We start from the raw sequence: 72,089 nt of genomic DNA, 5'->3' as shown, positions 1-72,089 counted from the left end.
AGAATAAGCAAGAAAAGGAGGAAGGGGGCAGATGGCAAGGACTTTGACAAGTGAAGAAATTTGACCTTGATAAACTGAGTTCTGACTGTATCTTATACAGTCTCCACAAGGTGACCAGAACGACGTTTCTAAATGTAAATTTGATCATGCCTTGCGTGTACTTAAATTCTTCAGTGGTGATTCTTCAGTGGTTCCCAGTGCTGTCAGGACTGAATTAGCACTCCTTAGCAGAATCTGGGCTCCTGCATTCCTCTGTAGTTCCCACTCCTGAAACATCCCTGAGCCATCTCTCTCTCTCTCACACACACACACACACACCTCTGTGCTTCAACTGTGTCAGTTGAATCCTCTTGGGCTTTGCACACTCTCTCTTGGCTTTGCACACTCTCACTTCTGTGGGCTTCAACTTCCTCACCCTCTGCCTTCCCTCACACTCTCACCTGGTTTAAGATTCTCTTTGACTTATTCTAGAACTCAGAAGAAGGGTGTAGCCAGGTGTGGTGGGACTCGCCTGTGGTCTCAGCTACTCAGGAGGCTGAGGTGGGAAGATTGCATGAGCCCAGAAAGTTGAGGCTATATGAGCTGTGGTCGCACCACTGCACTCCAGCCTAGGCAACAGAGTGAGCCCTGTCTCGAAAGAAAGAAAGAAAGAAAGAAAGAAAGAAAGAAAGAAAGAAAGAAAGAAAGAAAGAAAGAAAGAGAAAGAAAGAAAAAAGAAAAAAAGAAAAGGGTGTGTGCCCCACCTGTGTCCCTTCTAGGATCCATAACTCTCCATGGTTATTCCTGTAAAGCCCCTTGTGCAGCAAACAGAGGATACATCTTTATCGGTTGATTGTCATTATCTGTTTCCTTCTCGGTCTCCCCTATTACACTATGAGCACCCCGAAAACGAGAACTGCATCCCTAGCACCTAAAACAATGCCTGACACACAGGCTGGAAATATTTGCGGAATTAACTTTGAAACAGTGATATTATTTTCTTTTAACGTATTGGAATTTTGAATTAAAATTAATCTATAAATTCAGAAAATACAGAAAAATACAAAGGAGGAAGTAAAAATTACTTGTAATTGCTCTGCTCTGAGATAACCTCTTTTAGTTTATTTTGAGAATATTTGAGAATTTTTGAGAAAAGGAACACTATGTAAAAAATTGAATGTATGAAAAAAATTCTGAAAACTGTGCATCTCACAGAGAATGGAATTAAAAGACTGATTAGAACATTTAGGACTCAAAGTATGAGATGTTAAACTTATGGACTAGAAGGGACTAGAAAAAGAACTAAGATGAATGTGATAAGTAATACATGAAACAACTGGACTTGAAAATTGATTAGAAGTGGTGGTGGGAGGGGAATAGAGTAAAGGAAGAGTATCGAGTGACCCTACAAGTTAACAAAATGTTTGTTAAGTAAATGAAAGAGTTGGAGATTGGATGAGTGGAGGTATTCTTCACTCTCTCTCTTTATCAAACATCTACTGGGCACATACTGCATCCCAGGCACTGGTCTAGGTACTGGCGATACATCAATGAACAAAACAGCACAACCTATAACCCTTCTGGAGCTTCAGGTATGGTGGTGAAAATTATGTTACCAGTTAGAGAAACAGGCAGATTTAGAGTGGGAGATAAATTTCAACAGTTCTTTAAAGCATTTTGAAAGAGCCTGTATCTTCCTTTAATTCCCTGAACATATATGTAGACTGACAGGGGTAAAGCATATTCAGAGCTGCCACACCATAGTGAGATGGGATCTTTCTGTCCAGCAAAGAGAGAAGACAGGTTGCTGGAGAGAGGGGAGTAGAAACCCGTAATTATGCAATGGCTGTTGTTAGGTTCGTGCCAGATATGCATATGGGTGGAATTCCTTCTTGACAAAAACTGAAATTAGTTTATCTCTGAAAAGAAATCCCCTAATAAAAAATTTTATTAACAGTCAATAGTTGGAAAAGCCACAAAAAATTTAAGAAACTCCTGAAGAAAAACACTAAATAAGGTCAGGCACAGTGGCTCACTCCTGTAATCCTAGCATTTTGGGAGAACAAGGTGGGAGGATCGCTTCAGCCCAGGAATTTGAGACCAGCCTGGGCAACATAGTGAGATCCTTTGTCTACAGAAATTTTAAAAATCAGCTAGGTGTGGTGTCGCACACCAGTAGTCCCAGCTATTTGGGAGGCTGAGGTGGGAGGATCACTTGAGCCCAGGAGGTAGAGGCTGTAGTGAGCCATAACCACGCCACTGCACTCCAACCTGAGCAACTGAGTGAGACCTTGTGATATAGTTTGGCTGTGTCCCCACCCAAATTTCACTTTGAATTGTAGCTCCCATAATCCCCATGTGTTGTGGGAGGGACCAATGGGAGATAATTGAATCAAAGATGCAGTTTCCTGATACCATTCTTGAGGTAGTGAATATCTCACGAGATCTGATGGTTTTATAAGTGAGAGGTGCCCTGAACAAGCTCTCTTTGCCTGCCTCCGTGCAAGACGTGACTTTGCTCCTCCTTTGCTTTCCACCATAATTGTGGGGCCTCCCCAGCCATGTGGAACTGAAAAATATATATACATTTTTCTATGTATATATAAAATAAATCAATAAAAATTTTACTTAAAAGCATTCCAATTCCTTAACTAGTTGGTTGGCTACGACCAATTATTAGGATGCTTTGAGCTTTGTGTTCCCTAATACCAACACCTTAGGGTCATTATGAGCTTGAAGAAATAATGTGCATAAAGTGTCTGGCCTACTTCTTGCCATACAAAATGCCCTCATTCGTGTGAGGTCCTCATTTTCTCCAATTTCCTTATTTTACACTTCACTAGGTTTTTGTTTTTGTTTTTAGACTAGGTCTCATTCTGTTGTCCAGGTTGGGGTGCAGTGGCATGATCACAACTCACTGCAGCCTCAGCCTTGACCTCCTGGGCTCAGCTTCTGAGTAGCTGGGACTACAGGCATGAACCACCACACCTGGCTAATCTTTGTATTTTTTGTAGAGATGAAGTTTTGCCCATTGCCCAGGCTGGTCTCAAACTCTTGGGCTCCAGAAATCTGCCCACCTCGGCCTCCCAAAGTCCTAGAACTACAGGTGTGAGCCACCACACCTGGCCTTTCACTAGCTTTCTAGGTCTGAGTTCCTAATAAAGTCAAAGGGAGATACTACTGGACCCGATGCACCAAAGACTGAAGAGCAGAAGACAGAACATCTGCGCCTCCAGGAGGAGCCAATGCCAGCCAGGCCCTGGGACTCCTGAGTAATAGGGAAAATGCGAAAGGATCCCCGTCATAATTGAAATGCGGCCAAACACTGCTGCTGAGGTGCCAATGATAATACAACGATGGGCAGCTGAAATTACAGGATTTGCTCACTGTGCAGATTTTCCCCACAGAAACATAGAGCGGTAAGTCAAACAGACAGCAATATGAAATAGCAAAACAGTGGGTTTTCCCAGGGATGATGATAGCAGGGAATTTGGGTTTACTTTTTGGTACCAGTCTTACAGGAATGTTTGGTTGACTCATTAAAATCCAATCAATGGCTATTTTCATGTGTGCCATCTTCTGACACAGGATTTGGGGAAATGGACATATTCTCCTGTCAGCAGTGTGTGGTGTTAACTTGCTGTTCTTAACAAGTTTTCTATTCTGAGTTTTCTATTTTCCCTAGTTTGATGCCGCCGAAGGTAACCTGGTCAATCAATGCTCACCTAGCAAGAGAATTTGTCTGCTCTAAAACTTCCCCTGGGTTACCCCATCTGAGGCTCAGGAACCCACCTGTTCATTCACCTCTGCCCTTGGGTGCCTGGGGCGGCACTGTGTGGTGCCAGCGTGGTTACCGTGGGGATCCCCTCCACATACACATCATTGGTTCAGTGTACACCCATTAACATCCCATCTTTTTGGGGTAGGAGGTTCTGTTTTCCATGCATACTGTGCCACCTTAGACACATATGGGTTGTATTTTGTTCTTTGCAGATATCTATTTTTCTTTTCTTTTCCTTTTCTGTTTTCTTTTCTTCTTTTTGACACAGGGTCTTGTTCTTTCCTCCAGGCTGCATGTAGTATTTCAATCACGGCTCACTGAAGCCTCAGCCTCCTGGGCTCGTGATCCTCCCACCTTAGTCTCCTTAATAGCTGGGACCTCAAGTGCACACCACCATGCCTGGATAATTTTTTTTTTTTTTTTTGAGACAGAGTCTTGCTCTGTTGTCCAGGCTGGAGTGCTGTGGCACAATTCTGGCTCACTGCAACCTTCGCCTCTCAGGTTTGAATGACTCTCCTGCCTCAGCCTCCCAAGTAGCTGGGATTACAGGCACCTGCCACCATTCCTGGCCAATTTTTGTATTTTTAGTAGAGATGGGGTTTCACCATGTTGGCCAGGCTGTTCTCGAACTCTCAACCTCAAGAGATCTGCCCACCTCAGCCTCCCAAGTAATTTTGGCATATTTTGTAGAGATAAGATCTTTCTATGTTGCCCAGGCTGGTCTCCCAGGCTCAAGCAATCCCCCTGCCTCAGTCTCCCAAAGTGCTGGGATTTCAGCTGTGAGCCACCAGCGCCCGGTTGTTCTTTGTGAGGTTTCTTAAATGTAAAGTAACAATTCCATCCACCTGTCACTTAAATAAGAGAACACTTATTGTTTAAAACCACATATTAAACAAAAAGCTACTTGCTCCAAATGTGATAGCATATGTGTGGTTGGGTGACAAGGGTTCCAGCCTTGGTTCAGCAGAACCAAGAAACATAGTGGGGTCCTTGTCTGGTCCTGATGTCTTATGGTCTTGGGCTTCCCTCTGACTTTCAGGGGACAGTGACGAATGAGACACAGATGTAGGAGCAGTGACATATGGAGTTCGAGCCCCTAACCTCAGCATCTCCAGCCCATTTCTTTATTATTACTACAGAGACAGGGGTGGCACTTAAAAAGGATTCTGGTCTCTTGCCCCTCAGTCTGAGCATATGCCATAACTGTTCTTCCTACCCTATGAAGGTGGGAACAGACAGGTGAAGACTGCTCTTGGCTAGAGTTCGGGACTGATTTCTGCCCTTGAAACATAGGCTCACAGGCAAGCATAAGGGGTGTAGGGAGTCAAGACTGCATGCATCATCCATGGAATGATTACGCCCATTATCTCTATAAGAATGAGAACTGGCCAGCCGGGCACCATGGCTCGTGGCTGTAATCCCAGCAATTTGGGAGCCCGAGGCTGGTGGATCACCTGAGGTCAGGAGTCTGAGACCAGCCTGGCCAACATGGTGAAACCCCTTCTCTACTAAAAATACAAAACTTAGCCGGATGTGGTGGTGCACGCCTGTAGTACTGGCTTCTCGGGAGGCTGAGGTAGGAGAATAACTTGAACCTGGGAAGCAGAGGTTCTCAGTGAGCCGAGATTATGTGCCACTGCACTCCAACCTGGACAACAGAGCAAGACTTTGTCTCAAAAAAAAAAAAAAAAAAAGAGAGAGAGAGAGAGAGAGAGAGAGAACCACTACAACATTAACAATAGCAGATGGCAAGCTTATAAGTCAAGTGATGTATGAATGATAAGCACTTGATAATTGTGTGACATCATGTAGGTTAACAATCACTTCCATAGTGCCCCTCACACCCAAGTGAGGAGGTAAAGAAGGAATGTGTTCAGTGGCCTGTGAAGTGCCTTGTCCTTTCTACAGAGAAGGGTATGGACAACCGTGGCCTGGCTTCACCTTCTCAGCTGCCTGCCTTTACCGTCCTGAGTCCATACTCTGTTATAGGTCATCATCGGGAGGAAGAGTTTTGGAAATTTGGGAGATGATTGCAACCATAAAAGAATCTTCTTTGTTGTGCAAAATTTTTTTCAAATTCAGGAAGTTGTCACCTAGGTTCAAGGCCACTAAAAGTATATGCAGTTCTTAAAAATGTCAGCACATTTTTGGGGAGAGGTTTGATCACTTTCATGAAATTTTCAAAGGGACTCATGATCTCCAAAAGATTTTGAACCACGGCTCCAGTCAAGTCACTTGACAGTGGGACAGAGAAGAAACGGAAAATTACCTTAGCAAATCTTCAAAAGTGAGAGAAGAAAATTGCTACAGTAGAGTAGACTTCAGATTTCCTTTCTATTGTGGAGGTAAAAAACTGGAAAGAGTATATGCTCATCAATGCAAAAAGCCCTGAAGAGTATGGTATATTCAAACTATGAGATTAATACTAAAGATATTTTATTAGAATGAAGACATTTGTTCTATACCAGTTGATTTGTAGGGTTTTCCTTGCTGTGATCAAAAAGTGAGAAGAGCCAGAATCAGAGAAGTCTTTGTAATGTAATTCCATTTTTATAGAACAAATCATGACAAGCTTCCTTTCCCCTTACATATGTGTGTGTGTATATATATACACGCAATATGAGCAAGGAGAAAAAATCTAGAAGACCAGATATCAGATTGTTAATGAAGAGGAACCAAGAGCAGGTGAGAGTGAGTTATTCAGTTAAGGGAGTAAAGGAGAAGGGGGATGTGTATAAAACAAATGAACAAACAAGCAAACAAATAAATAACAGCAAAAAGACCCACTATACTGAAAAAGGAAGGCCTATAGTAAGAACAACAGGCATGATATGAACACAGTTATATAAAACTAAATATATGTACATATATGCACAAGGAGAGGCATGGAAATTCGAATGGTGGTTATCTCAGAAGGAGAACAGCAATTGATATTTTATACTATTTATCATATTTTCTGAATTTGATTCATTTACTTTTTATAATTTTTTAAAAAATAAATAGAGATGAGGGTCTCACTGTGTTGGCCAGGTTGGTCTTGGACTTCTGGCCTCAAGTGATCCTCCTACCTTGGCCTCCCAAAATGCTGGAATTACACACATGAGTCACCATGCCTGGCCCCTGAAGTTGATTCTTTACTCTTTTTCTTCCCTTTTTGTAATTCAAATATTATATAGTTGATATGTATTATTTATATAATCAGAGGAAACTTAAAATTTGATGGTGATAAGAAAATTTATTTCAGGTGGCATTTTTCATTCTCTGTGCATAATTCTAGTAGTCATGAAGTTCATTATTTTCAGAAATGAGACATGGAAAGCACATAAGTCATGATTTCTGTATCATGCACCCCAGCTGAGTAGATTTGGCAAGGATGTGGCATGTGGGCAGGTGCCACTGTGAGTGGCACCAATGCAGTAGCCTAGCAGTTGGGAGGAAAGAGAGCCACTAAATTCAGTTCAGTGGATTCAGGCTCTGGGAAAAAGGTCAGAATGTGAATATTCTGTTTAGGGTCATAAACGCTGAGGCAAGAAGCACAGAGCCTACTGGCAACTTGAATGGGGCTTCAAGTGAAGGAGTGGGCCATGAGATGGGAGTTACCACACCAGATCTGGGCCTGGGAAGACAGACTACACTTTGATTAACAAGAAACAGGATCAAAGTCCTTCCAGAAGCTGACATGAACATGGCTAAAGACACGAAAGACTTTCTTGAACTTCTTTAACTGTGCCGAAAACACAGTTGTTTAGACATATTTGTCACTCACTATGAGATCTTTTGCATTTACAAAATGAATTCGAAGAATGATTCACTCTTCTTTGCAGGGCTTATGAATCATCTGATGGACTTGGTATTAGAAACAAGGAAGTTCCTTGCTCTCTCCACAGTGTGGATGTTCTCAGAGCTGACTTGGGTTGGAAAATCCCAGGAGATTTGTTGTTCATAATGAAAGTAAGATGTGGAACTTGAGCTCATGAAATGCCCTGGTGCTAAGGAAGGACCTCTCTTTTTCATCTGTGTTTGTCTAAGATATGTTAGATGACCACTTTGGGCAAAAAAGAATTCCACTTTGATTTGATAAAGCTATGCTCAAGTGACTTTATTCTGTTCCTCTGTGTGTGTGTGTGTGTGTGTGTGCGTGCGCGCATGCATGTGTGTTTCTTTTACTTTTCTCTTTTCCTTCCCTGAATCACCCTCCTTCTCTTCTTCTGTATGGGCTCATCTGATTCGCCAGCAGAACATGCATGGTTTACTTTTGGTCAAGACACTAGTAAAAGCGGGCAACCTGGGATAATAACAGGGCTTCCAGTGCAAGAGTCCTCGCTCAAAAATCTTTTTTTAAATCTCCATTCTTTTCTTTCTTTTTTCTTTTTTTTTTTTTTTAAGTTAGTGGTTACTTTTTGTTTTTGTTTTTGTTTTTTTGAGATAGGTTCTAGCTCTGTCACCCAGGCTGGAGTGCAGTGGCTCACTGCAACCTCCACCTCCCAGGCTCAAGTGATCCTCCAGCGTACTTGGGACTACAAGTGAGTGCCACCACGTCCAGCTAAGTTTTTGTATTTTCTGTAGAGATGGAGTTTTGCCATGTTGCCCAGGCCGATCTTGAACTCCAGAGCACAGGCAATCCACCAACCTTGGCCTCCCAAAGTGCTGGGATTACAGGTGTGAGTCACCGGGCCTGGCATCAAAAACTGTCTCCCTTGAGAGTCCATGTGTGGCTCTCCATATTTTTCCAGTATAGGGTCTTACTTCAATATTTTGAAGTTACGTCTTTCAGAGTTGTCTATGACAATGAAAATGCCCACAATAGGGGTAGCTCTTTAAGGAGCCATTGAACATTACCTTGTGTGAGGATTAACTGAAAGGTACCTGAGGCAGGGCACGGCGGCTCATGCCTATTATCCCAGCATTTTGGGAGGCCAAGGCAGGCGGATCACTTGAGGTCAGGAGTTCAAAACCACTCTGGCCAACATGGTGAAACCCTGTCTCTACTAAAAATACAAAAAATTAGCTGGGTGTGGTGGCAGCTGCGGGTGCCTGTAGTCCCAGGTACTTGGGAGACTGAGGCAGGAGAATCACTTGAATCCCAGAGGTGGAAGTTGCAGTGAGCCGAGATCGCGCCACTGCATTCCAGCCTGGGCAACAGAGCAAGACTCTGTTTCAAAAAAAAAAAAAAGTCAGCTGAGAGCAAAAGAGGCGTCTGAGAACCTGATTTATTTGGAAAGTGGACTACCTGCTGGAGAAAAGTGAGCAAGTGCCTGTACTAGCCAGTGATAACACCTCCATGCTTTTGTTTCAGTTTATTCAAAGTCTATTGCCTCTTTATTAACTGTCTAGTGGTACGATTTTTTTTTTTTGTGGTCTTTGAAGGCTACAAAAGGGTCTACAGTCCATGAAGTTTATATACTTTCTTGAAAAATGAGGCAAAACATTTAGAAAACTATGCTTAAAATATATTAATAGTAACAATAATAAGAATAATATTAATGATAATATGGCACACCTACTATGTAGAAAGTACCATGTTACGTATCTCTCCTGTGTATGCAGTATGTGTGAATCTCAGTCCAGCTGTGCCACGTATATTGCATTTTCTTCCCTAAAATTATTTTTATAGTTTTATTTTCATTTTTAATTGTTTTACATTTTTATTTATCCCTTCAAAACTTCAGTTGTTTCCTTTAATTAACATATAAGTGGATTACACATCTTCTATCATTATAACATGGAAATGTATATGAACAAAATATACACATTTTTTGGTGAATGTCTAGGGAAGAATGGTGTCAGTCAAGTTCATCCAAGGTTTAAAGCAGCAGCCTCCATGCAGCCAGGGCATGGTCAGTGTTTGGGGATAGAAGTAAGTATCTGCAATCCATGCATCCCTTGATTTCTTCTTTTAGTGCCTGATTAACCCTGTGATACTGCTGAACAGTTCTCTTCTGCTTAAATTCTTCTGATTCAATTTTAATTTCATTTTAAATTCAATTTAAATGAATTAATTAAATTAAATTTCGACTTAATTTCAACCTCCTAAAATGTCAGTGACTTTGATCACTGTAGCTCAAGGAAACTTTTCTTTGAGAATTCGGGTCACTTTGAGCTCCCTGTCATTCTGGAAGGCAAACATCCTATGGACATAGTGGATCCCACAGAGCAGAGGTGCTGCCACGGCCGGGTTTCATGCCACCATGTCTGACTGACGCCTACATTTTTAAATAGAGACAAGGTCTCATTATGTTGCTCAGGCTGGTGTCAAACCCCTGGCCTCAAGCAGTTCTCTCTCCTTGGCCTCCCAAAGTGCTGGGACTATAGGCATGAGCCACTAAACCTGGCCAAATTTTATTTTCATTTTTAAAAATAAAGATAGGGTCTCACTTTGTTGCCCAGACTGGTCTTGAACTTCTGGCCTCAAGCGATCCTCACACCTCTCCCTCCCAAAGTGTTGGGATTACAAGAGTAAGCCACCATGCCCAGCCATTTCCCTAAAATTTAACTTCTATTCTGAGCCTCCATCCCTTTGGACTGGAAGGAAATTCAGCCGTAATCCACTGGAGTTCCATCTCCTCCCTCTTGGTCCACCCAGTCCGCATATCTTCTCAGTTCTGCTCACTGCTGCTTTTGTGGCATGCTTGCTTCAGGGAACTTAGAGGCACCAGGCCCTGCGTCTCACTTCCCTGCAGCATCCTGTGATGATTCCTTCTGTGGTCCCACCACATCCTTGCAGTGCTGCCATGGAGTGGGGCTCAGTTCTTCCTGGCAACCAGAACCCACGGACTCTCCCACCACTCTCAGTATTAACTCACTTCAGGAAAAATTACTCTCTTCTTAAACTGTATTCATTTTAGTGGATTTAGGCTCTTGGAAAGAAGTAAGAATGTGAATAATGTGCTCAGGGTCATAAATGCCGGGGCAAGAAATGTGGCTTCTCCCCAGCATTTCTCTGAGGCTGGGACTCCGGGAGAATAATTCCCTTCTCAAGTAAAAGAAAAAGAGGCCGTCTGCATCGTCCCTGGCATCTACCTGCAAACCCTACCTTTTTTAAGTTTCTGTGATCTGACCTCTAGGACCCACTGATGTTTCCTTTGAAAATGAGGATAATGGCTGGGTGTGGTGGCTCACACCTGTAATGCCAGCATTGGGAGGCCAAGGCCAGTGGATCACCTCAGAAGTTCAAGACCAGCCTGGTCAACATGGTGAAATCCCATCTCTACTAAAAATACAAAAGTTAGCTGAGCATGGTGGCACATGCCTATAATCCCAGCTACTCAGGAGGCTGAGGCAGGAGTATTGCTCGAACCCGGGAGGCAGACGTTGCAGTGAGCGTGATCGCGTCACTGTACTCCAGCCTGGGCAACAGAGGGAAACTCCATCTTTAAAAAAAAAAAAATGGGGATAATAACCTTTGCCTGTGCTGGTGCATGCCTGTAGTTCCCGCTACTTGGAGGCCAAGTTGGGAGGATCACTTGAGCCCAGGAGTCGTAGTGAGCTGTGATCGTGCCACTGTACCCCAGCCTCGGCAATAGAATGAGACCTCATCTCTAAAAAAATAAATAAGTAACTTTGCCTTTTTATGCTTTAGTGATGATTAAATGAGGCAATGTATTATAAATACTAGGACATACTATCGCTGCTCACTAATATTTATTCTCTTCCCCTTAGCCCGAGAGGAGAACATGGTGCATCTAAGTCTGCAGCCAGATGAGACTCTGGTTCTCCACCACTGTATTCCTGGTGCCTAGAACTACCTTGAAGTTAGTAGGTGCTCAGTAAATATGCATGAATGAATCTAGCAGGACAATAGGGCCCAAAGGACATCAGGAGTGAACCTCCCTTGTGGAACAGTCATTACAGGGAGGATATGTTCCTAAGACTCACTGAAAGCAAGAACTGGCCTTAACCACAGCAGGAAGGAACCTGTTCTTGGAAGATTGGTGGAAAGTCTCTTGAGAGAGTAGGATGTAAGATACAGAAAAAAGCTGCTAAAGATACAAAGAAGTGAAAGAATGTACTCATTGGAAATACAAATAGGATATTACACTCAAATTTTGATTCTCTCTAGGTCTTGACTCACCAAGTGACCCAGATAGGTCACGTATGAGGAGATCAAGTCCCCTTGGGCAGCCATGGAACACTGAGGTGGTTACAAACTAAGGTGGTGGAGTCAAGATGACCACTTTGGGCAGAAAAGAATTCCACTTCCATTTGATAGAGCTATGCTCAAGTGACTTGCTTAATAAAGCTATGCTCAAGATGACTTGCCTTGGAATCTTAGCTCTGACATTTTATGACCTTGGACAATCACTTCAAGCTCTTTAACACTTAATTTCTTCATTTGTAAAACTGGAATAATAATGGTAACTACTGGAAAAGAGTTGTTACAATGATTCCATTAAATACTAGGGACAAGTATTTAGTCTATGGCCTGACACACTTTGAGGGCTCAATGATTGCCATCTTCCTTTACTGCGCTCTTAGGTAAGCCTCTAAAAGAGGTTGGTAAAGGGGATGAGAAGGGAGATAACCTATCTGCCCAGGTCTCTCTCCTGGGTAGAACGGAGCTATTAAATGATTCTGACATAGGCTCAGACTGGAAGCTGGGGTTCCCAGCAGAGACATAGCTTCCAGGGGCCACACTGAGGAAAGGAAGAATCAAGGGTCATTGCCCATGCTCTGTGTGAAGAAGAGCACGTTTATGAAAGCGCAGAAAGTAGCTGACTTCAGAGTTTCTCGTGAGAAAGTGCTGAAAGCAATTTCCTTATCATAACACAGATTTTGTAGCACCAACCTTCCAAAAGCATCTGTTATGTTTTTCCTTCTTTAGCCAGACACCAGGACATTCCAGGGTATATCCCTGATACAATCACCTGAAGTCATTTGTGGTGTCATCCCCAGGAATCCAGAGGCAAATCTAAGTATGTCATCAGCAAGGACCAGAAGGGAAGAATTCTTCCAAGATATACAAAGAAATCCCTTTCACATGCCAAGAGTCTGTCCATGGAGGAAGAAAACTTCGGCTAGTTCACCTTTTCCTTTTATGGATGAAGAAATGGAAATTCAGAAAAGGGAAGTGAATTGCTTAAGGAGACATCTGGAAGATCTCCTGACCCTGTCCTAACTTGTTGCTACAACACATTTCATTTTGTCATTTTGATTTTTTTTCAAATTTGGGTCTTCTTATGAATATCTCTTTTTTTTTTAAGACAGGGTCTTGCTATGTTGCCCAGGCTGGCCTCAAACTCCAGGCCCAAGGGATCCTCCCACCTCAGCCTCCTGAGTAGCTGGGACTACAGGTGTAAGCCACCCATCCAAGTTCTATGAGTATCTTATTACTGCAAACACTACAAAAATAATACCATGATACATACTTTCTTGCTTTTTAGTTAAAGCCATGCTATCCCCTTTGCTCTTGCAGGTGCCAGGAGTAAGCAGACAGTCCTAGGAATATTGTAGGTAGATCTGGGTTCCCCAGGGTGGTAGCAGTTCTCATGTGTTCTCTGGAGGATAAATTTCTGCCATCTCCTCCCCTGTCATGGCCTGAGCAGTGCCCTGCTGCTAAGGTGCCTTCAGCTGCTAGGGCTCCCCAGGGATTGGCCCAGAGCACCTCTGAGGAGCATAATGTTTGGAACCATCTTAGCCAGTTGTGTTGACATAGACAAATTAACTTGTCCTATGTGTACATCATAAGGTAAAGACAATGTGATGACATATACATATGTACTGTTAGTGATTTGCTTATTTTCCTGTTCTTACTCTCCAACAACAAGGTAAATATCTGGGGGCAGAGAGAATGACTCAGCCATCTCTGAACTGACTTTGACTTTGCAGCCTGGTTTAATGGAAGCAGAAAGGCTTTGGAAACAGACTTGGCCTCAAACCTCAGCTATGCCACCTACTAGTTGTGTGGCTTTGGGTAAGTTATTTGAGTTCAGTTTCCTCATCCATAAATGACTATTGTGAGGATTAAATAAGACGGTGCATGAAACTGCTGGCAACTGTTAAAGCCTCTCTATAAATGTTAGTTCTCTTTCCTTTGTAATACGTAGATCAGGGTTTCTCAACATTTATCACTACTCCTGAGAAAGAGGCTTTGTAGACATTTTAGAGATTTCCCCCATACAAATTTAATAGCAGAGATAAACTGTATATCTGCTCATGTGCTATATGCATATCTGTCTTTTATACACACAAATATATATTTGTTTGCCCTTGATGACCAATTTTTCACCCAGTTGGGAGTGATATCTTCCCCATTGAGAATGAACATCTTCATGGAGTAGCCTGTACTCTACACTACCAGATCAGTAAGTGACCCATGGCACCAGTTTCACCTGTCTGATGTGGCATCTCGCCAGAGGATTGATAACAATTTTCTGGAAAACATTTATAAAACCAAGTGATCTGGATTTAGAGATACTGTTTAGAGCACAGAAGGCAAGTCTGTTAAACTTTGTGTCATTCAAAAGTGACGTTCTCACAGCAGAATGACCAGCTGTATTTGTAGGTTAGATAGACTCAGAGAAAACAAATCAATGGCTAGAGAGAGGAGAACAGGTCAGAAAGAATCTGCATAGTTCTCTGCAAGAGTGAGGCAAGATAATTTTTAAATTGGAAAATTATTTTGTTCTATATTTTCTCCTTTTCTTTAAGCCTCACTCAAGCAGCCAGCAGACTGTTTCCCAGGCCACCGAGGTGGGTCAGAGCAATGGCTAAATCTTAACACACTCTTATGTGCCCCCTACCCCACCGTCCAGACTGTCCCCATACAATCAGGAGGCAGGGAACTTGTCATGTGATTTGAAGAGGTGTTGAGTAGAATCTATCCTCACACTGCAGCACCACTGCTTGCAATTCTACCTTTGGAATTTTATTCCCTGACTCGTAAAAGTTTTTCATGCTTAAATATTCTCTACTGCGTAAGAGACAGATTCTGTGCAATGGGACAATTAGGTCAAGAGGGAAAGTAGCTGAGGTGACAGGCAGATAGATTCCAGAGGCAAACTTTTCCTAACTGCTAAAGTTGAAAAGAGTTAACCCACATCCTACCAACACTAGACAATCTAGGATGTAAGGAAAATTTGCCTCTGGAATCTATCCAGGTACCCAGTTGGGACTGAGCTTCAGCTTAGATGTCTGAAGATGTTAAGGTATAGAATCACGATCTAAGCCGGTACAACACGTGGAATAAACAACACAGTATCACGATATTACAAACTTTTTTTTTTTTTGCTACATATAAAATCTCTGTATCGCGTTTCTCTAGGGAGCTAGATTCCGTTTAAAAAAGCATTCATTTACTCCAGCAAAAGGATTTTGTCTAATCTTTCAACATTTACTTTAAAACTTTTTTTTAATCTATAATGAATATAGGGAAAGTATTATAATGAAAATTGAGAATATCAAGCTTTAAGAAAATATATTTTAAGTTCTCTTTCTCTTTTAGTTGCTTGATATTTCTTTTACAAAGGCTTATTTCGTAGGATAGGTAGAAGTAGGGGCTTATTTATCATTTTGAAGGTACATACTCTGAATTGCTTGAGTGATGGACTAGATGCTAATTGATCCATTGTCGTCTGAATAAGGTCATGCTTTTGTTTGCATGTTTTTGAGGTAAATCAAGGGATGATATCAACTATGAGTCATTCATGGGATTCATATTCACGGAGCTTGGACTAAGGGCTATATAAAGAGGAACGGTTCAGGAACTTAGACTAGAAAGGAACAGAATAAACTGAGTTGATCCACTTAGAAGTTTACAATGAAGTTTCTTCTAATACTGCTCCTGCAGGCCACTGCTTCTGGAGCTCTTCCCCTGAACAGCTCTACAAGCCTGGAAAAAAATAATGTGCTATTTGGTGAAGTAAGTATGGACTCTATAGTATTTATCTAGCTTGATGTTTGTCTTTAAGATTTATTGCATTAACCAGTTTGTTTGTTTGTTTGTTTGCGTTTAAGTATCAGCTGAAAATTGGTCTAGGAGGCTATCTGCTTTCAGTATTAAGTTTTTCTTGCCAAAGAGGAATATACAAAAGAGGTATTGGTTTTGAAGGAGTGTTATGAAATTGGCAAGTGAACATGTTTCTTCTTCTAAAAACCTTTGGCCAAGAAATTTCCATTCAATATAATTGGCGTTCACTTCTGTTATGGTATTTTACACTAATCATTAAATACCAGTTATTAATCTGAGATCTGAACAATGGCTGGATTAATATAACCACTCCAGGCTGCCATGATAATTTAAGCATATTCCCTTTACCCGCAGTCATCTCAGATATATCTTTATAGCTTTTTTTCTCTTTTTTATGGTAATGGGGTTCCACTATGTTGCCCAGGCTGGTCTGTAACTTCTGGGCTTAAGCAATCCCCCACCTCAGCCTCCCAAAGTGATAGGATTACAGATGTGAGCCACCATGCTGGGCCCATCTTTATAGCATTTTTTATGGAATTTTTTTTCAATTCTTAATTTCTTTTCCTTAATTAAAAGAGTTTGGTCCCTATTTTTTAAGATGCTTTTAACATTGAATTTATCATAGTTGTCCATTTTGTTTAGCTTTGAGTTTTTAAGCAAGAAATTTGCGTCCCAACTTATATTAATAATGTTAATAATTCATGTATCCTTTTTTTCTTTTCTTTTCTTTCTTTTTTTTTTCTTTTTTTTTGAGATAGGGTTTTACTCTGACACGCAGGCTACAGTGCAGTGGCACGATCTTGGCTCACTGCAACCTCCATCTCCTGGGCTCAGGTGATCTTACCGCCTCGTCTTCCCAAGTAGCTGGGACTACAGGCATGTGCCACCACTCCTGGCTAATTTTTGTATTTTTAGTAGAGACAGGGTTTCACCCTGTTGCCCAGGCTGTTCTCAAACTCTGGGGCTCAAGCTATCCTTCCACCCTAGCCTCTCAAAGTGCTGGGATTACAGGTATGCACCACTGTGGCCAGCCTGGGTGACCAAGAGAGACTACTGTCTCTTAAAAATGAATAAATGACATTTTAAAAAAGGTATTTCCACTTGGATTCCGGGAATAAATCTAGCTAGTAGTTTATGACATGTCTTTGTTTTTTTGTTTTTTTTTCTTTTTCTTTTGAGACAGGGTCTGTGTCTGTCATCCAGGCTGGAGTGCAGTGGTACAATCAGGGCTCACCGCAGCTTCTACCTCCCAAGCTCAAGTGATCCTCTCACCTCAGCCTCCTGAGTAGCTGGGATTACAGGCATACACCAATGCTCTGGGATAATTTTTGAATTTTTTGTACAGCGGACGTTTCGCCATGTTGTCCAGGCTAGTCTTGAACTCTTGGGCTCAATCAACCCTCCTGCCTCAGCCTCCCAAAATGCTGCAATTACAGACCTGAGCTACTGCTCCTGGCTGACATGTCTGCGATAGTACAAAAATTTAAGATTTTTTTCCTAATTATAATTAATTGTCCAAACAACAATAATGTAACCTGTGAGTAAGATGTGCAAAATTCCTGGTCCAAAAGTATCAGTGTGCCATTGAGTCATATATGTGGAGCTCCCAACAGAAACTTTTCTGTGCATAATTATGCATTGCTGAATGTATTTTTTTCCAGAGATACTTAGAAAGATTTTATGGCCTTGAGATGAACAAATTTCGAGTGACAAAAATGAAATACAGTGGAAACTTAATGAAGGAAAAAATCCAGGAAATGCAGCACTTCTTGGGGCTGAAAGTGACTGGGCAACTGGACACATCTACTCTGGAGATGATGCACGCACCTCGATGTGGAGTCCCCGACGTCCATCATTTCAGGGCAATGCCAAGGGGGCAGATATGGAGGAAACATTATATCACCTACAGGTAATGTTGGTGTATGTCGCCTTGTATTTTTCTACTTTCCCATAGGTCTGACTTCTAACCTGAACCAGTTAGACAGCCCTAAATCTGGAAGTAAATAAAGTAACCTCCCTCAGTTTTTAATGCTATCTCTGTTAAGATTCATTTTCTTTAGAAGGAAGAATTGTTCACTCGGGGGAGAATCGTTTGGCTTGCCAGTCCAAAGCAGATTTTAAAAACTGTAAATAAGCCTGGTGTGGTGGCTCACCCTGTAGTCCCAGCACTTTGGGGGGCCGAGGCAGGCGGATCATGAGGTCAGGAGATTGAGCCATCCTGGCTAACACAGTGAAACCCCGTCTTTACTAAAAACACACAAAAAATTAGCCGGACGTGGTGGCGTGCACCTGTATTCCCAGCTACCCGGGAGGCTGAGGCAGGAGAATGGTGTGAACCCAGGAGGCGGAGCTTGCAGTGAGCCGAGATTGTGCCACTGCACTCCAGCCTAAGTGACAAAGCGAGACTCCGTCTCAAAAAAAAAAAAAAAAAAAAAAAAAAAAAAAAATTCTGCAAATAAAAGGAGAATGAAGCTAAATTTACCATAAATAAGATAATTTACTATAAATAAGAGACAGGGGTAGTTTATAGAGTAGTCAAGATGGATAAATGCAGAACCTGGGAACAGGAGCATAAAGCATAACCATCTATGAAAGCAAATCCTTCACAGTGATGATCTGTGAGTTTTAAATAAGAAGAAATTAAGTTAGATTTTGGTTAAGCAGGAAGCTGTCCAAGAAAAAAAATATTTCTGTACTTAATGAAGCAAGTTTTTAAATCTGGACTCCTGATTTATGAAATGATCCATCTTCCAGTTGTGCTAGCAAAAATGAAGTATTGTGGTAAGACAAAATTAACACTGCCTTCCATACATTTTTCTCTCTCTTTTTGATGATAAAGAATCAATAATTACACACCTGACATGAACCGTAAGGATGTTGACTATGCAATCCAGAAAGCTTTCCAAGTATGGAGTAATGTTACCCCCTTGAAATTCAGCAGGATTAACACAGGCGTGGCTGACATTTTGGTGGTTTTTGCACGTGGAGGTAGGGAACCTGTACTTCATCTTTGTCATTTGGCATGATCTATAGGATGTATAGATGGACTAATTTTCTTTCCTTTTCCAAAAGCTCATGGAGACTTCCATGCTTTTGATGGCAAAGGTGGAACCATAGCCCATGCTTTTGGACCTGGACCTGGTATTGGAGGGGATGCACATTTTGATGATGACGAATTTTGGACTACACATTCTGAAGGTAAGAAAAAAAGAAAAAAAAAGCTAAGCAAACAGAAAAGGAAAACAACAAAAACCCTGACAAATTCAAAATTCTGGTTTCGAGAGACTACATTCTGACAAATGATTATATGACGGAAAATCTTGTTCTGATTATAATTTTGCCTCTAAATGAAATTTAACACTTTGTATGGGTGTCGATTTCACCCTCTGTAAATTGAGGATATTAAACTAGATCATCTTCAAGGTCAGTTCTAACAATCCATGAGGATGTAATGAACTATGAGCTGGTTCATTAGCATAAACTCAGAGGAATCTTAAGAAGCATATGAAAAGGTAAAGCTGTTATTTAGGTGGTAAGTTTTTTGTTTTTGTTTTAGTTTTAGACAAGTTCTTGCTCTGTCACTTAGGCTGCCATGACATATCATGATGCTAACTCCCTACAGCCCTGAACGCCTGTGCTCAAGCAAGCCTCCCACCTCAACCTCCCTAGTAGCTAGAACCACAGGTGTGCGCTACCCACCTGGCTAATTTTTTTATTTTTTGTAGGGACAGGATCTTGCTATGTTGCCTCAAGAGATCCTCCTGTCCCAGCCTCCCAAAGTGTTAGGATTGCAGGTGTGAGCCACTGTGCCCAGCCTAGGTGATAAGTTCTTGACCTAGTGAAATCCATAAACTCAAAAGCAAACACATACTAATTCTGTGTGTGCCAACAATTAGAGGATAAGATGGTCATCTGCATGATTCATGATATGCTGACAATTTCTTAGGTTCATAGTGACCAGAAAAGAAAAAGTTATAGAGAATCTAGATATCCCTATAGAGAAACACAAGGTTATACAGTCATGTACTTTCAAGTGGTCTTGGGATAAAAATTTCAGAATGTCCAACTAAACATTTAATACCTTGGGGGCATTTACAGAAGAACAGTAACTTACTATCCCCTGCAGATAGTTGACATGGGGTTAATTAAACTTCCCTGTTATTTAGGGGAATCACTAGCATGGGAAAATCCTAACCATCATGACAGAAGCCTTTTTAATTTTTCTATTGGAAATTTTAGAGTGTATGACTCCGTCATGTGGAAAGTAAATGGGGAGAAAGTCATCAATAATATTCTCTACTCAGCATCCTCCTCTCTAGCTGATATTGCACAAGCTGGATGGCAATATTTTATAAATACTATGTCCATCAGAAGGACTGTTTTAATCTAACACATAGCCTGAGGCTTATAAAGTTTTTGATGAGAAGAGGACTTTTGTATTGTCAAAAGACAGATCATGTAAGATTAGGTAGTTGCTGAACTGCAAATCCTCAGCGAGACATGTTATATGTGCCTAAATTTTATCCAAGTTTATTTGGGGGATTGTAATTCCTTCATCTAAAATGGGATACATGTGCTAGTTAGCCTCAAAAAAATGTTTTGGAATTCTAATGGACCTTAGAAGAGTAATTTAACACAGCTTTCTATAGGTAGAGGAAATTAAGACCAAGAGAAGGTTAGTGGCTAGTTTGTGGAAAAGCTGGGCCAGAATATGCATTCCTACCTCTTAACCCAGTATTTTCTATCTGTCCATGTTGCCTTATTTTTTAATTGGATTGATTAAATGCTTTCAAAATGTGAAGTTATTAATGACAATTATAACTTAAAATGCTTATTTTCAGCAGTTTTTGCTGTTGTTGTTGTTGTTGCTGTCACTTGCTTTTTTTGAGATGGAGTCTTGCTCTGTTGCCCAGGTTAGGGTGCAGTGGCACAATCTCAGCTCACTGCAATCTTTACCTCCAGGGTTCAAGCAATTCTCCTACTTCAGCCTCCTGACTAGCTGGGGTTACATTACAGGTGCTGGCCCCCACACCCTGCTAATTTTTTTTTTCCTGGTAGAGATGGGGTTTTACCATGTTGGCCAGGCTGCTCTCGAACTCCTGACCTCAGGTGATCCTCCTGTCTTGGCATCCCAAAGTGCTGGGATTACAGGCGTGAGTCACTGCATTCCTCAGCCTGTTTTCTTTTACCCAGTAAATCAAATAAACAAATAGGTCAATGCTTGCTGATCTATTCTATTACAGTATTGGGTGATGAGGTTACTTGAGTACAGAGATGAAAAGGACACAATCCAAACCCTGAGCACACAATCTAGTGAGAAACAGAATACAAACATAAACCCATTATTTCCAGATGAGGATCAATGGTGGTGGCTCATAGGCATATTATAGGAACTGAGAATAGTTCAGGTTTAGGACAAATTGTAAAAACTTTGCTTACTGGGAAGGTTACTGGACCCAAGATATAGAAAATTCTTGAAGGATTTGTGTCTAGACACTCCCCCAAGAGAGTGTAGGCTCTTTGCACTTGGGTATGGGAGACTGTTTCAAAGCCAGGCTCTGCAGCTAAGTGATGTGTGACTCTGGGCAAGTCAGTTCTTCTGAACTGCAATTTTGTCATAGAAAAAGATAAAAATGAAGGCATTGGACTAAGAAACAAAACTGTTAGTCAGGAATTTTCAAATATTCTGCAAATTGAAAAATTTAAAAGAAGGGACACATTCCTCTCTCTTCTCTTACCTACAAAGGTGTATTCTCTAGGACATACCACGAAAATGAACAAGGATTTCTTATGGGACTCAAAAGAAAAGACAGATATAAAACCAGACTATTTTAATCATAGATAAAAATGGTAAACTCTGAGTGGGGCTCAAAAGAAAAGACAGAAAACACTGTAACTTGGTAGTCCAAATATGTCTAAATTATAAGTATAGACTCTTTTAAGAATTAGTTATTTTTTCCCTTTTTTGTTTTTCACATTCTTTCCTTGAGTCATATAGATTCTTTAATTTTATTTAGAATCGTGTAGTAAAAGCATAAACACTAATCTTGGCTCAAGCACTTAATTTGATTAATCCTATAGATACTGTTTCCTCATCTGTAGTGGAGAGCACGGTGGTTTCCTTTCAGTTGTATGAGAATTAGACATAATGTATTACACTTCTCAGTGACTCACAGTACCTGAAAGTTAATGATAGCCTTATATTTGGGTTTATGAAAAGATGATTGCTAAAGACATTTTTTTCTATATCCAGTGAAGCTTCATGAAGACTAAAACCAGAATTGAATCATGAGAGTTGAGAATTATTTAGAAGCAATGAAAACTGTTGAAGGCAGCTCTGAGTTATTTTAGGAATTTTTACAACAGAATATATTTCATTTGTCTACTAGTACAGAGGTCCTTAACCCAAGGCAATTTTGTCCCCAAGGAGATATTTGACAATGTCTGGAGACATTTTTTGGTTGTCAAAACTAAAAAGGATTTTCTACTTGCATTTAGGGGTAAAACCCGAGATTTCTAAACATCCATAATGCATAGGACAGCCCAGACTACTGGCCTATAACGTCAGTAGTGCTGAGGTTGAGAAACCTTATTCAAAAGGGTAGAGAAATAAGTAAAAGATTCTCAAATGTTTCTTTTTCACTGTGTCAGATATCGTGTTACTGTCCAAGATGATAATGCATTTCACAGCGTTCTGTCTTTTGATTGGTTTCTTCTTAGGCACAAACTTGTTCCTCGTTGCTGTTCATGAGCTTGGCCATTCCTTAGGTCTTGGCCATTCCAGTGATCCAAAGGCCATAATGTTCCCCACCTACAAATATGTTGACATCAACACATTTCATCTCTCTGCTGATGACATACGTGGCATTCAGTCCCTCTATGGTGAGTTGAATTTCTTATTTTGCCAAATAAGATACTCACTCTTATGAATAGTCTAACAATACTATATTTGGATAAAATGTTAATATCTGTCTTTTTTTGAGCTCCATAAGAACCCTCTCTGGCAGGTGACGCAGGCATTAACTTCATTATACAGATAAGGACAAGAGACCTAGTAGGTTAATGTCAGAGCCAGAGGCAGAACCAGAGGCCTCAAGTCTCGTGTTCTTTCTATCCAAGATACCACTGCCTTATTGATGAAGGCCCACACATTAAATAATCCATTATAACTGGAAAAGGAAAGTAAAGATAATCAGATTTTCTTCCTCCATGATATTGCAGTCATATGGAAAAAAACACCTTACTTTATGCTTCCTGTGAATGTTATAGAAAGCTTAAAATGATTTTGATGCAATGTTCATTAAGAAAATTGAGTATTTAAAAAATAACAGTTCCTCCTCTGAAATAAAACGCAGATTTTGTTTACTGATGCTTCTTGAAATGTATTTTCAGGAGGCCCAAAAGAGCACCAACCGATGCCACAGCCTGACAATTTAGAACCAGCTCTCTGTGACACCAATTTGAGTTTTGATGCTGTCACTACAGTGGGAGATAAGATCTTTTTCTTCAAAGACAGGTAGGATCATTTTCATATCTAACCAATATTAAAGTTTCTGCCTTTAAATTTTTTTGTCAGAGAACAGTGGGAAATAATTGAAAATGAAGTAGATGAAACTTGTAAGCAGGAACTTGGACTCGATTCTGTAGGCAGTGAGGAGATCTTAAGGGTTTTCAAGCAGGAGACAGGTGTAATCACATTTGCGTTTTAACTAGAAAACTGGTGTGTAAAAACGGATTTGCAGTAGGAATCTGGGATGGGGAATTAGAAGACAGGAAACAGAAGCCAGACTATTTTAATTATAGATAAAAATGGTGAAGTCTGAAACTAAGACTGTAAAACAGTACCTATGCAAGAAACTTGATTTCCTGGTTATGGAGAAGAGAATTCCAGGATAACTTTTCGTTTCTTTCTTAGAACACAGAGTGAAGCAGATATTGGTGGTAAGGAGGGGCAGTTGGGAAGACTAACATTTGTCAAGTAGTACAAATATTTCCCATTTTTGAGATTATAAGACTGAGATACTTGAGGATAGGTGACTTCCTTGAGGTTACAAAACTGGTGAGTGGATTGTAGGGTCAAACTAGAAGCTTAGATCCCTGGATTCCAAGCTCCAGGGTATTTCTGTATATCAGATTGCTTGCTACAGTCATTGTTATTATCAAAGAGTTGATTGATATTCTTTTCTTATGGATCCATGAGCATCAGACATCCATGGAACAGAATGTGAAGACAATGGAAAGAAACATTGGGTTTTTTCACAAGTCCTTCCTATTCACATGCCATGGTTCTTGAGTCTACATTGTTTTATAATGTGTTAAATGTCTTTCATGTCAGGTTCTTCTTGCTGAAGCTTTCTGAGAGACCAAGGACCAGTGTTGATTTAATTTCTTCCTTATGGCCAACCTTGCCATTTGGCATTGAAGCCGCTTATGAAATTGAAGCCAGAAATCAAGTTTTTCTTTTTAAAGGTATTTCTAATATTTAGTTTTGCCATTGAGTTTACGTCAAGGGAGAGAATAAATTAAGAGGAGACTAATACTTTTTAATAGACATAGGCTAAGAAAGCACTCTTGATTTTATTAATAGTGGCTCTGAACTGTAAACTAAAATAGCCTAAATACCTAAGTAATACATACAATTTCTGGGAAAAGTTTGTAAACTATAAAATAGTAATACTTGTGGGAAAAAAAAAACCATAGGAACCAAAGAAAAGAGACTATGTTTAAGATAAATAAGCAATACATTTTATAACTGTGGGAAAGGAATTATGTTGTTTATAGTAAATCAGTATTTTCTTATTACTCTTTCTGTATAATTCAAATTTACCCTATTTCTTTGTCTTCACAGATGACAAATACTGGTTAATCAGCAACTTAAGACCACAGCCAGATTATCCCAAGAGCATACATTCTTTTGGTTTTCCTGACTTTGTGAAAAAAATTGATGCCGCTGTTTTTAACCCACATTTTTATAGGACCTACTTCTTCGTAGATAACCAATATTGGAGGTGAGTTTTAACGGTTGGTCATTTCACCCCTCAGATTGTGAAACAGGCATGGAATGAGGTTTTCTAGAAGGCACGTTCTCTGTGCAAGTTCCCAAAACTCCTTGACCTTCCAGGGAGAGAGATTAAAAGAATATAGGACTGAAATAGTTATTGTCAACCAAGTTCTTTGTGTTTTTGGTTTCTAATATATGAAATAGTAGATAATGTGTTTTTTTAAAAAAAAAACACTTTAAAAAATGTCATCTTATTAATCATAGTGGAAACACATTGGAAAAGAGTGTCATAGATGTACAAGACCAAGTATTTAATCTACAGTCAGTTTGGAGGATTATGGATTTCCAGATTCCTTTCTATAATCACCAGATTCAAAAGACAAAATGAGAAACCATCCTCTAAATGACAGGAGGTCAGTAGGTCATGCAAAGTCTTCCTTAAAAGAAAGTCATATGGTCAAGTGAGGATAGGAGCTCATTTGAGCGTCTGTCTCTGTTGTCTCAAGTATCTAAATTTTGAAGGAGGAGAGGATTCTCTATTCCTTCTTCTGGGTAAGTCAGTCACTTCCTAGATTGCTTACCTGGTTGACATGAGACATAACATATATGTTAAGCTTACATTTACAACTATTATTTATTCTTAAACATTTAAAACTCAACATCTAATTCCAATTGAATACCGGGTGCTTATGACTTGAATTTGTCCACCAGCCGTTAGCCCTGTTTGAGAAACAAAACTTGATTTTGGCGAATAACACTTTCCAAAGAGCTCATAAATGGGCGTAGTTTGCTGTAGCCTGTTATTATGAACATTGACATTTCACCTCTGAACAGTGGTTGTGTTTAGTTTTCTGCTTCTACTTGGCCCACGATTTTTCCCTTAAATGCCAATGAGAAAGTGCTAAGCAAGCCATAAACACTTAGAGAACCAAACTGAATAAAAACAAGACAACGGTTAGATTCAGTTGCCACTTGGAAGTCTACAGAGACACAAAACTCTTTTCACTTGCTGGTAAAAGAGAATTTAAGAGAGAAACTAGGATATGACCATACAGCCTGTAAACAAAAGGATTTATTTTCAATTTCTCTCAAACATGTGTGGATAAATCCCTTTGGTTCCCTGGCTCTTAGCCCCTTGACCTGTTTATTATCTTCTTGGGGGGAAATGGGTATTTTTGTCTCAGTGAATAGCTTTGAAAAGAAGGCAATGACAGGCAACTGAAAAATTGGTCACTGGGGCCTATGCTGTAGCCAAATCACCTTCTATGCCAGACTCTATAAAGCAGGAACAAGCACTAGTGGAAGTATTATGGGATAGTGGGAAAAAGACTTAACCAGAGTCAGGAAGCATAGGTTTGAGTCCTTTAGGGACTCAGAGGAAATCAGTGAGCTGTTTAGGTCCTTGGTTTTCTTCATCAGAACAACTTAAGCCCTTTGGGGAAGAGCTCTTCAGTAGAGAAGGTAGGTTTGTGGTGCATGTCAGGAAAACCGCTTTCTGACTGAGTTCTTGCTGGTTTCTTCCTTGCTCAGGTATGATGAAAGGAGACAGATGATGGACCCTGGTTATCCCAAACTGATTACCAAGAACTTCCGAGGAATTGGGCCTAAAATTGATGCAGTCTTCTACTCTAAAAATAGTAAGTAGATGAGGAAACCATGAAGATACTGGAAATCCCATTTCAAAACTATAAATCCTCTAAGATTAGAGAATAGGGCTCCAAATTGGAAAGGGATAGGTCTCTGCAGTTCCCCACAGGGCCACAAGGAAAAACTCACACTGTACGTGGCTCTGAATAGGAGAGCTAGAATGAGCGGGGGCTGGTGGCACCAGTGGTGTATTCCCGGGGTTATCTGGCAGGCAGCGGGAATGTGATTGTTCCTATTTCCCATGTACCTGAGTCTCTGGAATTTCCTTTGACCACATCAGCCACACAGTATGTGCAAGAGAGCACATGGCAGCCAAGACTCAGGCAGTCTGGAGTCTCACCCTTTCCTACACCTTGCACTCTTGACCTTTCCTGTAGTCCCTTCTGCCCTCATAGGCCCTCATGGACTGGGGACTGAGGGTGGGTTGAGACAAGCTTGAGTGTGTTGTATGTCTTCAAACAAGACCAGCCTAAGCAACTATTCAAGGGACCAATATTTTTTGTTTGTATTCCCTCCCCTCCCCAGTGTTGTTTCTTCCATCAAAGCCCCTGTGTGCCCTAGCTGGGTCTGATATCCTGTCTCATGAGTCCTCCACTTGGAGTATGACTGGCTGTAGGTAGATGTTTGGGGAGCATGATACCAAGGGTCCCCAACATTTATATTCTCGAATCACATCTCATCTTTTTTTCATTTGTTATTTTTTGATTAAAAAATAGAGATGGGGTCTTGTGATGTTGGCCAGGCTGATCTCAAACTCCTGGCCTCAAGCAATCTTCCCATCTCAGCCTCTCAAAGTATGCAGTAAAGGACATGAACCACAGCCCACAGGTCATCTATTCTAGATAATCTATGAAAACAGATTTGTGTTGTTGTTGTTGTAAAGAAATACAGGGAGGGAATTAAACTATTTAATTTGTCTTCATTTTCAGAATACTACTATTTCTTCCAAGGATCTAATCAATTCGAATATGACTTCCTACTCCAACGTATCACCAAAACACTGAAAAGCAATAGCTGGTTTGGTTGTTAGAAAGAGTGTAATTAATGGTTTTTGTTAGTTCACTTCAGTTTAATAGGTATTTATTGCATATTTGCTATGTCCTCAGTGTACCACTATATAGAGATATGTATCCTAAAAATAAAATCTGTAAACCATAGATAATGATTATATAATGTATAATATTTTTCAATTTTGAAAACTCTAATTGTCAATTCTTGCTTGACTCTACTGTTAAGTTTGAAAATAGATACCTTCAAAGGCCAAGAGAATTCTTTTTGGAGCATGCTCTGTAAGTCGGTTCCTAACATCCTTGGACTGAGAAATTATAATTACTTTTGGTATACCTAAAATTAAGTATATGTATTTTGGCTCAAATAAAACAATTGAAAAACAATCAGTTGGTTTTTAATATATTTTTCTTGAGAAACAGAATGTGTATTTTGAAAATAACTCTGAACCTACTCCTAAATAAAAACAAGTCTCTCTGACTGTATCAAGGGATGAATAGAAATATGGCAAGTAGAAAAAAAAAGCTTAGATTTCTTTTGGTCACTTGGGTAGCACCACCTGTGTCCTTGGTCTCAAGGCAAGAAAGCGTTCTCTAGGCTACACATGACCCCAAGGAGTACTCATAGAGTATGGCCACAAGACTGGAGAGAAGGGAAGAAGTGGGAATTACCCATTCTGGTAAAATCCACAGTCAAGTGTCACAGTGTAATTGCTGTGTGACCTTAACAAGCAATTAAATCTAAACTTCCTTAAATTTCGGAGGAAGTAGAATTAGGAGGTACCCACCTCATAGGTTTATTGTGAAAAACCACACAATGCATGGTGAGCACATCATTCTGGCAATTTGGCCTGTCCTGTATCCATTTTATCTACTACCCTGACACATAGTTCCCCTATCTTCTGGGTTGTATACATTGTAGAGCTCTCACTTATAGATTAGGGGTTTGTGGAATGCTTTTAGTTTTCAATTTATTGGTAAATCATTGCTGATTGATGTACTTAAGTTTGCAGAAATGACCAAGTTCATTTCAAGTTGGATGATCATTTTTGGCTAGTGGAACGAGCTGAAATCAGGGGAAATATGAGGCTCAGAAAGTATCTAGAGGCAGATAGAGCTCTTTGTCCCTCATGTCTCAGATCTTTTTTTTTTTCTTTTTTTGAAACAGAGTCTCACTCTGCTGCCCAGGCTGGAGTATAGTGGTGCAATCTCGGCTCATTGCAACCACCGCCTCCTGGGTTCAAGAGTTTCTCCCAACTCAGTCTCCCGATTAGCTGGGATTACAAGCGCCAGCCACCACGCCCAACTAATTTTTGTAATTTTAGTAGAGACGGGGGTTTCACCTTGTTGGCCAGGCTGCTCTCGAACTTCTGACCTCAAGTGATACCCCCAACCTAGGCCTCCCAAAGAGCTTGGATTACAGGCATGAGCCGCTGTGCTCAGATCCATTCTTAACTCAAGTGTGTGCTCCTTCAGTATTATTAGAGTTGTCTTTGCAAGGAGTAGAATCAATTCACCACTAGAAGAAACGTTATTCCCCACAGGTTACTAAATGCTGGATTTCACTCAAAAGAAGAAAATTCCCTACGGAATCAGCATCAAAAGAAAATTGAATGGTATCTGGGTGAATTGTCTTTGGCCTTAGGTAATTCAGGAGGGAGGCATTTCTCTTAAATGATGGCTGAACAGGAATAAAAGTCGAGTCACTATCATGAATGTTCATGAAGATGCCTTCAAAGACTTAAATGTGAACCTTTCTTCCTTTTGTTCTATCCGTGTTATACTTTCGAATTTTGTTGAACAAATCCTTATAATGTTAACCATGTGCCAGGCACTGTTCCAAGTGCTGTATACACACAAAATATAAAATGAAAATAGCTCATTTAATCCTGATTACAAACATGAGGTAAGTACTGTCATTCTCACTTTTCAGATGAGAGAACTAAAGCATCAAGAGTTTTTACTTCGCTCTAGGTCAGGTAGCCTTGGAGCTGTGATGCACGGTCAGGCCGCCTGACACCAAACTCTGTGTTACCACTAGCTTGTGCCTTTTAGATTTATAAAGTGGAAAAAGTTAAAGCTAAAACTTCTGGCATTTCACTCTACAAAGCTTTGCATTTTTACTTTTCAATTAAAAGTCTTCAAAATGTCTTAAGAGTTGTGTGTGTGTCCCGTCTGGGGAATATCACCTTTTCTCTGGGAAATGGAGGAGTATTATTTTGTTGATGTCAGGAAAGAAAATGTCCAAGACTTGGAAATTACAGATGCCTTTACAATTGAGGGCTGCACATTGTCTAGCTAATATTCTGGAGTAACTGATTTTATGAGGGTATGCATCTTTGACTTTTTATTGGGTAGACTAGTTTATAAATCTGCAAGGGTAGAAATAGTAGAGAACTGACAGTTACATGAAAGGTTCTTTCTGTATCAGTGCAAAGAAATCTTACCTCTTAGAGATAAAACTGATTTGTGCCAGATAGAAGACATAGTCTCAAACATTACATTTTACTGTCCTATAAAGATATTACCTATTTATATCATTAGGAAATTTATTTCAACATTCCTTCTTATATATATGTCTGTTCTTCAGGCCCTTCTATGAACTGATTCCCTCATTAGCTAGTGAGTTAAAGAATATCTTTAACAAGTTCATTTCATATTTGCATAAAATCATAGTTTTAGCCTTTAAAAATTATACGTTAGCACAAATTAGTCAGCAAGGAAGAGAACAGGACTGTCTACCTTGTGGACTGCAAGTAGAAAAAACCTTAAATTAGGCAATTTCTGAAGCCTCCCAGAACTTCCTTTTTCCGATTCTGCCTCTCCCCTTATCCTGAAATAGGATAGTGAGGAACCCTGTGGCTTTACAGAAGAAAGGAAAGGATGTACCGTGTTTGGGCTGCATAAAGTTTTCCAGATTCACATTTTTGATGTCGATACTAGATTTGAGTCCCTGTGATAGGCATGGGAGATTGAAAGATGATAGGAATCTATGTCTTCAAAGGCACGAAATATGATAAAGGCAAACAAGACATATAAACAAATTATAATGCAATGTAATAAGTAGATCAATAGAAGCATTTACAAAATAGAGGGGTAATTATATCTCTGCAAAAGGATTTGGGGGCCACAGAACATTTCCTATGGGAAACAACATTTGCAATGTGTTTTTAAAATATAAGAGGGATTTGTTACCAGGTGGAAACGGAGCTTCTCAAAGACTCACTAAAAGAATATTTTTGTAAAATTGGAGAATAAAATAAAAAGGGAAAAGATGAGAAGGAGATACCAGGTCATGAACAAAATTTATTGTCATGAAACTTTACATTTATCTCATAAATGATATGACTTTATTAAAGGGATTTTAATAGGGATAAATACCAAATTGCATCTTAGAATATCTTTTGAATGGAAATACAGAAGATAGGCCAGAAGGAATTAAGGCAATGTGCAGAGAAGAACAACTACGATAGTATTGTACTAGTCTATGCAAAAAATACTAGAAACCTAAATTATAGAATTGGGGAAGACATGTGAGCAACAGCTGGAAGAGAGAAATAATAAGGCTTGGTGACTACTTTGCATGTGAAGTCTAGCTGAAAAGGAATAATATAGGATGATTTTTTTAAGCATCTGGTTTAAGAAGTGACTTTGAATAGAGAAGGAAAATCCGGTTGCGGAAGAGATAGTGGTGTGATTGATGGAAAGGAAATAACTAGGTCTGTTGAAACTGGAGAGCCGGGAGGAGACGTCTAGTAGGTAATGGGATGGGATCAAGGCCCAATAAAGGTGTCTGAACCAGAAATTAAAATGTTGGAGTGTTTAGTGTGTAGGTAGAAGGTCACAACTTGGAAGTTAATGGGATATCTTAGGAGGACCATAAATAATAGTCTTTCCAATATGTATCATCTCTGGGGAGATTTTCTAGATTATAGCATTATGGTATGGGAACACCAAAATATTTTAAGGAGGTCATAATATGCCGTAGAAAAATTATTTGCTGGTTTATGCAAGACAGCTCCCAGTCCATGAGGATTAAAATCTAAGCTCTTGTCTTTTTTTGTGTTAGTATATAAATATAACATCCCAGGATCACTTTTGTTTCTGGTCATATTGTAATAACTAGTACTGGATTTTGCTTCTTGTTGTGATTAACTATAAAACTAAACAAAATGTATGAAAGAGATGGTTTCATTCGTTGAGCACTACGTAGTGTAGCAAATAGTCCAAGAGGGAAGAAAATTGATGGTGCAAACGCCCAAGTCTTCCCTGCTTTCTACCTGTAGGTAATTTCCAGGACACAGCACAGGGGAAAGGAACCAAGTAGAATGCAGTGGTCTCAATGAGTTGAGAAGATAGATACTAAAGTTCAGGGAGGTGGAGGTGGCTATAATTTTCAGGGAAAAGTAAGGAAGAGGAGGAAGTTACATAGAGAATGCACTCCAGAAATTGGGAGAGAAGTCCCCTTGAGGTCTGCTGATGAATACTAAACTGCATATGCACCACCAAGGAACTGTAGACCGAACAATTCCCAGAGATTACATAGGGCTAGGAGAGGTTTGAATTTCATCCAGGTTGAATGGCAAGATATCTTTTAACACCTGGGGAAATCAGTGAAGGCACTTTAATAGTAGGACTCAGTTAGTCCTACAGTTAAAGCAGCACTAGACCCACCTAAAAAAAACTTAAAAACAAACTTTGAAAAGATCAAACTCATCTGTAAATTACTTGACTAATCCCAGCACTTTGGGAGGCTGAGATTGGAGGATGGCTTGAGCCCAGGAGTTTGACACCAGCCTGAGCAACATAGGGAGAACTTTTCTCTACAAAAATTTAGCTGGTAGCAGTGGCACACAACTGCGGTCCCAGCTACTTGGGAGGCTGAGTTAGGGAGGATTGCTTGAGCCTGGGAGGTCAAGGTGAGCCATGATCATACCACTGCACTCCAGCCTGGGTGACAGAGAAGGACCCTGTCTTATATATAGAGAAATATATATATTTCTCTCTATATATTTTAGAAACATTTATTGACTTTTTTCTATATATGCAGAGAAATATATATATACTTAGAGATTTATTTATATTTATAAAATGTAATCTTATATTATTAAACATTACAAAATTTATGTAAACATTTATATTTACATAAATAAATATCTCTAAATATATATATATTTACATATTGAGAGAAGACAATGGAGTGATACATTTAATATGTTGAAAGAAACAAGGCATTATTAATTTAGAATTTCATATCTAGTGAAAATAACTTTCAAAAATAATAAATGGTGCAGACTTTTTCAGACAAGCAATAATTGAAAGAACTGATTGTCAGAAGACAAAGCACTACAGGAAATGTTAAGGGAGGTTCTTCAAGTAGAAGGAAAATGATAACAAATGGTAACATATCAATACAAAGAAATGAAGAGCATCATAATGAGTAAATATATAGGTAAATATAAAAGGTAGTTTTCTATGTTTAATTATTAAAAATAAGTATGTGAAGCAAAGAAATAAAAATGTGTTATGGAGTTGACAGAATATATGCAAGCAAAATAAATGTATAACAACAATAGCACAAAGGATGTGAGGAAAAATATAGGTGCAAGATTCTTACAGGTATAATTGAAGTGGTATAATTCTATTTGAAAGTAAACTGAAAAGATAGAGATAAAAATTTTAATTCCAAAAATATCCACCAAAAATAGACAAAGAGGTATAACTAATAAGCCAATAATGTTGATACAATGGAATACTGAAAATTATTCTATTAATCCAAAAGAAGATATGAAAAGAGGAAAAAGGAAGAAAGAACAGATGGCACAAATAGGAACAAAGAGCAAGCGAGTAGATCTAAGTCCAATCATATCTATAATTACATTAATTATAAATTGTCCAAACACTCTAATGAAAAGAAAGAGATTGTCAGACTGAAACTATTTCCTGTCTCTAAGAAAATCACTTTAAATATAATGACATTTATGTTAAAAGTAAAAGGATGAAAATAACAAACCATGCAAACACTAATCATAAGAACGATGGAGTGGGTACATTAATAACAGCTAAATTAGATATGAAACTGGTTTTTCTAATGTGGTTCCTTATGCAGGAGCATCAATAAATCAGGAACTTACTAGAAATGTAAATTTCAGGTCCCATTTTAGACTTACCGAATCAATTTAAAATTGAAGTCCAGAAGTCTGTTTCATCAAGCAAGTCCTTGGAGTGACTTTGATTCATGCTACAGTTGGAGACTCACTGTATACAGAGGAGCATTTCATAATTATAAATGTATCAATTATTTAAAGAGACCAAAGTATCCAAGATGAATTTGGATACCAGTGCTGCTACTCATCTGACCACATCACTTTGTGAAGGTCACTTAATCTGCTGAATCTTGGTTTACTCATCTATCAAGTGTGGCTATTAAATGCTTGAGATTTCATATAATATATGTATGTATCTATACCACTGACACAGAAACAGTGACTGATAAATGTACTGTTAAAATTGTGCAATGATTTGATACGTTCATATTGAATCTCTCCTGTCATACCAATGGCCCCCTCTGCACATTTGCTTCTCATGTCTTTTCTCCTTAACTGCTGCACTCTTGGTCTTATATACAAATCCTAACTACCTTTCTAGTCATAAGCAAGTCCAGCCTTCACTGGTCTTCATCTCCCCAAGACGTACTTTTTATATCTCATATTTTGGTTCTTAAGTACATAACAGTTCCTCCCTTTAAAAAATTCATATATACTTTATTTTTATAACATTTGATAATACTAAGTATAGTTGTAGCATTTTATATGTTTGAATGCTTAATAAAGTTATAAAACATTATATGAATATACTACAATTTATCCACTCTACTGTCCAATGACCATCTGGGTTATTTCTGGTCTTTTACTATCACAGATGAGGCGGTAGATTTCTGTCCAACTCACAAAACACAAATGCAAGACTTTCTCTATGGTATACTCCTAAATGTGTAATGACTGCACTTTGGAATTATCAAGTGTTTAACTGCTCAGGCAGCTATGATGTTAAACAACTACTGCTGATTGTTTTTGACAAATGACCTGGGAAAATGTTGATTGCACTGGGTGTGTTCTGAGTCAGGTTAAATAAAAACAAGCCTTGTGAGTGGTGTTTTCCAGGAAACCGGCAGACAGGTCAAATAAGGACAATTCTTCAGATAGGGGTTTGAAAGAGCTCTTACCTTATTTGGACTCTAGCGGCTGCTAGATTGCTTGTTTTCACTGTAATTGTGGGTTGTTGGTTTACAAGACCACCACTGAGCAGCTCTCCGAACATTCAACCACTTTTTTTGCTGACAAGATTGTTGTACGCAGTTGATTCATTTTCAGGATTCTGAAAAAGTTGATTTTGACTTTTTTTCTGATAATGTTCTTGTTTTATGGAAAAGGATATTTTGAAGGTCCTTACTCTACCATCCCAGCTGACATCATTTGAAATTAATTTTGATGTACTTAATTTAATCAGCCTATTATTCTACAGTGCCATGTTTAAGAAGTTCTTTTCTGTCACAGGCTGCTGAAAATATGACAAGCTGACTTTCTGGAGAAATTCTGATGATACATACAAGCTCTGCAAGAGGATTTAAAGATTGTATTGTAGTCAAGAATGTACAGTGAAATTACTATATGCAGCAGTGTAGAAAAAAATTCCTTTTTAAAAGAATTATAAAACCATAGCTTTATAAATCAGTGGTCAGTGGCTTACAGAGAGAACTATCAGATGTGTTTACATCACATCTTATTCACTTTTTTATTTTTTATTTTTGAGATGGAATCTCGCTGTATCACCAGGCTGGAGTGCAGTGGTGCGATCTTGGCTCACTGCAACCTCCACCTCCCAGGTCAAGCGATTCTCCTGCCTCAGCCTCCTGAGTAGCTGGGACTACAGGTGCCTACCACCACACCTGGCTAATTTTTGCATTTTTAGTAGACATGGGGTTTCACCATGTTGGCCAGCATGGTCTCAATCTCTTGTGGTCTCAATCTCTTGACCTTGTTATTCACTTTTTTCAATGGCTCAAATGCTTTGGCATTTCTATGTTCATATTTGTGTATTCCTTTTCTTTATAGCTCCAATAGCTTTAATTTTCTAAGCAGTCTGTCTGTCAGATATGCACATCTACTGCGCTTGAAGTATAGTGGAACTCATCAGTAGTAATGTGTACTAGTTATGACTTGTTGACATTTCCATTATAAACTTTAATTTTGAATTGTTTATGCATAACTGCGGATTTCTATTGTATTGGGTTGAAAGTTGACAGGATTTCAGCCACCACTTGTGAATTTTGATTTAGATTCATTATGTGCATCAGAGTCTTGTTGTTTTTTAAATAAGAGCATGGAAAGCATTTCTTGTAATCTGCTCTTTAACAAAGAATAATTTTTAAACAGTTTGTTGGGCAGCTAATAGGGAGAACCAGGTCATTTTTGTATTAAGTAAAAAATAAAACTTTGAGAAACTTGGATTTTGAAAGTAATGACAATGCTTAGGTTAGTATTATTTGTAATTCGAATCATTTACCTCTAATGAGAATGCTAGCTGAGAATGTTTTCTTAAAGTTTTACACCCTGTAAATGAAGGCCCAGGAAAAATAACGTATAAAAATGAAACAGCAAACAGGCAAAATTCCTGCTTACTTTTATTAGATAAAAGTAATTTGAGTGCTTACCTAATTAAAAAAAAAAGATTGTAGTTGTTTTATGGTGAAATAGTCCTTCAGAATATATCGTCTGCTCTGTTGCAGGAAGTGAAGGTGTGGCTTGTCTCAACCTGTTGCAAATGTCTTGAAAGGCAGAGTTCCGGGCAGTGACTGGTTATATACAAAGCCCACAATTTTGATAAGTTAGAAAGTCTGCTCTGTGACTCACTGTGTGATCTTAGGCAAGTTATGGACCTCTTTGAATCTCAGGGAAAATAATATCTGTCTTTTAGATTTGTTCTGAGAATTAAATAGATAAAGCCTCTGACACGTAGTAGGCTGAACTAAATAATGAAATAAACTTATTTCTTCACATCTCAACTTATTCTGGACCCAGAATTTCCCAGTTTTGCTGCTCTCCTCCTCACTAAGTACATTCATCTCCTAATAACCACTCTGACTTGTCGAGAAGGAAGAGAACTCATGTAGTCACTCTTTCGTTTTCCCCATATTACCCTCAGTCCCAACTACTTAAGACCATCAAAAGTTAGACATACCTCATTTTTTCATGCCCTCACTCTAGCTATCTAATTGCTATGAATAATAATGTTTATTATTTTCCATGAAGTTCTTACATAATTTCTGTTACCTATATCAAGCCCATAAGATAGACATTTTAATTGCCATTTTAAGAGTGAAGAAAAAGGGTCATAGAGAAGATAAGCAATTTGTTTGGTGTCAGAGCTACTGACTACAGAAACTAGGATTCTAACTGGGGGCGGTTTAACCCCAAAACCCATGCTTTTTCTACTACAGAACTTAGACTCTTTTGGCTGATAATCTTGTAGTTAACAAGGAATATGTTTTGATACTATTTGGCCCAATTATTTGGTACAAAATTTAAAAGTTGGTAAATTATCAACATCCTCTGTACTTTTTGGAACAGTCAAGTTACCATGAAAATATTAAGAAAGATGTGAACATAAGTGAGGTTTGAGGAGAGGTTTTTCCACTTATACTCTAAATTCATGATCTTGAACAGCATGTTCCCATCTTATAATTGAATAAAATATGACTTTCCAAACAAAAAAGGATTGTGAAATGTGTATCAAACCACAAAGGTACTGGATTGGATGTGTATGCTCAGAACCTTAGAGTTGGATTTTGTTGACGTTGATGAGTGCTTACAAATTCACAGCCAGTAAGATTTTGTTCTTTTCCCGGGATTTGGAACATTTACCAACCTTCATGAATGAGGAGGCTTTGTATTTTTGAATCATAGTGACACACAGTGACTGCTCATAGACTTGGGTCCTAACTGGGTCACATCTGGGCAGCACCAATGGAAGATGATGGGCAGAAAAGACCAAGCTTAAAGAGAGGGGAAGGAAGTTAGAAAAATGATGAGACATACCCCCAAAATTGATGCTAATTATCCATTAGACACTGAATTAAGAGACATTTCTAGGTTTCAGTTTTCAAGAATATGAAAATTTGAAAGATAAAATTTATAGAAAGGGTTAAGTCCAGTCCAAGAGAGTATTATAAACAGATAAGAAGCAGGAGTTGAGATAAGTCTAAAAACTTCAAACCCTTATTTCTGTTTGTTCTGACTTTGATTGGACAATGTTTGTACATCTCTGCTGCTTACTATGTGGACTTGAATAAACCTTTTGATTTTTTCTAATCTTCAATTTATTTATCTGTGAAATGGAGATACTAATCTTTACCTTGCAATGTGGGTGTAAAGATAAGACATAATACATGTAACATGTTGGGTACCTAGTTGATGATCAATATATGGTGGTTTTCCTCTTTCTTAAAGGACAGTTATACATACATATAACTTATAAGATATATGTGTGTGTGTGTGTGTGTGTACATATACACATATATTTGTTGGGCATGGTGGCTCATGCCTGTGATCTCAGCACTTTGGGAGACTGAGGCGGGCAGCTCTCTTGAGGCCAGGAGCTCAAAACCAGCCTGGCCAACATAGTGAAACCCTGTCTCTACTAAAAATACAAAAAATTAGGCTGGTGTAGTGGCACATGTTTGTAACCCCAGCTGCTCAGGAGGCTGAGGCATGAGAATCGCTTGAACCCGGGAGGTGCAGGTTGCAGTGAGCTGAGATCATGTGACTGCACTCCCACCTGGGTAACAGAGCGAGACTCTGTTTCAAAACAATAAAATAAAATGAAATAAAAAATAAGTTTTATGTATATATATATTTATGTTCTTAAAGGACAAGTTATATATATATACACACATACACACACATACACATATACGTATGTATATATATGTATATATGTCTTTTTGACCACATTACACACTCTGAGAAGATTCAAAGTCATTAATTACCTAAAACTATAAAGTATAACAAAAGTTTAGAACCTGATTCTCTTCTTTCCGCAGCATGGATTAAATGTGGAAAAAGCTGGCTCACCAACAGCAGCTCTGTGGAGCTGTATGAGCTAGCTCTGCCTTGGTGTACATCAACCTTAATTTTAGCTGTTACTACACAAACTTTCATTCTGTCATTCTTACATAATGTGATCCATTCAAAGGATGTGTCAGCATTCATGAAGTCATGACTCAGAAGATGATGAGCTGTGTCAGAGCTGAGGTGAAGCAGTGCCTTGGGACCATTACCACAGATTTGTCAGAGCAATGAGCATTACTGGTTATAACTATCTGAAGAAACCTAACCTCTGGAATGAAGCACTTATGAATTCCGGAGTCTAAGCAAAACTTTTGTGGGTAGCAAAAGAAGAGGTCATTGAGCCAAGGAAATACCCAGGACTCATCCATTACAGAGACACTTAAGCCACGGAGTTAAAAGACAGTTTTCCAGTGAGAGACTGAATGTACAAATGGACAATGGCCAGATCATATATATATAACTTTGACCCACAAACTGTGGCAAACTGCTCAGGAAACCAATCCTCCTGTCTACAATAAATAGCCCAATTTATTGTCTACAATAGATAGGCCAGCCTGCTGCAAGTCCAATTTGCAGACTGCCAGATTGTTACCTCTAGTGACAATCCAGGAAGCAAAGCATAACTTCTATCACAATTGGCCCCAAATGAGCAAGAGTTGGTTAATAACTGACAGCATCCCTAATTTGTGTCCCTGCTTCCAACTTACAGAAAGATATGCACTCCTAACCAATCACACAGGATGCCTACAGCTAGTTAGCCTGCCTATAGCATCCCCATTCCAAAGCCTCCAGTTTATCCCCCTTTTTTTCCACTATAAAGCTTTTCCTCTTCTCCGCCTGCCTCAGAGTCTCTGCCAAAACACAAGCCACAGTGGCTGACACCCTTGCTATGTCAAGCTCTGAATAAACAGCCTTTGCTTTTTCCTATTTAGTTGGTCTTTGTTTATTTCCACACCAGACAAAGATTTGCCAAGTCACAAAGAAAGGACCCCAACCTTAACTACAGACTAGCTCATTCCAGTTCTTCCCAATTCACAAGCCTCAATGCCGTGCCACGCCTTTCTCATCTTGCCTGTACTTTTTCTGTCTGTAACATCACTTTCCTTTCTTAATTCCTTTTACTTATATCTGCAGTCCTTCGTGTTGCCTTTGTGCCTCAATTGGATGATTATAACAGCCCCTGAACTAGTCAACATCACCTGCTTCACATTCTAATCCATCTCTGTCACTGCTACCAGATAAATCTCACAGTAGCACAGTTCTGATGTCACTTATCAAGAGTAATACACAGAACATTTTCAGTCTAAAAGGACAATTCCTTAGTAGCCACTGAAGCAGCCTTTCCCTAACTTGCACTAGAGCACATAAAATAAAAGCTTTTTTTAGAATGATTTTCCAGTTTTTATAAAAACAGCAGAGTTATATTAGAAAAAACATTCAGAAACCTGTCTATGTTTGCCCTGTGAAATCTGAAGAACCTCTTGTCATCTGAAAGATCTAGAAAGATATTTGTTCTTAGGGGCCAGGAAATATATTTTTTTATCAACTATAATAGAAAACATTGAAGCTGTATCTCTACTGAACAGGTGTTGATTTTGGAAGAGAGGAAAAATGATTGTGAACTGACTTTCATATTCACCTAAGGTATTTCCTATAGGATATTTTAACAAAAGACATGCTCAGACATGCTGGAATCAGTAAATTTCACTCCTGAACCACCTTTGGAAAAAATTTACATAAAGACATACAATTGCCAAATGGCTAAAAATGAACAATTCCAGAATGCATATGTCAGGCTATGAAAAGCTTAATGGAGCTACCTTTACTGAGCTTGTTTGAAAAAGTCAGTTTTCTGATTGAAAAATGCCTTTTCAGGTGGATTTGACAGCTTCGAGTTAAGCTTTATCCATGTTTTTCATACCTGTTCTCCTGTATCCACTCTAATCCTCATATGAGAAAAATTGTTTATCAAGCATCATTATTTTACCCTACAACCAGATGAAATATACTGCATATTGGAGAACCACTGAAAACTTTATGTTACTCTGTTTTACATAACTGGAATATTTGTGCCAAGAATATTACAAAATGCTCTTTCCCTCCATAAAACCAGAGTTGCCTGGGGCCACATAAAAGCCATTGTCATTCCTAAAGAATTTAAGTGATAGATTTCAACATTTTTACAACTCATGTGGAGTGATCTGAGTCATTATGCTTTTATAAATGAAAAATGACTGAGACATCACGTGCAGAAATTACCTGTGCCTAATTCCTTTTCTTTCTTTTTTTTTTTAGATGGCTTTATGTTGCCTAATCCCTTTTCTATTCTAATTCTCCTTCCAACTAGAATGTTTGAAAGTTTCTATTACAAATAGGCATAAAAATCAGAATACATAGTCTGATTTCAACTATAAAAAGCTATGTGATATGAAAAAGTGCTCAACATCATTGATTATCAGAGAAATGCAAATCAAAACTACAATGAGATATCATGTTACCCTAGTAAAAATGACTTTTCTTCCAAAAAAAAACAGGCAATAACAAATTCTGGCAAGGATGTGGAGAAACAGGAACCCTCGTACTCTCTTGGTGAGGATGTAAATTAGTACAACCACCACGGAGAACAATATGGAAATTTCTTGAAAAACTAAAAATAGACCTACTATATAATCCAGAAATTCCACTACTGAATATTTATCTAAAGGAAATGAAATCAACATGTCAAAGAGATATCTACACTTCCATGTTGACTGCAGCACTATTCACAATAGCCAAGAATTGGAAGCAACCTGTGTCCATCAACAGATGAATTGATAAAGAAAATATAGTACATATACACAGTAGAGTTCCATTCGACCATGAAAAAGAATGAGATCTGTCATTTGAAACAACATTGATGGAATTGGAGGACATTACATTAAGTGAAATAAGCAAAGCACAGAAAGACAAGCTTCACATTTTCACTTATTTGTGGGAGCTAAAAATTAAAACAGTTAAACTCATGGAGATAGAGAGTAGAATGATGGTTACCGGTGGCTGGGAAGGGCAGTTGGGGGTGGTGGGAGTGGGTATGGATAATGAACACAAAAATACAGTTAGAATAAGTATTATCTAGTATTTGATAGCACAACAGGGTGATTACAGTCAACAGTAATTATAGTACATTTTAAAATAACTAAAATAATAAATTAGAATGTTTGTAACACAAAGAAATGATCGATGCTGGAGGTGATGAATACCCCCATTTACCCCAATGTGATTGCTACACATTGCATACCAGTATAGAAATATTTTATTGCTAGGCATGGTGGCTAATGTCTGTAATTCTAGCACTTTGGGGGCCAAGGTGGGCAAATCACTCAAGCCCAGGAATTCGAGACCAGTCTGAGCAACATGGCCCTATAATTCAGATGGAATAAGTTGCCTTATTAGTACTTCTGTCCAGCTAGTGAAATTCAAAATTGTGGAAAATGTAGATGAAATTTTATAAGCTCCCATGATCAGCATGATGTGAAAAAGAATACACAGGCATAAAAAAAATTAGAGGAAGTACATAGTTAATAGTGTTAGTAGTGTTTTCTCTTTGGGTCAAGACTATAAATGATTTATTTTCTTCTTTGTACTTTTTATATATTCTAAATTTTATATAATAAACATTTAACATTTTATTTAAGTATGTAAAATGTATTTAAAATGTTTTGTAGAAACTAGTGTATTAGTTTGTTTTCACACTGCTGATAAAGACATCCTAGAGACTGGGAAGAAAAAGAGGTTTAATATGGACTTACAGTTCCACGTGGCTGGGAAAGCCTCGCAATCATGGCAGAAGGTAAGGAAGAGCAAGTCATGTCTTACATGGAAGGCAGCAAGCAAAAAAAACGCTTGTGCAGGGAAACTACTTTATTTTAAACCATCAGATCTCATGAGACTCATTCACTATCATGGGAACAGCACAGGGAAGACCCACCCCCATAATTCAATCATCCCCCACCAGGTTCTTCCCACAATATATGGGAATTGTTGGAGTTAAAATTCAAGGTGAGATTTGGTTGGGGACACAGCCAGACCATATCACACGGCTTTCCACCAACAATGGAATAAACTCTAAGCACCTTAGCTACAGACTAATAGTTTTCTATGACTGGACACCAATCTATCTTTTCACAACTTTGTTTTTTATTTTTCATTATTACCCTTCACATACCTTTTATTTCAATAAAAAGTAACTCTTTGACATTTTCCATATAGACTCTTTCTTGACTCTGCATACTTGTATACTCTGTTACTGAATTTTCCTCCATTTCCACACTTGTTCTTAGCCAAAAGGCCAAGAAGCAATTTTTCCTCCATTTCCAGATCATTCCAGGCTCACTTTATCTGCTACTTTATCTATGAGTTTTTTCTAAAGGAAACACCTAAAGTAAGCAAGCACCTTCTGCTTAATTCCTGTACAACTTTTTACTTTTTTTTTTTTTTTTTTGAGACAGGGTCTTGCTCTCTTGCCCAGGTTGGAGTGCAGTGGTGCCATCACAGCTCACTTCCAGGGCTCAAGTGAGCCTCCTGCCTCAGTTTCCCAAATAGCTGAGACTACAGGTGTGCACTACAAGTGGCTATTTTCATTTTTTTGTGCAGCTGAGGTCTCCCTATGTTGCCTAGACGGGTCTTGAACTTCTGGGCTCAAGCAATCCTCCTATCTCAGCCTCCCAAAGTGCTGGTATTATAGGCAGGAGCCACCACACCAGACCTATTTCTTATAGAATTAATTATATAGGGGATTCTCTCCTTGGCTAGGTTATATTCCCTCCCTCTCTCTGTCCTTCCCTCCCTCCATCCCTGCTTCGTTTGCTCCTCCCTCCTTCCTTCCTTCCTTCCTTCCTTCCTTCCTTCCTTCCTTCCTCTCGCTCCTTCCCTTTCTTCCTTTCTTCTTTCTTTCCTGCTTTTAAATAGCTAATTTGGTCAGGTTTTTTTTGTTTTATTAAAATTTTCTAAATTTTATCTTCAAATCTACACTCTAAGTTTGGGTATTCTGGAGCCCTTGAGACTCACACACTTGATAAATGAATGTATAGTTGAAATAATGTTTATATCAGTTATCAGCTGGAAGTCTCAAGGATCCTGCACAATCATGTCTGATTAGTCATGGAGAAGTGTGACAAATAGGAAGACAAATGTGAAAAGTTATGAGATAGAATGTTACCTGGACTCACTGCCAGTTTTTAAATCCAAGGATTAGATTGAATGTAAATTTAATTCTAAGCCTCTGATCCCTGGGAGTTCAGATTTATAAAACTAGCCATTATCTGACCCTTGTATTTATTTAATCATATAACAAATGATTGTTCTGTGGAACAGTCATTTTCATTTCTTGCTGGAAATGCCCACTTTTTTTCCTCCTGGTATTCAGTTCCTCCCTCTACACCTGGAGTGTTTGCTCTCTTCCTCCCCTCACTTCCTCTTCCTCCCCCCTTCTCTTCTCCCTCCTTCTCCCTCCCTTCCTTCTTACACTCAGTTGCTCTTTAATTTTACCTATTCCTTCTTATTACTCCATTGGTTTTTAAAACGTACTCTACAAAATGCAATTTGACTGTCTCATGCACGGTTAGAAAACTCCTGGTTCTACAAGATTAGTTTGAGTGTTCTGCAGACATATGAATGAGGACTTCAATTATATATTAGAGAGACTTTAGATGATAACTTGATCTTTCTTGTGGAAATACAACTTTTTAAAAATTTAGTTTTTAGAATATTTAGTATATATGACATGTAGAATCTGCAAATCTAGAAACGTCTGCATGATTTGTGGATTTTCTGACTTTTAATTTACCTGTTTGACATTTGCTGTGAGCCTTTCAGTCATAACTAATATATTATTTAGTTCTCTAAGTAATTTTTGGTTACCTACTACGTATCAGATACCATGCTAAGTATTAGGAATACAGAATCAAATGAGGCATGGTCCATACCCTCAAGTAGCTTACATTAGAATGAGAGAGACAGATAAACCATTTCACTACAGTGCAGTGTGGAAAATACAGTAGCAGAGGCAGGTACAAGGTACCATTGAACAATAATTAATGACTCTTCCTGGGACTTGGGAAGTATCTTCCAGGGATGTCACTGAAGCTGTTTTAAAATATGGCAAACTTTTGTATTTAGTTCAGTAACAGCACAGCCCATTTTGCCAATCACATCTTAACAGTTGGAAAAGCAAACATATTATCTATCAGGCTTTCTTCTAAACTTTAAATATGTTTTATGTAAGTTATAACTCCAGAGAAAATTTACAAAGGATACACCTTAATCTAGAAGGAATTAGAGCTGCCACAGCTCCTATGCTTTTAACCTCTCAGTATTTTATCTGTTGGCCTCCACTGTTTCTTCCTGGAATTCACATCACTACCACCACTCTGTTCTCCTTGTCCTTATGTCAGTGTGGCCAAATACTTTCCCTTTATTTCAATCAGGACAAGACACGTTTTTTGTTGTTGTTGTTGTTTCCCCCCCCCCCAAAGGAATAGAGAACCATAGAATATTAGTCTTAAAATGTCTTTAGGCCAGGTGCAGTGACCCATGTCTGTAATCCTAGCACTTTGAGAGATTGAGGCAGGAGAATCACTTGAGCCCAGAGTTCAAAACCAGACTGGGCAACATAGTGAGACCTCTGTCTCTATTTTTCAAATAAAATTTGAAAAATCTTTAGACAGAATCTAGTCTAAAAATGAAGGCTTAAGTGTGATGTATAGACCCCTCCCAAGTAGGGTATCACCTGTGTGGGCATCTTCAGACATAGGGATCTTAATACCACAGAGAAATCCCTTTAAATTTGTTGGGTAAAATCTCTCCAATGTTTATTAAGAAATACACAGAAAATAAAGCAAAGAAGAAAATGCAAAAGAGATGTAAATGAGAGAAAGAAAAATGGGCACTTATTAAGGTCTAATAAGTGCACATTTGTATCCATCATTCTACTGAGTTCTTACTCCTAAGATGCTCTTCCCTTTAGCAAGCTAATAAGCAAGTCAGCAAAGAAAGAAAGAACAAACAAAATGTAGTGATCAGGGACACGTCGGGGAGATGGATGGTGGCAGGTGGCCAAAGGACCACGAAAGTTTTACAGAATGTCTTCCTCTGAATATGTTGAGTCTTGCATTCAAGCATTTATTATACACCAATAATGTGAGCAACATTTTACTTGACAAAGAAACAGAAAAGAAAGAAAGGAAGAAAACAGAAGAGCACGAGGAGAGAATTTAGAATGGATTCTGTTCTTCAACTTCAAAGCATCTGCTAATTTGAATTTAGGGAGAGGGGAAAAGATTGAAAGAGAATAAGACACGTGTAGAAGACAAGGACAGAGAGAATTTCAGTCCAGTGAGCAATGTAACTCATTTCAATTCTACTACTATTTATGGAGCAGCTACATGGGCCCATCACCCTTTAATAAATTGAGTACAGAATTAAAACCACCCAAAGGGAATATACTTCCTTCTTTTTCACAGACCCTCTTTGTTCTATTCTGGCCATGAGGTTTTCCTCCTCAAGAACCAGCAAATCCAGTCACAATCAATAACAGCCATTACAAATCAGTTTCAAAAAAATAAATCACCCCTTCTAAATTTCTTCTAGATATTATCTTCTATGTTTTGAGTATAACTGTATATAGTATAGACTATAGCTATATATGTACACTTTCCACTTACATCTTTTCTTTGCTTTTATAATGTCTTTCTTAAAACTCCTTTTAGAAGTTCTGCACAATTCTGACTTTTACCAAGTCAGCCTACTTCTTCTCTCAAAAACACAAACATAAATTGTCTAGAGAACTCCAGTCAATTTTTCCAGAGGGGGAAAAAAAAATGCTTCAGTTTTCTCCTCTACCAAGACAGGAAGCACTTCCTGGAGATTAATCATTATGTTGCCTTGCAAAATTGGGAAGGTTAAGAGAAATTAGTAAAGTAGGTTGTATCATCCTACTTGGAATTTGGAATTTTTGGAAACGGTCCTGCTGCCATTTGGATGAAAGCAAGGATGAGTCAAGCTGCGGATGATCCAAACAAACACTGTCACTCTTTAAAAGCTGGGCTCCCGAGGGTGGACCTGAACGGAGGCAGGCAAGAAAGCAAGGCATAGAGACAACATAGAGCTAAGTAAAGCCGGTGGAAATGAAGAGTCTTCCCATCCTACTGTTGCTGTGTGTGGCAGTTTGCTCAGCCTATCCGTTGGATGGAGCTGCAAGGGATGAGGACACCAGCATGAACTTTGTTCAGGTAATTAACACTAACTGACCTGGCCAGGTGGGGAACTTCCACAGTAAGCTCAAACCATTCTGTGTGTCTTAAAACCCACATAGAATGCTTGAGCGTACTGTGTAGGAACAGGTCAAGAATAGAGAGTTATAGAGTGTTGGAAGTGGAAAGGGTCTCATTATCACACCATTTGGGCTTCTCCTCTTATGTAGGAAGAAACAAAGGCCAGAAAGGTTAGGTGTTTTCTTAAGATCACACAACACCATACGAGTAGCAGCACTGGGGCTTAAGGCACATGAATAACAAGTGGAGAGTGGATGAACCATATCTTACTTTGGAACATCTTCAGTTTTTTTTAAATGCAACGTAATTTTAGCTAAATATTTATGTTGCTAGTATCGTATTATAAAACTTGGTATTATTTCAGCAAACTAGAGAAATACTCCAAATAGCTTAAGAAAAGTGAGCAACTGCAAAAACTTACTATAAATAGAGATTTATAGTAAAATTTGTAAGAATGACCTAAAAACTATACTTATTCTGTTAGCAATATCTAGAAAACTACTACGACCTTGAAAAAGATGTGAAACAGTTTGTTAGAAGAAAGGACAGTGGTCCTGTTGTTAAAAAAATCCGAGAAATGCAGAAGTTCCTTGGGTTAGAGGTGACGGGGAAGCTGGACTCTGACACTCTGGAGGTGATGCGCAAGCCCAGGTGTGGAGTTCCTGACGTTGGTCACTTCACAACGTTTCCTGGCATCCCGAAGTGGAGGAAAACCCACCTTACATACAGGTAATGGTTCAGAGAGGTTTTCACATGAGATTAGAATTTTATAAACTATGTCATAGGAGAAAATAGTATCCTCTTCAATTTTTCTCCTACAGGATTGTGAATTATACACGAGATTTGCCAGAAGATGCTATTGATTCTGCCATTGAGAAAGCTGTGAAAGTCTGGGAAGAGGTGACTCCACTCACATTCTCCAGGCTGTATGAAGGAGAGGCTGATATAATGATCTCTTTCGCAGTCAGAGGTACAAAAAAAAAAAAACAAAAAAAAACCGCAAAACACAAAACAAAACAAAAATGTATCCATTCATCTATCTGTTGTTATTATACTGGAAAAGGCCCAAAAGGGATTCTCATTACCTATCTTTCCAATAATTTTTTTTCCTACTAGAACATGGAGACTTTTACCCTTTTGATGGACCTGGAAATGTTTTGGCTCATGCCTATGCCCCTGGGCCAGGGATTAATGGAGATGCCCACTTTGATGATGATGAACAATGGACAAAAGATACAACAGGTTAGTTACACATCTCTCAGAATGATTTTGGCATTAATTTTTTTATATGTAGAAACCTCTTAATAACCAAGAAAGCTCAAGAAATGAGATGTTCTGGATTTTCCAGTGGATCAGAGATCAGCAGAATATATTTTTGTTTTAATTATTATTGAAAATATTTTCAGATGCTTTAACAGTTTTCCTACATTGGTAAGCACAATATAGGAAATATCATTAAGTATTTCTTTAATGACTGTGGATCTTTGTGATCTAGGGGTAACCATTATTAAGAAAAATTTATCCTATCGAAATGCAAACATTCAAGGGATAGCATATTGCACTGAATCTACACTAAAATGTGCTCTTGATGTTGCTTATGTAATTTCCTCCATTTACTTCTTTACTCTTCAAACCAGAAATCAGAATTAAATTTCAGAAACTGAGATTCTTTTTTTTTTTTTTCCTGGCTGAGGCGTTATTTTAGTACTTTTAGGTTAAAAGAATTTTTATGGGCTTGTTCTGAAGGAAAAGACTAACTCCCAAATACAATTTTCAAACTGTTTAGGTAGAAGAATGTTTCTCAGTTCGTAACTGTATATTTTGGGGAATGACATCCAAAGTTTTCAAAAAGACCAGCTAAAACAATTAACACTGCTTCTAAAAACATAGAAAAACAATACTATGTCCGAGGTTTAGCTGGGATTTACAATGAAACTGTAAACCTCTGTAGGACGTACAAATGTGAGTTTAGTCCTGGATAAAATTCTTGATTTGGTTGAGTTAACGAATTCTTGTAAAGAAATCTTCCTGCAAACTCTCAAATGAGATTGTTCCTAGCATTACAAGTTATACAAGTAATACTAGCAAAAGTAATGTAGATTTACTTACCGTATTGATCATAATTACCCAGTGCCTCCCAATTTTAGCATTATGGATGTCTTTAAAAATATGAAGGAAGACCGGGCACGGTGGCTCACACCTGTAATTCCAGCACTTTGGGAGGCCGAGGTGGGTGGATCACGAGGTCAGGAGATCGAGACCATCCTGGCGAACACAGTGAAACCCCATCTCCACTAAAAATACAAAAAATTAGCCGGGCATGCTGACGGACGCCTGTAGTCCCAGCAATTTGGGAGGCTGAGGCAAGAGAATGGCGTGAACCCGGGAGGCGGAGCTTGCAGTGACCCGAGATGGCGCCCCTGCACTCCAGCCTGGAGTGCAGACTCTGTCTCAAAAAAAAAAAGAAGAAGGAAAAAATTTTGAATAAAACCAGTGTTTATGTATTCTTATGTATTCTAAATCTGTTTTGTGACAAATGTTAGGCATGAGTGGGCGTACTGTGTTTTAAACCAATTTTGCAAATTCTATGACATGTATCATTATTCATGTTTTTAGTCTCTATATGTACTTCATGATGATGAGACTGAGACATTATGAATTAAGATGAATATAGTTTCCTTTAACTGAGACTACAAATGGCAAATGTAAATATATTAAAACAGTGTTTAGCTTTGCATTGACAAATGAAGGTAAATATTTGATATGCTAAACAAATGGGTTCATTCCATTCCTGAGTACAAGAAAAGGGGCCTGGTTCTTCTGGAGTTAATATGCTTGTGAGGCTGGGGGTGGGTTCGGGGGGATCAATCTCAAAGATTGATTTCAGGTATGAGTTTTAAAATACACTTAGCTTTCCATTAAGTGTGTAATTAGTCAATTGTTCAGTTAACCAACAAACAAGGTGTAAAAAGCCCTGTGTGGTTCCAAGAAGCAAAAATCAATACAATGCACAGCAGACCTGTGTAATGTACATGTATTAAAAAAATAAGTAACTATTGTTTTTGATTTCTTAAATAGGGATCAATTTATTCCTCGTTGCTGCTCATGAACTTGGCCATTCCCTGGGTCTCTTTCACTCAGCCAACACTGAAGCTTTGATGTACCCACTCTACCACTCACTCACAGACCTGACTCGGTTCCGCCTGTCTCAAGATGATATAAATGGCATTCAGTCCCTCTATGGTGAGTGACGCTGGGAAAATTAGCCATTGTGGTTTTGCAACGATGGTCTTCAGAAGAGCTGTCAAATGCTACATTTAGCTGAAAGCACCATGAGAATGTTTGGAAAGCACACAAATGGGCATATATTGAAACGTATCACATTTCCCCTAATGTTCCCTTTAGGACCTCCCCCTGGATCCCCTGAGACCCCCCTGGTACCCACGGACCCTGTCCCTCCAGCACCTGGGATGCCAGCCACGTGCGATCCTGCTTTGTCCTTTGATGCCGTCAGCACTCTGAGGGGAGAAATCCTGTTCTTTAAAGACAGGTCAGACTGAAAAATTATATTTTCTTATCATTTTAGTCTACAATGCTTAGAAAGGAAAACACACAGAAATTTGATAGAGATTTTTAAACATTTAAAACAAAAACGTTTCTTCTGAGCTTGGAATCACTTAGATCTGGTGCTGCCTTTTCCCACATTTTCCTAAAATTGCCAGGTTCATATTTGAAGGCTCAGGCTGATCTGGTTCCTGTCTTCTAATTGCTATTTCCAAATGTTTTAAGTCGCGGTTACTTTTCAAAAGGCGTGAGTAGATCTCTAGAATAATACTTTTATTTTTACTTCCTTTAAAAATGACATCAGGATCAACATTACATTTAATCAAGTAATTTACCTACTGATGGATCAATACGCACATGACAAACATTCAAACAGCACAAATGAGAAGAAAATTAAAAACTTTAGTTCCCAGTTCCTCCTATATTCATCCAGAGTCAAGACTTTTTGTGCATCCTTCCAGAATCTTTCTACCTGTATATAAGAATATATTTATACAGCACATGCATGTATACACACACTGCCCAGCTTCTGGAAGAGGGTATAGCATATGCACTGTTTTGCGCACATTGCAGGTAGCTAAAGCTTATGCTGGGCTAATTCATTTGCATGATAGAATAATTTTTCTTTCATAGAAGACATTACTCTGGAAACCTATGACAGGAGACTCACTGCAGTCTTCTGAAGAAAAAGGAAAGAAATTTTCTAATGGCAATATACCTGATTTCTATCTGTCATCCAGCCTAGAAGATGAGAGAATGGGGGAAGTTGCGTGAGGCAAGATGGTGAGGAAAATATTCTAAAGACGAAAGACTGTTTTTCAATTTACATTTCTTTTTACATATATTTTAGGCACTTTTGGCGCAAATCCCTCAGGAAGCTTGAGCCTGACTTGTATTTGATCTCTTCATTTTGGCCGTCTCTTCCTTCAGGCATGGATGCCGCATATGAAGTTACTAGCAAGGATCTTGTTTTCATTTTTAAAGGTAATTATTACATCATCATTTGTTTAACTTGCTAAAATAAACCCTCTCATAAGAAATTGAACAACACTTTCCTTTTCCCTGCTACATCAAGTACTGGCTAGTACAGTAGTCAAAGCTAATGAAGAAATAACCAGGGCTGATATGATTGTATTTATATTTTATAGATAATAAAAATAAAGACAGGAAGATAAATTACCCAGAGTTGTAAATTCTCTCATTTGACCTTGGTTTATTCGTTCAGTCTGCAAATTTTTGTGAACAGCCCACTGTGAGTTGGTGACTAAATCTAAAATTTGGGCTACTTCTTTACCATGAAAATCAAAGATGCTAAAGTGTATTTCTAAAGCTAAAGGGCTTAACTGTTATAATTCAGTATGACTCTGAATTATTTATATTTAACAGGAAATCAGTTCTGGGCCATCCGAGGAAATGAGGTACAAGCTGGATACCCAAAAGTCATCCACATCCTAGGTTTCCCTCCAACTGTAAGGAAAATCGATGCAGCCTTTTCTGATAAGGAAAAGAAGAAAACATATTTCTTTGTAGAGGACAAATATTGGAGGTGAGATGCAAAAGAAATGACTTTGCGTGGAGCCTAATTAGTGAAATTAGTTTCTTTTTCTAAGGAAATCCCTCACCCCAACCTTAGGCCTGCTTCTCTCTTAGTAGGAAGGATGGGACTTCAGACAACTGTGGGAAAGTTCTTATTTTAAAACAGCAGCACCTTAAGCTCTCCTGCTTTGAGTCCCAAATGCAGTTGGCTGGTGCTTCCCTTAGTGCTGTTGCCCCAACTGCCTGAAGCCCCCTCTTCTCTCCTCAACCTATTCAAATCCTGCCCATCCTTTAAGTCCTGGCTCAAGTCTTATCACCTCCATGCAGCTTTCCCTCGTGGACTTTAGACCCGTTGGGAAAATGTTCTGAGAATCCAGACCACCATTTAGCATTTCCTTCCCATTGTCTTATAGTTTGGCTCACTGTCTCTCTGTGTTTGTTACTGTCTCATTGTGCGTTTGTCTTGTCTTCCTAACACTACTATGTGATATCCAAGGGCTACCTCTAACCTCACCCATTTGTTACCTCTGCCTGATAATGATGGCACTTTTAAGAGATGATGAGCAATAGCAGTCCAGTTTATGGATACAACCCAGCACTCGCAGACAGGTTGATTCCTGGGTCATTTGCCCAGACTTTGAGACATCGAGGCCGACCATCTGATATCCAGCCAGTGGGCTAAAAACACACATACTGTGCTTTGCTTCTAATCCTAATCTCTTTTCCTGGGAGGCCACCATAGAAGACTTAGATGTGCAGGGTGGGGAGGGCAGGTATATATGGGCCAATTGTGGTAGGGAATTAAAATTGCACTTTAGATGTTGATTCAATTCACTTTATATATATGTTCACACTTTCATGTCTTTGTGACAGAAAGATGATTAAGATTCTTTCTGTCCAGGCTTAAGAAATATGATGACAAACAGCAGGTGCTACATGCAGCAGGATGCTGCCCCTGTTCTGGATGGAGATATGGCTTTAAGAACTCTTTGCAGTATGATTAAAGTCACATATTTCTACAGTCCCAAATATGCTTAGCGTTTATTTGCAGTACTTACAAAGTTTAGTAAAATTCCACATTAAACCTACCATGATCTAAGATGTTTGGTAACATGGCCTGTATGGAACACTGAGCTGTTTCTTTTACTCGGTACAGATTTGATGAGAAGAGAAATTCCATGGAGCCAGGCTTTCCCAAGCAAATAGCTGAAGACTTTCCAGGAATTGACTCAAAGATTGATGCTGTTTTTGAAGAATTTGGTAAGAGGATACTTACTGTGTTGGCCATGGAGCACTTGAAACATCTATGATATCAGAGACAACAGGAGCATTGAAACTTTTTAATAACAAGTGTTTTTTTAAGACCAGTTCCCTCCCCAAAATTTTGATTTGCCTACATTTCTACTCATTATAGTACTACTTCACAAAATAACTTGTTTGGAACCATAAAGATAATTAACAAATCTTGCTACTTTATCTTATACATGCATATAAAACCGTGCATTTAAAATCAAAGTGTTCCAGCGTCACTTACTCACATCTCGAGCTAACATGTGAAGTCAAGCTTGAATTTCAGATTACCATGTTAGCATAAAAATCCCATCAAATGGTTTGGCCAGATTTAATATTGGTTAGCTGGCCTTCTCCTCCACCCCATTTTATTGCTGCTACTGATTCCCAGGGAGATTTTTTTCTGTCTTTCCTGAGTTGTCAGTCATTGCCCATGCCGGTCATTTGCAAATACTTACCTTTCCATTGCCCAGAGTTTACTCAAGGTAAGTAAGTGGAGGCTGATGATCTTTATTGAAAGGTAACCTGATCACCATGTTTGCAGAGTACTAAAGGGTTCTCTGGTGTTTTGAAATAGTTGCTGTGCTTCCTAGGCTGCAATGCAGGAAAAAGGGAGGAGGATTTTGGGGGAAGAAAGAAATAGGTGATTAGAGTTTCCAAGCAAGCGGAGAATTTATCTGATCGGAAGCAGAATAACCTTGTAACCTGGCACCTGGCTTTGTTGTTAGAGAGAGCTGGCACGGAGTGCTGGCTCCATCCTTCCTTGCTGAGTAACCTTGAGCAAGCATCGGAATCTGTCTAAACCTCAACTTGTTCAACCTGTAAATGGAGTTAGACATACAATCTCATAGGGTTGTTGCAGAAATAAATGAAAATAAATTCATGTAACAAGCTTGGCATAGTCCCTGACATAAAGTAAAACTCTATAAACACTTTCTATTTTTAGTTCTCTATGATTCTGAGTTTTGTATATTGTCAAATGTCTTTATTTGGAAAAAATGTCTTACTATTTCCCTTGTCTGTATTTGAAGGATTTTTTTATTTCTTCACTGGATCTTCACAATTGGAGTTTGACCCAAATGCAAAGAAAGTGACACACACTTTGAAGAGTAACAGCTGGCTTAATTGTTGAGAGAGATATGTAGAAGGCACCATATGGGAACTTTAAATGAAGCTGATAATTCTTCACCTAAGTATCTGTGAATTGAAATGGTTTGTTTTCTCCTGCCTGTGCTGTGACTCAAGTCATACTCAAGGGAACTTGAGCGTGAACTCTGTATCTTGCCGGTCATCTTTACATTATTACAGGGCATTCAAATGAACTGCTGCTTAGCTTGCACCTTGTCATGTGGAGTGATCTTTCCCAAGAGAAGGGGAAGCAGTCATGTGCAATAGACAAGTGACTGTATCTATGTAGACTATTTGCTTATTTAATAAAGATGATTTGTCAGTTATTTTATCTTATTGTTGTATTTGTTTGTTTCAAGGGCAAGTTGTTCTCACAATTTGGGCACATTATGGGCTGAGCATGATCAGTCAGTAGACTAGAGTCTCCACGGCTTGGGGTTCACAATGGGTTCCAGAACTGCAGAGAATCTACAACTTGCCCTCCTCATGAACCCTGCAAACGGGATGCTTATTTCTACCATCTAGACATTTGATGTGTCCTGACATACTTAAGGCAAAAAATCGAGAGGGATCGTGACATTGTAGAGCAGGCTCTAGGAAAAACTGTGAAGGGAATCCTGTACTCATAGCAAATTGCCTCATTTGCACACCTCATTTTACAGGATGAGGAAATCAAACTTGTTTTTGATCTTTTCCTTTTACTTATAAATTCCCTCAGTACAGGTCCCTCCTCTGACCTAGCAAGCAAACTTCCTCATATCTACCCTGTTCACACGTTAAAATATACTCTTGTACTCATTTTGTATCTGCCTGTGCCTGGAGGTAAATGCCCATTGGCAAATGACGATTCTAACATTCGTTTATCATCCATAACTAATGTCTCTAGCACAATGCCTGGTACATGATAAGAGCTCATTCTCTTTTTAACTTACCCATTCATCTGAAAGTAATTTACAAATCATATTCCATGTGCCAGACATTATGCTAGGTTGCAGGCATAAGAACCTGAAAATGATGGACACAGCCCCCTGCCCTCATTGAGATTATAATCCAGCAGAAGGAATCCATGCAGATAACCACAAATATAAATATGCAATTGTAAATTTCATAAGAGTTACAAAGGGAAAAAATAAAAGGAGGATCTACTTTGAACCAGACAGTTTTAGAAGAACTTTTGAGGGAATGGCATTGAAGAATGTTTTGAAAGGGAGTGTGGAGACTAAGTGGGGAGATGATGGCTTGGACCACATGGGCACACTGGAGAGTTAGGGATGAGAGTAGAATATATAGATATGAGATAGATAACAGGACTCCGTGATGGATTAGATATGCAGTTTGATAGAAAAGGAAATGTTCAGAGTAATTCCTAGGTAGCTTGCTTGAGCATAAGAGCTGATGGTGATGGCATTTACTGAGATGGGGAAACACTTGGAGAGAAGAAGGTTTGTGAAAGAAGGGCAAGAGTTGGGATGAATTTTTTATGTTTGCCCATTTTTGAAATGTGTTAGAGAAATTCAAGCACCCATGAGCTAAAGGCATCTGAAATGCAAAAGAGAGGATATATATATATATATGTACAGATATATACGTATATACGCACACATATATATGAAACATATATGTATATGGAAGGTTTCAACATTGAGGTTATTCTTAAAGGCAGAAGTATAGGAAAGATCATATGCGGAGAGTTTAAGATAAAACTAATGAATAGCAACATTTGGTCAAAATTTACAGGATTTCTTTATTTTTAAAATTACCTCATTTTATTTATTTCTAATAGGTAATACCTTAGCCACAACACGAAATCCAAAAGTTAAAAGACATTATGCAATATAAACAATTTTCCTCCCACCCCTGTTTCCAACATCTAACTCCTTTTCTCAGAGGTAACCAAGCAGATCTTTCTTGAATCCTTCCAGAGCTATCTTATGCATACCAAGCATTAATATAATCTTTCAAAATAAAAATGCTACCATGCAAAGTTACACTGTCTTGCTCTTTGATTTCTTTCACTTAACAGACCTTGGCAGCTATTCCACATTAGTACACGTAGAATTGCTTTATTCAATCTTTTTTTTTTCTTTAGGTGCACCCAATACCAAGAATACAATACAAAAGGCCCAAATACAATGAAAAAACACATTTGTCCATTGACACCAATGATAATGCTCTTTTAGCACATGCCTGCTGAATGGAATGGGGATTTAATAAAGTTCACTCCTGAAAAAAATAACCCAGTGAGTCTCACCACAGCCAACATCCTTAAGCAATCTGGTTGTGACATGAACGTTTATAATGCTTCAAACAGCTTAAACCTGAAGTTTGATACCACATCTTCATGTTTGCTCAGTTCTCCATAAGATTATCTACAGTATTTACAACCATTCAAAGGCAAACATTAAAACCACATTCATTTAAGACTCAACAATTCCCATAAATATGTACAGTTATTATGCATCAATAAAAAAGAATCAAGTAATATAGCGCCTCAAACTAAATGGTTAAATATATGAACTACTTATACTGACAACTAATATTTGATTTTGTGTGACTATTTAAGGTTGGTTTTTAGCAAATAATCCCTTTAAAGGCAAAATTCGCCTCATTTGAGTTTTGACCCAGCAGTTCAACAATGATGAAGTCCACAGTCTTTTTTTTTTTTTTTTTTTTTTGGGAGGGAGTCTCGCTGTGTTGCCCAGGCTGGAGTGCAGTGGCCGGATCTCAGCTCACTGCAAGTTCCGCCTCCCGGGTTCACGCCATTCTCCTGCCTCAGCCTCTCAAGTAGCTGGGACTACAGGCGCCCGCCACCTCGCCTGGTTAGTTTTTTGTATTTTTTTAGTAGAGACGGGGTTTCACCGTGTTAGCCAAGATGGTCTCCATCTCCCGACCTCGTGATCTGCCCGTCTCGGCCTCCCACAGTGCTGGGATTACAGGCTTGAGCCACCGCGCCCGGCCCGAAGTCCACAGTCTTACTGGCAAAACCAATATGTTGAAAAGTCCTCATTTAACGTCTGGATAAGTTCTTGGAAACTATGATTTTAAGCAAAGGGATGCATAAGGAAACCATTTTTCCCATAGGCTAATTGATATAAAGAAGAGTTAAATTTCTATGGCATATTTCTAAGTCACAAAAACATTACCAAACTTCTAAATAAAGACCAAAACGCTTCTAAATAGTAAACACTGTAGGCCCAGCATGGTGGCTGACGCCTGTAATCTCAGCACTTCGGGAGGCCAAGACGGGCAGATCACTTGAGGTCAGGAGTTCAAGACAAGCCTGGCCAACATGGTGAAACCCTGTCTCTACTAAAGACACAAAAATTAGCAACACATGGTGACATATACCTGTAATCCCAGCTACTCAGGAGGCTGAGGCAGGAAAATCGCTTGAACCAGGGAGGCAGAGGCTGCAGTGAGCCGAGATCGTGCCACTGCACTCCAGCCTAGGTGACAAAGTGAGACTCCGTCTCAAAAAAAAAACAAAAAAAAAAAAAACAAAAAACAAAGTAAACATTGAAATAAATGTGAGTTATGCATACATTTAAGAAAAATTAATAAAAAACAAGTAAGATAATTATTTACCCTCTTGTTCCAGATCAGAGTGTCGAGTGGCTGGAGCCCATCCTGGCAGCTCAGGCCAGCCCTGGATAGGACTCCATTCCATCATCACAGGGCACGCTCACACCCACTCACACTCGCCAGACTGCGACCATGTGAGCCTCACGTGCACAGCTGCGGGATGTGGGAGGAAACCAAGTACCCAGAGAAAATCCGCACAGACACAGGGAGAACTTGAAAACGCCCCACAGACCTCGGCCCTGACCGGAAATTGATTTTTTTTCTCTTTGACGTCATAACTAACCCATGTTATTTGAGGACCTGCTGTTTAGAGTTTCTTTTTTTTTTTTGAGACGCAGTCTCGCTCTGTCGCCCAGGCTGGAGTGCAGTGGCCGGATCTCAGCTCACTGCAAGCTCCGCCTCCCGGGTTTATGCCATTCTCCTGCCTCAGCCTCCCGAGTAGCTGGGACTACAGGCGCCCGCCACCTCGCCCGGCTAGTTTTTTGTATTTTTTAGTAGAGACGGGGTTTCACCGGATTAGCCAGGATGGTCTCGATCTCCTGACCTCGGGATCCGCCCATCTCGGCCTCCCAAAGTGCTGGGATTACAGGCTTGAGCGACCGGCCTAGAGTTTCTAAGTCACTATGCTCCAGGGTAAGAGTAATGCATTACTGGAATTTATGTTCAATTCATGATTTAAAGCCTCCAAGTTTTCATTTCTCCAAACTGTCCTAAGACATTGTTTGCCTTAGGACCTTATTTCTCCCTCTATTTTCTTCAAACAGAAACATTTCTCAAGTATCTACATGTTCCCAAAGAGGAATTCTTCAGAGGTAGCCGCTTCTTTGGGATAGTGCAAGTCTACCAGGCCTCTGAAGCAAGAGGAATGGGGAGGGAAAGAACTGAAGTGCAAGGTTCATTGGTAAGTTTCACATTCGCCATTAGGAGCTGCGGAGTATAAGAATGCACACGTATGTTTACTGCGGCACTATTCACAATAGCAAAGACTTGGAACCAACCCAAATGTCCATCAATGATAGACTGCATTAAGAAAATGTGGCACATATACACCATGGAATACTACGCAGCCATAAAAAAGGATGAGTTCATGTCATTTGTAGGAACATGGATGCAGCTGGAAACCATCATTCTCAGCAAACTATTGCAAGGACAAAAAAAACCAAACACCACATGTTCTCACTCATGGGTGGGAATTGAACAATGAGAACACTTGGACACAGGAAGGGGAACATCACACACCGGGGCCTGCCGTGGGGTGCAGGGAGGAAGGAGGGATAGCATTAGGAGATATAGTAAATGACGAGTTAATGGGTGCAGCACACCAACATGGCACATGTATACATATGTAACAAGCCTGCACGTTGTGCACATGTACCCTAGAACTTAAAGTATAATAATAAAAAAAAAATGTGGGTTTTTTTCTTTCCTCTAAAATAAAGTCTGAGGGTTGGTGTAGAAACGAGTACTTGGCTGTCCCCCCAGGGACTTTCTAGTAGTGGGACTGTCAGGGAAACATTGACTGAGAATATGACTGGAGAGTTTACCTACCAGGCGTAAACTTCCAGGCACTCTATTCATTTTGGGCTTGTTCCAGTTTGTCTTCAGTCAGGGCCAGATCACCTTTCATTTTTAGGAAAACAAGTTGATGACTCGGTCAACCATTGTTGATCCGGCTATCCTGGGCCACTAGATTTGCTGGAGGTACTAAATTCGGGTAGGGCGCCTCGCATATCCTGCCTCTTGTCTGCTAGTCGCATCGCAAGGATGTTTTCCCCGCGCAGACTCTTGCTGCTGTTGCTTTAATTTTCACTGAGGTTAAGGTCAGCGTTCTTGCCTCCAACGTTTGCGCATGTGTTTCATATTGTTTCCATTTTAGAATTCATTCATCTCAGACCATCCGTTTGAAGTCTGTTTCCCCTTTGGGGAAGAGGGTTTTTTCTTGGTCATCTTGAATTGGAAGAGTCGCCTCCCAGATGCGGCCGTGGTGACCCACCGCCAGCCCCACCAGGGAGGAAAGGAGAGGGGGCAGGTCGCCAGCGGAGCCAGATTCGTCGTACCTCGCCCTGGCTCTTCCCCGGAGTCTGGCGCCCCTCCGCGGCCACGGGACTCTGCGAGCTCCTGCTTATTGCACCAGCTGCGCTCAGAGGAAGAAATACGTAGCTTATTCAGTCCCCTCTTGGTGATTGAATAAATACATTTATACATTAAATAAATGCAAAAACCAAATAAAATGTTAAAATAACAAAAACATTAATTTGAAATAAGTGTAAATATTAAAAGAAAATAATTGTATAACATTTGAATATACTTATGTATTATATTTAAAATTAAAATATATTTAAGATAAAAATAGTAAAACATAAATCAAATAAAATTGTGTGCATCAGTAGATTATTTTCAGTATTCAGTGTATCAGTAGCTTATTTTTTAATATTTTGCTATGATATCCAATGCTACAATGAACATCCTCAAGCACACTTGCATATTGGATGGAAAGTCTAATCTCCAAAGACTGAGCAGAGATAGAGGAGCTGGAAAACTATTTGTTGGATTCTCCAACATGAGGGTCACTGATGCTCTTTACAACAACAGCGTTGGTGAAGTGACAGAGCTGAATTCTGATTGAAGCTGATAGAAAAGTTAGCAAGTTAGGGTGCTTTTGGCTATAGGTAGCAGAAAATCTCAACTGATTTAAAAATAAGGAATTTTCTGGTTCATATTACTTAGAAGTACAGCACTAAGGCAGGTTTTAACGTGAAAGGATAGTTCTGAGTTTGAACTGTCCTCCTGTTTGGACCATCCCTTATCATATGGTCATCCTAGACCAATCACCATCGCAAGGAGGATCAGTCGATTTCACTGCAGTCATGTTTTTGTTATACAGTGAGGTGAAGGAAAGACATTGAGTCATCAATCTCTGTCCATCTACTACAAAGAGAAACTGGAATGCGAGAAAGTCGAAATAACAGATGCAAATAATTCTTAGGAGACATTGTGCTGAGAAGGAGGTGGAAAATATTTTCTCTGTGCTATCAGACCTGATTCATAGTTCTTACGCATGTCTTAACTGTTAGGCTGGTGGTTGATCTCAATAATGCAGAAATATAAGTTTAGAGTAATTCAGTAGCATTGTCATAATCACATAGTAAGTACATAGCCAGGATCCAATTTCATATCCTTCTAGATTCAAAGATCATGTTCTTATTTTGTCTAGGGACCCAGACAGTAAATCAGCCTGGCTGCATTATCTTTTTAGTTTTGACTCCATTCTGAACTAGGGGTTCTGCAGTGTCATACCGCATGACCACATTGGGGCTGGTTCTTCCGCAATTCTTTAGTTTAATATCCCCACAGCCCAAGGGCCAGGGTTCTTTTGAGTCTGATATCTAGACCTGCTAAGTTTCTGTGTGCTGTCCTAAATTGTAATGAAAAATGGAGAACCTCACACCAGCTACTCATGAATTTCCCCAAGCAGTCTTGTTCCAGAAATGTTGGTTTGTTCCAGGTATGTATTTTTGTGCTGACAAGCCTGTCACCTGAATTTGGCACCGACCAGAGGCTAAGCCCCAGGGACCAGACATGTAGCCCATGTCAGGACGAGAACAACCCTAATGGTGACTGATGCTGAATCCCAGAATGATATTTGATAGCTGGCTCAATTCCTCTTGCTTCAGGCAGGTTTATTGGAGTACATTTGCATTTACAGAAAATCATGCAGTGACACTAGACTAGGGGAGGAACATTAGACTGGGGGCAGGGGAGGAAAGCAGAAGCTGGGAATCTGGTTTGGACTCAGCAATAAACCAACAGAAATATGGGTTTGACACAAATGAGAACATAAAAGATAAAGTACAGAATCTCCTCAGTTAGCGAGCAGATGGGTTATAATGGCAGAAGCATTTAAGAAGCCTATTATCACAAATCAAGCAATACGGAGATGAGCCGTGATTCTATTGTGAAGGAGCACAGTGGGAAGAGCGCATTGAAGCTACTCAGATCTGGCAGGAAAAACTTTTGAAAACAGTTTTCTGTAAAATTGAAAAAGTTGGCAGGGCTTAATTATGAGAAAGTGTCCAACTTGCTAACCTGGGATTTGGGTAGAATCATCCTGGAAGCAGCACAAACATCCTTTGCCTTGATTTGCAATCACTGATAATAATCTGTGTGTAAAACTTCAGTGGCTGTAGTGGACCTAAAATAGTAATTATCTTTTCTTTGGTTGGGAGCAAATTAGCTACTTCTGGAAGGAATATATGTACCTACATTTTATATAATGCATATTATACATAATGTATGTAATGTATATTGTACATAATATATTATATTATACAATGTAATCTAATATATGAAAATCTATTACATTATGCATAATGTATACTATACATAATGTACATAATGTATATTATGCACAATGTACATGTTTATACAATGTATATGATATATAATGTATATATACTATATAACATTTATGTGTATTATATATTTATACAATGTAGATCACATATAATGTATGTTATGTATAATATGTATTTAACAGAGAGAGAATGAATACAAGTGAGACTTTTGTTTAAGGAATGTTATTATGCTGTGTTATGTTTTGTAGTCACTGCTATTTTGAATGTTTTCTGTTTTTAAGATGTTTGAAAAGTGTATGAGAATTTGAGTTAAGTGAGTCAATTGATTGATTTGTCAGATTACGAAGCATTACTTAAGTGTTTAGAAGTATCTAGCTTGTTGGGTTTTAAGTCTGCATAATAGATTTGCATTATCTGAAAAAAAATAGCTACATTAAAAGTGTAATTATGATTTGAAGCATTGATGAAAATATTACTTATGAATTCAAATAACATTAAAAGATTAAGGATAATTTATTATTTTTACTGTACAAATCAATAAATATTAATCAAAGCTAGTGAAAATGATGGTACTTTTTTATACAAATACACTAGATTAATAAACAGAATAACAAGATTAGAAAGCTGAACTTAAAATATTAAGAAAACTTAGGATTTAGCTCTTTAATAAATGGAATATTATTATAATAAAAGTAAAACTCTAAGCATTAATAGGCATGCAAGAAAAGGCCCCCTTAGACGTTAGCAAACCCAACTGAAAGGCTAACGTATATTACTATCGCTATCTTAACACAGAAGGGAAACAAATACTTTATATATACTATCTCATTTAATTCTCACCTATGAAGAAGATATTATTAAACTCTTTTACAAATATAGGGATTTATAAAGAGATTGCACAATATCCTCAAGGTCATATGGATAGTAAATAGCAGAACCAGAGATCTAATCCATCTTGTCTGACACCAAGCTTATGTTACATCCACTTTGCTGCCTCTCTATTCTTTAAGTTAGCATGAATTAACCTATGATATGGTTTGGCTGTATCCCCACCCAAATCTCATCTTGAGTTGTTGCTCCCATAATCCACATGTATCATGGAAAGGACCTGTTGGGAGGTAATTGAATCATGGGGGTGAGTTTTTCCCCTGTTGTTCACATGACAGTGAGTAAGGCTCACAAGATCTGATAGTTTTGTAAAGAGCAATTCCCCTACGCATGCTCTCTTGCCTGCCACCATGTAACATGTGCCTTTGCTCCTCCTTTGCCTTCTGCCATGATTGTGAGGCCTCATCAGTCATATGGAACTGTGAGTCTATCAAACCTCTTTCCTTTATAAATTACCCAGTCTTGGGTATGTCTTTATTAGCAGTGTGAGAACAGACTAATACAGTAAATTGGTATCAGTAGAGAGGGGTGCTACTGTAAATATACCCGAAAAGTGACTTTAGAACTGGGTAACAGGCTAGGTTGGTACAGTTTGGAGGGCTCAGAAGATATGAAAATGTGGGAAAGTTTGAAACCTCCTAGAGACTTGGAGGGCTCAAAAAACAGGAAAATAAGGGAAGTTTGGAACTTCCTAGAGACTTGTTGAATGGCTTTGACCAAAATGCTGACAGTGATTTGGGCAAAAAGGTCCATGCTGAGGTTGTCTCAGATAGAGATAAGGAACTTGTTGGGAATTGGAGTGAAGGTCACTCTTGCTATGCAAAGAGACTGGTGGCATTTTGCCCTTGCCCTAGAGGTGTGTGGAATTTTGAACTTAGGAGAGATGATTTAAGGTATCTAGCGGAATAAATTTCTAAGTGGCTAAACATTCAAGAGGTGATGGAATATCAAAGTTTTGAAAATTTGCATCCTGACAATGAGATAGGAGAGAAAAACCTTTGAGGAGAAATTCAAACTTGTTGCAGAAACTTACATAAAACAAGGAGCCAAATGTTAATCACCAAGACAATGGGGAAAATGTCTCCACGGCATGTCAGAGACCTTCATAGCAGCCCTTCTCATCACAGGCCCAGAGGCCTAGGAGGGAAAAATGATTCTGTGAGCCAGGGCCAGGACCCCCACTTTGCTGTGCACAGCCTTGAGACTTGGTGCCCTGCATCCCATTCCAGCTGTGACTAAAAAGCTCAGGCAATTGCTTCAGAGGGTGCAAGCCCCAAGCCTTGGCAACTTCCACATAGTGTTGGGCCTGTGGCTACAGAGAAATCAGGAACTGAGATTTGGGAATCTCTGCCTAGATTTCAGAAGATGCATGGAAATGCCTGGATGCCCAGGCAAGAAGTTTGCTGCAGGGGTGGAGCCCTCATGGAGAAATTCTGCTAGGGCAGTGTGGAAGTGAAATGTGGGGTTGGAGCACCCACACAGAGTCCCCACTGGGGCACTGCCTAGTGGAGCCGTCAGAAGAGGCCCACTGTCTTGCAGACCCCAGAATGGTAGATCCAATGACAGCTTGCACCATGCACCTGGAAAAGCCACCCTCAATGCCAGCCCACAAAAGCAGCCAAAATGGAGGCTGTACCCTGCAAAGCCATAGGGGCAGAGCTGCCCAAGGCTGTGGGAGCCCACCTTTTGCATCAGCATGACCTGGATGTGAGACATGGAGTCCAAGGAGATCATTTTGTAACTTTAAGTTTTAATGACTGCCCTGTTGGATTTCAGACTTTCCAGGGTCTATAGCCCCTTTGTTTTGGCCAATTTTTCCCATTTGAAATGGGCATATTTACCCAATGCCTGGTACCCCCATTGTATCTAGTAAGTAACTAACTTGCTTTTGGCAGAAGGGACTTGTCTGTCTCAGATGAGACTTTGGACTGTGGACTTTTGAGTTAATGCTGAAATGAGTTAAGACTTTAGGGGACTGTTGGGAAGGCATGATTGGTTTTGAAATGTGAGGACATGAGATTTGGGAGGGGCTGGGGGTGGAATGATATGCTTTGGCTGCTTCCCCACCCAAATCTCAACTTGAATTGTAGCTCCCATAATCCACACATGTTGTGAGAGGGACCCACTGGGAGGTAATTGAATCATGTAGGTGAGTTTTTCCCATGCTATTCTCATGACAGTGCATAAGTCTCATGAGATCTGATGGTTTTATAAAGAGTAGTTCCCTTACACATGCCCTCTTGCTTGCCAACATGTAAGACATGCTTTTGCCCCTCCTTTGCCCTCTACATGATTGTAAGGCCTCCTCAGCCATGTGGAATTATGAGTCCATTAAAACTCTTTCCTTTACAAATGTCCTCATCTTGGGTATGTCTTTATTAACAGCATAAGAATGAACTAATACAGCCTATAAATGTGATTAACACCAAAAGAGATACAGCAAAGAACAGTCTGACTGACATAATAGGGCAAGAGTTGGAATAGAGAAACAGCTGGAATAGAGGAAGTGGTTGGTTCTTTGTAGCAGGTTGAGTCAGAGGGGTAAGTTTAGGTGACCTAGGAATGGATGTATAATACAGGCATTCAGAAGTGGAATGTTCATAATTTTGATAAGATCCTTTAAGTGCCATTTTAGATTATTTTTCTGTTAATAAAATAAATCTTAAGCCTGGTAATGAAATATCTCATATGCACCCAAGGGCCTATTTCTAGGTAATGTAGCCATTTCATAATTGAAAAATAGCCGATAATTTATCAATTAGGAAACGTCCATTACAAAATCACTGCAAAATCTTATGCCACAGGAGAAGCCTGAGTGACTCAAAAAAGAGTACTGTGTACGACCTCTACACTCCGGTAATGACATGTGGTATCTGAGACCACAAATGGATTCTTAAAGGCATGGAAATATTTTATGCATCTGCTGCAGAATATTGAACCAATATCCCTAACAAATTTATCTGAAATGACAATTTAATCTTAAATTTTTCTGTGTGTGAACTTCCTTTGAATTTATTATCTCTCAAGTCTTAAAGTGTCACCCTTTGACTGTCAGGTAGATGAAGTAGTCTTTTTCTCAATGTTCTGAGCCCACATCAGTCTTGTGCAAATTACATCCTTGTGAATGAGTGATCAACTTATGAAAAGAATCATAACCATGAGACTATAGTTCACAGAAATTTAGATCAAAATCCTGCTCTGCTAAGAAAGGACAAAAATGCTTTCTACCTTTTGGGAGTTCACAATTTGGGAATTATAGCACTGATATGGAGATACATAAAGAGCAGACAGGGTAGGAGATATTAATTTGATTTTTCATTCATTCATTCTTTTGGCAATATTCACTAAGCACTCATTATGTGCCAAGCACACCTCTAAGAGCTTTGATGAATCAGTGTGTTAGTTTGTATTCATGCTGCTGATAAAGACATATCCAAGACTGGGCAATTTACAAAAGTAAGAGGTTTAATGGACTTACAGTTTCACACGGCTAAGGAGACCTCACAATCATGGCAGAAGGTCAGGAGGAGCAGTCACGTCTTACATGGATGGCAGCAGGCAAAGAGAGCTTGTGCAGGGAAACTCCCCTTTTTCAAACAATCAGATCTTGTAAGACTTATTCACTAGCACGAGAACAGCACAAGAAAGACCTGCCCCCATGATTCAATTACCTCCTACTGGGTCCCTCCCATAACATGTGGGAATTCAAGATGAGATTTGTCAGGGAAACACAGTCAAACCATATCAATCAGTGAAAAAAAAAAAGATCTTTGTCTTCTTAGAATTTGCATTCAAATAAGAGAGACAGATAATAGCAAATAAATACATTATGTCATACATTAGAAGGAGATAAGTACTATGGAAAATAGAAAAAGTAGAGTGAGGTTGGGATTGCAAGTGAAGAGGGTTTGGGGTGGTGATGGTTGCAGTAGGGTGCTCAAAGTAAGCCTCGTGGAGAAGGTGATATCTGAACAAAGACTGGGAGAAGGCGAGAGAGCTTGCCGAGTGAATCTAGAAAAAGAGCACTCCAGCCTGAAGAACAGCTAGAGTGGAGGATCCTAAGATGGAGTGTGCTCATGATGGTCAAAGGACAGCAAGAGGACTACTTACAGCAATAAAATAGGTGGGAAGGGAGTGGAAGTACTAGAAGATAAAGTCCCAGGGATAAGGATTGAGGTGGAAGCAAAGTGTGTGGCGGTATTGGGCCAATATAAACACTAGCTTTCACTGTGAGTGAAATGGAGGTGGGCATTGGAAGGTGTGCAGCAGAAGAGCCCCTGGTGCTCTGCTAGATTAGATTGTGTGAGAGAAAGGGTAGATTCACAGAGACCTATGAGGAAGCTACTGCAGTATTCCAGCCAAGAAAGGATGGTGAGTCTAATCAGGATGGGAACAGTGGAAATGGAGAGAAGGATATATTAGAGGGTACAACCAGCAGGATTTAATGACAGGCTGGCTGGGAAGTGTGAGAAAAAGAGAGGAGTTTAGGATGACTTCAAGTCTTTTGGACTGAGCAACTGAAAGGATGAAGCTGCCAAGTTACCATCGCCTGAAATGTGGAAGGCTGTGGGTGGAGCACAGAGTTGGGGGAAGATTAGAAGTTCCATCTTGGACACATTGTGTGTTTAAAAGGTCTAGTGGACATCCAAGTAGAGATGTTGGATATATGAGTATGCAGTTTAGGGAAAAGGCCTGGATTGGAGACATAAATTTGGGAGTTATCAGCATATAGATGATTTTAAGGCTTGAGAATGGATGAGTTTAACAATGCAGTAAGAATAAAGAAGCAAAGAGATCCAAAGTCTGAGTTCTGAGGCATTTCAATACTGAATTAGAAAACATCTGCAATATAAGTTCATATTTTACCACTCTTCCTTTGTACTAGAATGCAACATCACAATCGTTAATGGAATAAAGCAGGATTGCATATATTATATATAATCTATATAACCTATATGGATTGCATGTGTTTAATCTATAATTATAGGTTGCTGCTTGTTGATATTTGTGAGAGTCAACAGTAGGAATTATAATATATACATTTATATACATGTGTCCGATGTTTATATACACGTGATGTGCTGGTAAGACAGATAGTTTGGGACAGAAAACTGTGAACCCTTCATAGATGCTCCTAGGATGTGCAGGTGATGAGTGGAGGACTGTGTAAGCTTATTTCCTTTCTCAAGGAAGGAAATGAGGGAGAAGTGATTGGAAAAGAGAAAAGATTAAGATGGCAAAATACAGAATGACATTAGGAAACTAATCTAGATTGAGCATGTAGGAAGTGGGCAGGTGTATGGGACACCTCATACAGGAGAGCTCCGGCTGGCATCTGGCACAATCATGGCAGAAGGCAAGGAGGAGCAGTCATGTCTTACATGGATGGCAGCAGGCAAAGAGAGCTTGTGCAGGGAAACCCCTTTTTAAGACCCTTCTCATCCCTCTGGGATGAAGCTTCCAGAGGAAGGAGCAGGGAAGAGAGTGGTGTCTGGGGAAAATATTCAGAGTCCCCAGGTTGAGACCACAGAATCTGCAGGAGGGTCTTCATTCCTCAAGGATTAGAGGCTGAGAGGGCTTCAGTCAGTCTAACTAAGAAGCAAGGCCAGGCTTAACTTCAAGCAAGGAAAGGGATACTTGAGGTTGCTTGATTTGTGTCCATCTCATTCATTCATTCATTGATGTATTCATTCCTTAAACAGGACATTTGTAGAATGTCTGTGATTGCCAGGCACTGTCCTACAGATAAAAGATATATTCAGAGAAGATTCCTGTTTATACTCTAGCAGGAGAGACAGAAAACTGAACAGGCAAGCAGGATACAGGATAAGAGTACTGTTTAGTGCAGGAACACAGAGCTGGGGAAACACATAGCAACTAACCAGGCTTGGGAGATCAGGGAAGGATTTTCGAAAACGTACATTTAAGCTGAGACCCAAAGGGCAAATGCTTAGTAAGTCAAGGAAGGGAGGGGTGGTATCTCTTCCAAATAGATGGTATAGGATGTAAAAGCCAAGAAAGGAGAGAAAAACCTGACTTTTTATCTACTTCGACTCCTTAGCAGGTATCAAAGCCCTTCATAATTCCAGCCCTGGTTACTGCTCCATCTTATCTCTTATTATCTCCTACCCCAAATACTACACTCCAGCCATTCTGAACCACTTGAAGTTCCCTATATGTACCAAGCTCTCTTCTTTCTCCAGCCCTCAAGGTCGCTGTACCTACTGCCTGGAATATTGTGAATGATATGTTTGTTATGCATGCCCATTTGTTTTTCCTTCTCAGACATGTCCTCCAAAGTCCCCATGGATGTGGCAGACCTAGGCAATAATGCTTGTACCAGCAATCTCACCACTGTGGCTCTAGTTGATTGGATTAGAGATGAACACAAGAATAAAGCAGAGCCTGTCAGGTGCTTTCTCCCAGAATTAGATATGATAGACCCAGAACACATGTCCATGATCGAATTCATAGGATGACCTAGGATTGGAACCAGAATTAGGATGACAGCAAGTCCTAGTCACACACAGACTGATGTTACTGAGGGGGAGCATCACTTTGAAGGGGCCTATAGAAAGAAAAAATAGCAAACATTCAGGTTAAGTCTATGTAAGAAAAAGAGAGAAACACAGAGAAGGCAGAGGGATGGGGGAGAGAATGAGAGAGACAGAGACAGAGCTTGTCATCTTTCCATTTCTCAAGAAGGCTGTCCTGAGACTAGATTCCATGAGAATCCCCAAGTTCCTTACTATAAATCCCCTGTAAATGATCTCCCAACAAAAAGGTTTTAGGCTTAAACATAAATTAAAAGTGGGTTGGCAAGCTACAGACCTTCAGAGGATATGCAGAATTGGTGGTGGGGGTCCCTGGAAGGCACTGTAAAATACCATGTCAAAGTGAAGCCAGTACTTGAGGAGGGGGAAAAATCAGCTGATTACCTGCCATCTGTATTAAACTGTATCCTGGAACCCAAGCCATGGGCTTCCTGAGGGTGAAGTTTTAAGGTCTTTGGATAAAAAGTAAATGTATTTGAAGGTGTTGGTTATTCCTCATTATCTAAAGTCTATACTGAAAGGAACATGTTATAATCCAGATTTCCTTACAGAAAATAAGTAAATAAGTAAAATAAGTCAAAACACTAAAGAAGGCCTGAGACTTAGAGGCAAGATGGCGGAATAAGAATAACTCTGGTCTGCAGCTCCTAGCGAGACCAATGCAGAAGGTGGGTGATTTCTGCATTTCCAACTGAGGTACATGGTTCATATCATTGGGACTGGTTAGACAATGGATGCAGGCCATGTAGGGTGAGCAGAAGTAGAGTGGGGCATTGCCTCACCTGGGAAGCACAAGGGGTTGGGGAACTCCCTCCCCTAGCCAAGGGAAGCCGTGAGGGACTGTGCCATGAGGAAACGTGCACTCTAGAGCAGATACTACGTTTTTCCACGGTCTTTGTAAACGGCAGACCAGGAGATTCCTCAGGTGCCTAGGCCAGTGAGACAGAACCATGCACTCCTCTGAAAAGCGGGCTGAAGCCAAACAGCTGAGTTGTCTTCCCAGCAGATCCCACCCCCACAGAGCCCAACAAGCTAAGACTCACTGGTTTGAAATTCTCACTGCCAGCACAGTAGTCTGAAGTCGACCTGGGATGCTAAAGCTTGGTGCAGGGAGGGGCGTCCACCATTACTGAGGCTCCAGGAGGCTGTTTTCCCCTCACAGTGTAAACAAAGCCACCAGGAAGTTCGAATTGGTTGTGAAACCAGCACGGCAAAGCCACTGTAGCCAGACTGCCTCTCTAGATTCCTCCTCTCTGGGCACGGCATCTCTGAAAGAAAGGCAGAAGCCCCAGTCAGGGGCTTACAGAATAAAACTCTCATCTCCCTGGGACAGAGTACCTAGGGGAAAGAGCAGCTGTGGGCACAGCTTCAGCAAACTTAAACATTCCTGCCTGTCAGCTCTGAAGACAGCAGCAGATCTCCCAGCACAGTGCTTGAGCTCTGCTAAGGGACAAACTGCCTCTTCAAGTGGGTCCCTCACCCTCATGCCTCCTGACTGAGAGTCATCTCCCAGCAAGGGTCAACAGACACCTCATAAAGGAGAGCTCTGGCTGGCATCTGGCAGGTGCTACTCTGTGACAAAGCTTCCAGAGGAAGGAGCAGACAGCAATCTTTGCTGTTCTGCAACCTCTGCTGGTGATATCCAGGCAAACAGTGTCTGGAGTGGACCTCCAGAAAACTCCAGCAGACCTGCAGAAGAGAGCCCTCAACGTCAGAAGAAAAACTAACAAACAAAGCAACAGCATCAACATCAACAAAAAGGACACCCACGTAAAGCCCCCATCCAAAGATCTCCAAGATCAAAGACTAAAGGTAGATAAATCCAAGAAGATGAGGAAAAGCCAGCACAAAAAGGCTGAAAATTCCAAAAACCAGAATGCTGCTTCTCCTCCAAAGGATCACAACTCCTCGCCAGCAAGGGAACAAAACTGGACGGAGAATGAGTTTGAAGAACTGACAGAAGCAGGCTTCAGAAGGTGGGTAATAACAAACTCCTCCGAGCTAAAGAAGCATGTTCCAACCCAATGCAAGAAAGCTAAGAACCTTGATAAAAGGTTACAGGAACTGCTAACTAGAATAACCAGTTTCGAGAAGAATATAAATGACCTGATGTAGCTGAAAAACACAGCACAAGAACTCCGTGAAGCATACACAAGTATTAATAGCCAAATCAATCAACTGGAAGAAAGGATATCAGAGATTGAAGGTCAACTTAATGAAATACAACATGAAGATAAGATTAGAGAAAAAAGAATGAAAAGGAATGAACAAAGCCTCCAAGAAATATGGGACTATGTGAAAAGACCAAATCTATGTTTGATTGGTGTATGTGAAAGTGAGGGGGAGAATGGAATCAAGTTGGAAAACACACTTCATGATATTATCCAGGGGAACTTCCTCAACCTAGTAAGACAGGCCAACATTCAAATTCAGG

The 72,089-nt window shown here is 39.5% G+C and overlaps 2 protein-coding genes and 1 pseudogene across 2 annotated transcripts; 2 read left to right on the top strand and 1 right to left on the bottom strand.

Moving 5' to 3' along the window:
- Window positions 1-9,598: 9,598 nt before the first annotated feature.
- Window positions 9,599-9,950, bottom strand: LOC112605951 (annotated as a pseudogene).
- Window positions 9,951-15,426: 5,476 nt separating this feature from the next.
- MMP12 (matrix metallopeptidase 12) lies at window positions 15,427-27,697 on the top strand. Its single transcript, XM_025356842.1, has 10 exons — window positions 15,427-15,617; window positions 17,327-17,574; window positions 18,505-18,653; window positions 18,738-18,863; window positions 22,386-22,547; window positions 23,058-23,181; window positions 24,001-24,134; window positions 24,514-24,673; window positions 26,197-26,303; window positions 27,243-27,697. The coding sequence occupies exons 1-10, from the start codon at window positions 15,516-15,518 to the stop codon at window positions 27,341-27,343; spliced, it is 1,413 nt and encodes a 470-aa protein (XP_025212627.1). The 5' UTR covers window positions 15,427-15,515; the 3' UTR covers window positions 27,344-27,697.
- An 18,657-nt stretch (window positions 27,698-46,354) lies between these two features.
- On the top strand, window positions 46,355-54,607 carry MMP3 (matrix metallopeptidase 3). Its single transcript, XM_025358431.1, has 10 exons — window positions 46,355-46,716; window positions 47,243-47,487; window positions 47,580-47,728; window positions 47,875-48,000; window positions 49,837-50,001; window positions 50,164-50,308; window positions 51,173-51,306; window positions 51,709-51,868; window positions 53,015-53,118; window positions 54,180-54,607. The coding sequence occupies exons 1-10, from the start codon at window positions 46,612-46,614 to the stop codon at window positions 54,278-54,280; spliced, it is 1,434 nt and encodes a 477-aa protein (XP_025214216.1). The 5' UTR covers window positions 46,355-46,611; the 3' UTR covers window positions 54,281-54,607.
- Window positions 54,608-72,089: the final 17,482 nt, after the last annotated feature.

The sequence above is a fragment of the Theropithecus gelada genome, chromosome 14 (genome assembly GCF_003255815.1).
Source record: "Theropithecus gelada isolate Dixy chromosome 14, Tgel_1.0, whole genome shotgun sequence".
Taxonomy (NCBI): Eukaryota; Metazoa; Chordata; class Mammalia; order Primates; family Cercopithecidae; genus Theropithecus; species Theropithecus gelada.
This window is presented reverse-complemented; position numbering and strand designations above follow the sequence as displayed.

Excerpts from the sequence above, each read along its gene's own strand:
- MMP12 (XM_025356842.1), top strand. The coding sequence starts at position 15,516 with ATGAAGTTTCTTCTAATACTGCTCCTGCAGGCCACTGCTTCTGGAGCT. Across the intron at positions 18,864-22,385 it reads TTGGACTACACATTCTGAAG|GCACAAACTTGTTCCTCGTT; the intron begins GTAAGAAAAAAA and ends GTTTCTTCTTAG. Across the intron at positions 24,674-26,196 it reads GTAGATAACCAATATTGGAG|GTATGATGAAAGGAGACAGA; the intron begins GTGAGTTTTAAC and ends TTCCTTGCTCAG.
- MMP3 (XM_025358431.1), top strand. The coding sequence starts at position 46,612 with ATGAAGAGTCTTCCCATCCTACTGTTGCTGTGTGTGGCAGTTTGCTCA. Across the intron at positions 51,307-51,708 it reads TCTTGTTTTCATTTTTAAAG|GAAATCAGTTCTGGGCCATC; the intron begins GTAATTATTACA and ends TATATTTAACAG. Across the intron at positions 53,119-54,179 it reads TGCTGTTTTTGAAGAATTTG|GATTTTTTTATTTCTTCACT; the intron begins GTAAGAGGATAC and ends CTGTATTTGAAG.